This window comes from Chiloscyllium plagiosum, unplaced genomic scaffold, assembly GCF_037043375.1.
Source record: "Chiloscyllium plagiosum isolate Xiang-an unplaced genomic scaffold, Cpla_swu_hap1 HiC_scaffold_2, whole genome shotgun sequence".
Taxonomy (NCBI): Eukaryota; Metazoa; Chordata; class Chondrichthyes; order Orectolobiformes; family Hemiscylliidae; genus Chiloscyllium; species Chiloscyllium plagiosum.
Window position 1 is genome coordinate 5,356,683 of NW_028270140.1, and position 60,948 is coordinate 5,417,630.

The following is a 60,948-nucleotide window of genomic DNA, read 5'->3' on the forward strand; positions in this document are numbered from 1 at the left end:
AGAGACTGATTCTCATCGAATCTCTATAGTGTGAAACTGGCCGTCCAGCCCATCGAGAGAAATCAGAGGGATCGTGCTTCAATGAGGGTCTTGCTGTTTTTCAGTGTGGAGACTAGCCTGGCTTGGAGCATACTCATTTCTTAACCAGAAATTAAGGTTAATTAGTTTGTCACATAACCATCTCATCACTTTACTAGTCATCCAAATATGGTCATAACATGTTAATTCTTTGTCCACGAGCTACATGATTAGATTATTGTTTAACGAGGTCCTTACTTAGCCAGAGTACATTGTTTGAAATGATTGCACCTAATGCATGCCCCTCACTCAGCTGAGTATGTAAGTTATTGTCCTGTCGACTTGTGAATGATCAGACTGGGAGAAAGTGAGAACTGCAGATGCTGGAGATCAGGGTAAAAAAATAACATTCCAGATGAAGAGCTTATGCTCAAAACGTCGACTCTCCAGCTCCTCGGAAGCTGCCTGACCGGCTGTGCCTTTCCAGCACCACAGCTTTTGACTTGTGAATGATCAGACTCCGCTTTCCTGCTCACTCCTCATAATCCTTCAACCCATTACTAATTCAAAATCTGTCTGTCTCATCCTTAAATCTAATTAATGTCCAGGCAGCCAGCACAGTCCAGGGGAGTGAGTTCCAAACATTCATCAGCCTTTGACAGAAGTAATTTCTCCCCATCCCTGCTTTAAATCTGCTGCCCCTGATCCTAAAACTATGCAACTTCTCATTCTAGATTACCCCCACATGAGGAAACATCATCTTCTGTCTACTTTGTCAATCTCCTTTAGCATCCGATAGACCTCAATTAGATCTCCTCTGATTCTTCTAAGCTTCAGAGAGTATAGGCCTAAACTGCTCAATCTCCCTTCATGAGACAAACCCCTACTTCTGGAATCTGCCGTAATTGTAATGAGGTCAGTCAGGTGGACCGCATAGAATATGAATTCCCTGATTGGGGCTGTTAACCTGGTCCAATCAGGGAGCCCTGGCTGTCAGATAAAAAGGGGATTGTCAGAGATGCTGACACTCTGGTACCTGACTCTGAATGAGGCAGAACTAAAGTCAAGGACCTGCTCAAGTGTAAATAAAGGGTGGGTTGGTGATAGGATACTGCGCTCTGTGGAGATATTTCAGAATTAATCTAGTGAACCGTCTCGGAATTGTCTTCAACACAACTACATCCTTTCTCTTTTGTGCTTTATAGTTTTTCTAACCTTTCAATAAGAAACTGACCGTAGCTGTCCACAGAATCCTAGTAGTTACTTATAAAGTGAACTGTTACAGGTGGTTCTGCTATAGCACATGTTTCGTCAGCGTGAATTGGTTGTAATGCAGTTGATGAATTGTGAACGCTGTTTGGATAATGCTAATTTTCTACTAAAAGGGTTAAGCAATTTTCTATTTGCTATCTTCTACAGCGTGATTTTCTATTGCACAGGGTTACAGAGGAATACAACTGTTGCATTATAGCAGAACAATCTGTACTTCCTGTACCTCAGGACAAGCGGCCAGGGCTCAGTCACTACCTCAACATCATTAATTTTCAGGTTTTAAGGTTGAAAAACCTACTTTAACAGGAGGATTATGTCAAGGTTAGTATCCCCCTCTCTCTCTCTCTCTTTCTCTCTCTCTCTCCTCTGTCACCATTCATTAAACCTCTTGAAGATTACAGGGAAAATTTCCTTCACAAACACCAAGAGCAGTCGACATTAATTGAAGGACAAACACAGATAAGATTGGAGAAACTCAGCAGGTCTGGCAGCATCAGAAGAGAGAAAGCAGAGTCAATGTTTTGAGTTCAGAGACCCTCCTTCAGAATAAGTTTAAAAACCTGACACAAAGCATACTATTAAAGTCATAGTAGCAACAGAACCCAAGTATTTGGCAAGGAAGCAATTTATTTTAAAATATACTTGGGATTTTATAAACACAATGTTGATTTGATTAAATCTAAAGTGGAAAAATGGAATGGTTCCTGGGGAATATTGGATCTCAATGTGCATAAAAGAGGTAAATTCTTATCAGAATTCAGCCCCTTGGTATACCGGTTACATATAATCTTCCTACTTTTATTGAGTAGATCAGATAAGTTGAATTCTGTGCACATGTTTTCTGTATTTTATATATGGTTATAGAGTCAGACACATACATGTGAGAAAAGTCCATATTTATTACTGAATTTGCCAGCAATGCAAATTGACATGGGAGATTTTTCAAGATAACTTTAGTTTAATAAAGTATTTTGCAATAAGCTGACAGCCCTGTGCTTGACCCTCTACTTCAAGTTTCAAGGAATTAAATCTCTTGGGTTACTAAGTCAGTTAATTATTAACTTCAGCCTCAGTCCTAGTGGTAAGTGGAAAGTGAGAATAATGTTTAAAAATTGCACTGTCACTTCAGTTGTTGAGACCAATTTAAAGGAGAGATATGTGGACAGCTGTAATATTGACTTCCATCACAACACTCAGCAATGCTGTAAATATTAGCTATTCAAAAATCTTTTTAGGACAAACTTTTGCGTAACTATTAAATATTAATTATGGTAACAAAACTTATTTAAAAATTTCATTTTTAGAATAGAAATTGCCGAATCACTACAATGTGGAAGCAAGCCATTCAGCCCATCAAGTCCACACCGACCATCCAACCCAGACCCACCCCCTTCCCCTATCCCTCTCACACTGCATTTCCCATGGCTAATCTACCTAGCTTGCACATCCCTGGACACTGTGGGCAATTTGGCATGGCCAAACCACCTGATCTGCACATCTTTGGACTGTGGGAGGAAACCCACGCAGACACAGGGAGAATGTGCAAATTCCACACAAGCAGACACCTGAGGGTGGAATTGAACCTGAGTCCCTGGTGCTGTAAGGCAGCAGTGCTAACCACTGAGCCAGCATGCCACCCCAAAATCTTACAGTATATTCAATGTTTCAAGATGGTACCAGAGGGTGACAACACAACCCAGAATATTATGTGGGTCAGTATGTGGATGTACCTACTAGAGAAGGTGCAAAACACAACATACTCTTGGGAAATAAGGCAGGGCAGGTGACTGAGGTGCCAGTAGGGGTGCACTTTAGGGCCAGCGACCATAATTCTATTAGATTTAAAATAGTGATGGAAAAGGATAGACCAGATCTAAAAGTTGAAGTTCTAAATTGGAGAAAGGCCAATTTTGATGGTATTAGGCAAGAACATTCGAAAGCTGATTGGGGGCAGATGTTCGCAGGTAAAGGGACGGCTGGAAAATGCGAAGCCTTCAGAAATGAGATAACAAGAATCCAGAGAAAGCATATTCCTACCAGGGTGAAAAGAAAGGCTGGTAGGTATTGGAAATGCTGGATGACTAAAGAAATTAAGGGTTTCATTAAGAAAAAGAAGGAAGCATATGTAAGGTATAGATAGGATAGATCAAGTGAATCCTTACAAGAGTATAAAGGAAGTTGGAGTATACTTAAGAGGGAAATCAGGAGGGCAAAAAGGGAACATGAGATAGCTTTGGCAAGTAGAATTATGGAGAATCCAAAGGGATTTTACAAATACATTAAGGACAAAAGGGTAACTAGGGAGAGAATAGGCCCCTCAAGATCAGCAAGGCGGCCTTTGTGTGGATCCACAGAAAATGGGGGAGATACTAAATGAATATTTTGCATCAGTATTTACTGTGGAAAACGATATGGAAGATATAGACTGTAAGGAAACAGATGGTGACATCTTGCAAAATGTCCAGATTACAGAGGAGGAAGTGCTGTATGTCTTGAAACGGGTAAAGGTGGATAAATCCCCAGGACTTAATCAGGTGTACCCGAGAACTCTGTGGGAAGCTAGAGAAGTGATTGCTGGGCCTCTTGCTGAGATATTTGTATCATCAATAGTCACAGGTGAGATGCCGGAAGACTGGAGGTTGGCAAACGTGGTACCACTGTTTAAGAAGTGTGGTAAGGGCAAGCCAGGGAACTATAGACCAGTGAGCCTGACGTCGGCAGGTTGTTGGAGGGAATCCTGAGGGACAGGATGTACATGTATTTGGAAAGGCAAGGACTGATTAGGGATAGTCAACATGGCTTTGTGTGTGGGAAATCATGCCTCACAAACTTGATTGAGTTTTTTGAAGAAGTATTAAAGAGGATTGATGAGGGCAGAGCAGTATACGTGATTTATATGGACTTCAGTAAGACATTCGACAAGGTTCCCCATGGGAGACTGATTAGCAAGGTTAGATCTCATGGAATACAAGGAGAACTAGCTATTTGGATACAAAACTGGCTCAAAGGTAGAAGACAGAATGTGGTGGTGGAGGGTTGTTTTTCAGAGGCCTGTGACCAGTGGAGTGCCACAAGGATCAGTGCTGGGTCCTCTACTTTTTGTCATTTACATAAATGATTTGAATGCAAGCATAAGAGGTACAGTTAGTAAGTTTGCAGATGACACCAAAATTGGAGGTGTAGTGGACAGCGAAGAGGGTTACCTCAGATTACAACAGGATCTTGATCAGATGGGCCAATGGGCTGAGAAGTGGCAGATGGAGTTTAATTCAGATAAATGCGAGGTGCTGCATTTTGGGAAAGCAAATCTTAGCAGGACTTATACACTTAATGGTAAGGTCCTAGGGAGTGTTGCTGAACAATGAGACCTTGGAGTGCAGTTTCATAGCTCCTTGAAAGTGGAGTCGCAGGTAGATAGGATAGTGAAGAAGGCGTTTGGTATGCTTTCCTTTATTGGTCAGACTATTGAGTACAGGAGTTGGGAGGTCATGTTGCGGCTGTACAGGACATTGGTTAGGCCACTGTTCAGATATTGCGTGCAATTCTGGTCTCCTTCCTATCGGAAAGATGTTGTGAAACTTGAAAGGGTTCAGAAAAGATTTACAAGGATGTTGCCAGGGTTGGAGAATTTGAACTATAAGAAGAGGCTGAACAGGCTGGGGCTGTTTTCCCTGGAGCGTCGGAGGCTGAGGAGTGATCTTATAGAGGTTTACAAAATTATGAGGGGCATGGATAGGGTAAATAGGCAAAGTCTTTTCCCTGGGGTTGGGGAGTCCAGAACTAGAGGGCATAGGTTTAGGGTGAGAGGGGAAAGATATAAAAGAGACCTAAGGGGCAACGTTTTCACACAGAGTGTGGTACGGGTATGGAATGAGCTGCCAGAGGAAGTGGCGGAGGCTGGTACAATTGCAACATTTAAGAGGCATTTGGATGGGTATATGAGTAGGAAGGGTTTGGAGGGATATGGGCTGGATGCTGGCAGGTGGGACTAGATTGGGCTGAGATAGCTGGTCAGCATGGACGGGTTGGACCGAAGGGTCTGTTTCCATGCTGTACATCTCTATGACTCTATGACTCTAGGTTAACATTCCAGCAATAATGCCACTAGGTCGGTGCCTCCTCTTTGCAAGTGAATGCTTCAGATGATTTCTAAATGGACTTACATCATAATAAAGAATTTTTAAAGGGATCTGGACAAGGTAACTCACTTGAACAAGCTCATACCACTGAAATGTCTTATTTATGTTACAACTTATGATAACCCTGGGAATTACAGGCCAGTTAGTCTTACTTCGGTGGTAGGCAAAGTAATGGAAAGGGTACTGAGGGATAGGATTTATGAGAATCTGGAAAGACACTGCTTGATTAGGGACAGCCAGCACGGATTTGTGAGGGGTAGGTCTTGCCTTATAAGTCTTATTGAATTCTTTGAGGAGGTGACCAAGCATGTGGATGAGGGTAGAGCAGTGGATGTAGTGTACATGGATTTTAGTAAGGCATTTGATAAGGTTCCCCATGGTAGGCTCATGCGGAAAGTCAGGAGGCATTGGATAGAGGGAAATTTGGCTAGCTGGATAGAAAACTGGCTAACCGGTTGAAGTCAGAGAGTGGTGGTAGATGGTAAATATTCAGCCTGGAGCCCAGTTACAAGTGGAGTTCCGCAGGGATCAGTTCTGGGTCCTCTGCTGTTTGTAATTTTTATTAATGACTTGGAAGAGGGAGTCGAAGGGTGGGTCAGTAAATTTGCAGATGATACGAAGATTGGTGGAGCTGTGGATAGTGAGGAGGACTGTTGTCAGCTGCAAAGAGACTTAGATATGATGCAGAGCTGGGCAGAGGAGTGGCAGATGGAATTCAACCCTGTCAAGTGTGAGATTGTCCATTTTGGAAGGACAAATAAGAATGCGGAATACAGGGTTAACGGTAGGGTTCTTAGTAAGGTGGAGGAGCAGAGGGATCTTGGGGTCTATGTTCATAGATCTTTGAAAGTTGCCACTCAGGTAGAGCTTGTAAAGAAGGCCTATGGTGTTAGCGTTCATTAACAGAGGGATTGAATTCAAGAGTTATGAAGTGATGTTGCAGCTGTTCAGGACCTTTGTTAGGCCACATTTGGAGTACTGTGTGCAGTTCTGGTCACCTCACTTTAGGAAAGATGTTGAAGCTTTGGAGAGAGTGCAGAGGAGATTTACCAGGATGTTGCCTGGAATGGAGAATAGGTCGTACAAGGATAGGTTGGGAGTGCTAGGCCTTTTCTCATTGGAACGGCGAAGGATGAGGGGTGACTTGATAGAGGTTTATAAGATGATCAGAGGAATAGATAGAGTAGACAGTCAGAAACTTTTTCCCCGGGTACAACAGAGTGTTACAAGGGGACATAAATTTAAGGTGAAGGGTGGAAGGTATAGGGGAGATGTCAGGGGTAGGTTCTTTACCTAGAGAGTGGTGGGGGCATGGAATGCGCTGCCTGTGGGAGTAGCAGAGTCAGAATCATTGGCAACCTTTAAGTGGCAATTGGATAGGTACATGGATGGGTGCTTAAGCTAGGACAAATGTTCGGCACAACATCATGGGCCGAAGGGCCTGTTCTGTGCTGTATAGTTCTATGTTCTATGTTCTAACTTTAAGATTTTAAAAAAGCATTGGAAAAATTGTGCTGAGGCTAACAAAGTGATCTTCAAAGGGTCACTGAAGCTTCCCCGACAACAAGGTTTTAAGAAGTGAGAGCAAGCTAATGTTTTGACTCTAGGTGACTCTTCATCAACTCTGATGAAGATTCAACCAGATTCAAAACATTAGCTTGTTCTCTCTCCATGGATGCTGCCTGACCAACTGTGATCTCCAGCAGTTTTCAGGACAAGTTCCAGCAGTTACAGTGGTTTGCTGCTAAGTTTTCAGAAGGATCTTAATAGAGGAAAACTTTCTAGAGAGATTAAAGTACTTTGATAAAGGAATTCCACAGTTAAAGGAACGGCCAGCTCTAGTGTCATGAGAAAGGATGTAAACATGAATGGAGTCAGACATGTCGGGGTTTTGCATCGGTTTGACAGGTTACAAAGATAGGGATAGTAAAGCCTTGAAGTGATTGAAACACAACGGTGAGAATTCTAAGTTTGTGGCTTTGTGTGACTGCAGGTCAGAAAGGACAAGAGGAATGAGCAAGCATGGACGAGCTGAAGGATACAATATCGTCAGCAGTATTTTTAAATAAGCTGAAATTTACAGGAGTTTAAATCCAAGTTAGGGAAACAATAGAGTCGTCAGATCTGGAGATAAGAACGGTACAAACATGTTTCCGTGTCAGATTGTTGCCTGAAAGTAGCTGATGTTATGTTTGTGCAATCAGGTAATATTTGCCAGACAGTTCATGGTTAGAATTCCTGGGAATACAGTTGCAAGATATTAAACATAGATACCATGCATCTGTCTCTATTTCATGTTAAATTCTACGTATGCCCTGGAATGCCTATAAAATTTCATAGTTTGTTTCCAAGTCTAAAATCATAGAATTGTTAGTATCGAGGGAGGCCATTCAGCTCATCATGTCTGCACCAGTCCGCCAAATAAATATTATGGCTCAATGTCATTCTATTACTTTCTCCCCATTTATCTGCAAATTGTTTCTCTTCAAATAATGATAAACTGACCTCTTAAATACCTTGATGGAACCAGCTGCCAATACACTTCCAAGGTTGGCCTCAGCCATTCATAAAATTTCTTTGCCTAATATCACATTTGCTTCTTTTCCAAATTACTTTAAATTACCCTCTCGTTCTCAATCCTCGTGTGAGCATGAACAGTTTCTCCCGACCTACTCTGTCCAGACCTCTCATGTTTTTAAAAGCCACTTTCTCCTCTCCAGAAGTACCAACTTTTTAAAATTCATTAACAGGGTGTCGGCATTACCGGCAAAGCCATTATTGATTAGATTAGACTCCCTACAGTGTGGAAACAGGCCCTTCGGCCCAACAAGTCCACACCGACCCGCCTAAGCGTAACCCACCCAGACCCATTCCCCTACATTTACCCCTTCACCTAACACTACAGGCAATTTAGCAAGGCCAATTGACCTGACTTGCACATCTTTGGATTGTGGGAGGAAACCGGAGCACCCAGAGGAAACCCAAGCAGACACGGGGAGAATGTGCAAACTCCACACAGTCAGTCGCCTAAGGCGGGAATTGAACCCGGGTCTCTGGCGCTGTAAGGCAGCAGTGCTAACCACTGTGCCACCGTGCCGTTTTAATATATATCAGGTTCAAATTCCACCATTTGCTTTGATATGATTCAAAGCCAAGTTCCCAGAACATCTCCTGGGCCTATGGATTAACAGTCTAGTGATAACACCATCACCTCCCCCATAACTTCTCCCCACTATCTTCAGTAATAATATTTCTAATCGCTGGGATCATTCTAGTAAACCTCCTCAACGCTCATAGAACAAATTGCTCATGCCTCCCTGAGGTATAGAAAACTGAACTGTACCAAACTCTCTATTTGAAGTCTACTTAATGCTTTATACAAGTCTAATACAAACCCCTTAATCTTGAACTGTAGATGTCTATTAATAAAGGGTATTGTATGCTTTGTTCACTGCCCTCTGCAGCTGCCCTGTCGCTTCTCATGATTTCTGTACACATACACCCAGATTTCTCTGCTCCTCCCGCATCCCTCTGGTATTGTTCTCTTTATTTTATACAGTGCCTTTACATCAAAATATATTTATCACATCACACCACTCCACACTGAACTTCACTGACCTGCTGACTCCACCAAACTTGTCAATGTTCTTTTGATGCTCTGATATCCAAGAGAGCTCTGACTTTTTGACTGACGCGCCCCCCTCATGGGAAGGCAGCTCAAGTGTACCCAAACTACCTCCTCTGTAAATAGGCATAGAGTCATAGAGTTCTACAGCACAGAATGGAGAGTATATTGCTGGAAAAGCACAGCAGGTCAAGCAGCATCTGAGGAAGAGGAATATCAACGTTTCAGACCAGAGCCCTTCATCAGGAATTCCTGATGAAGGGCTCTGGCCCAAAACATCGATTTTCCTGCTCCTCAGGTACTGCCTGACCTGCTGTGCTTTTCCAGCAACATACTCTCAACTCTGATCTCCAGCATCTGCAGTCCTCACTGTCTCCTACAGTACGGGACAGGCCCTTTGGCCCAAACTACTCCATGCCAACCAAAATGTCCATCCACTCTAACCCCACTTCCCAGCACTTGGCCTATATCCTTCTAAAGCTTTCCCATCCATGTATTTGTCCAAATGCCTTTTAAATGTTAATGCAGAGGCAGCCATTGTTTTTTCACAGTTTTTCTTACAAATCTGTGATTCAATTTAACTGGCCCAGAAATTCTGAAATTCTATGACTCTATGACTAATTACTTTTACCCCGATTGCTCTTTGTCCATTTCCATAGCTAATCTAAACTTCATGATGATCTAGTCACTTTCCCCTGACAGACTCCTCATTCACTTAACCCAACCAATTTCCCAGAAGTAGATTCATCAATGTCTCCTTCCTCATTAGCCTGTAAAATAATGATCCAAACATTTTCTTCAACTCACTTCAGAAATGCTCTTGAGACCATTACCATCCCAGTATATGTTAGGACAATTAGAGTTGACATTTATAATTATTGTATAGTTTTGCCACAATTTTAATTTCTTTACAAATTTTCCCCTTTAAGTTGTTTGCACATATGGTAGCCTACAGAATAGACCTATAAGTACAATGGGACCTCCATTCTTTATTCTGATTAAATTGGTCTGTCCTTGACCCTCTAAAATCTCCTCTCTCTTCAGCGATCTATTATTCAGCTGATCAATTCTGACAGCCTTCTTCCATTCTTTCAGTCACTATCTTTCCTGGGTACCTTGGATTCAGGTGCATTTAGAGCCCAGTCCTGCCCATTTTGAGCTCAAGTCTTTAATATAGCCACAACATTATATTTCCACATGGCTATCTTTGTCTGCACCTGCTAACTTTGTTTAGCTTACTCCACATACGTACAGAGCAATTGTAATTTTGATTTTATATTCCCTTTGACTCTGACAGTAAACCTTATAGAATTATACAGTGCAGAAGGAGGCAATTCGACTGACAATGACAACATTGGCTCCTGAAAGTGCTACCCAGCCAGTCGCATTCTCCAGCCCTATCTCCGTAGCCCTTTCAATTCATCACTTTCAAGTATATATCCAGCTCTCTTTTGAAACCTCCTATGGAATACATCACACTCCCAGGCAGCACATTCCAAGTCCTAACAACGTCTCTGCAACTGGATCCTCAGTTTCCTGATCCAAGGGCCTCAATCAGTGAATTTTATGACAATTGTCTATTGTCATAAAACTGGGGACAATATTTCATCCTCACTAACATTCAACACTGGACCCCCCAGGGGTGCGTACTCAGCCCCCTACTGTACTCAGTGCATACCCATGACTGTGTCGCCAGATACCAGACTAATGCCATTTACAAGTTCACTGATGACACTAACATAGTCGGCCGAATCTCAGATGGCAACGAAACAGACTACAGATGGAAGGTGGAAGACCTGGAAAAATGGTGCGCTGAGAACAACCTAGCTCTCAATGTCAGCAAAACCAAGGAACTCATTATTGACTTTCGGCAGGATGTCACTCATGCTCCCCCTACACATTAACAGCACAGAGGTGGAACGAGTGGAGAGTGTCAAGCTCCTGGGAGTGGTCATCCACAACAAGCTTTCTTGGACTGTTTACGTGGACGCACTGGTTACAAAGACCCAACAACATCTCTTCTTCCTCAGGCAGCTGAGGAAACTTGGCATGACGATGAATACCGTGCCAACTTTTATAGGTGCGCCATCGAGAGCATTCTGTCTGGATATATCACTACCTGGTATGGCAACTGTACCATTCAAGATCGGAGACGGTTACAGAGAGCGGTGAACTCGGCTCGGACAATCACAAAGGCCAACCTCCCATCTATAGAATCCATCTACCAGGCCCGCTGTCAAGGAAAGGCCGCCAGTATTCTCAAAGATCCATCCTACCCTGGCACTGTTTTTCCACAACCTCTACCATCAGGGAGAAGGTACAGAAGCCTGAACACACACACCAGCTGGTTTCAAAACAGTTTCTACCCTACTGTTGTTAGAATACTGAATGGACTCACAAACTCTTAGTGTTCACCTGTACCTGTGTTTTCTTTTGTTTTTGCTGCTGTTTACCTATTATTTACTATCTATGCTACTTAACTCTGTAATCTGCTTGTGTTGCTCTCAAGACAAAGCTTTTCGCTGTGCCTCAGTACATGTGACAATAAATTAAATTCAATTCTGAGTAAAGAAGTTTCTCCACATCTCACCCCTAGCTCTCTTGCTGGTAATCTTAAAATTATGACTCCTAGATACTGACATACTAACCAGTGGAAATAGAGTAGCCTTCTTTATGCTGTCAAAATGTTCATAATTTTAAATACCTCAGTAAGGTCATCTCTTAATCTTCTCAGCTTCAAGGTGAATATCTTTCTAATCTCCTCTTGTATCTAAAAGCCCTCATTCCTGGTATTATTCTAGTAAATCTCCTTTGCACTCTCTTCAGGACTTTAATATCTTTCTTTGACTGAGGTTGCCCAGAACTGAGTATAATATTCCAACTGTGGTCTGATCTCTGTCAAAGGGTAATATCACTGCTTTTATACTTTATGCCTCTATTTATAAACACTAGGGATTTAGAAGGTTAAGGAGTAATCTAATCAGGTTCTTCAGAATATTAATCGGGAAAGTCAGAGTAGATAAAGTATATAAAGATTAACTGCACAGGGCACCCAGAAGAAGGGGAACAGGTCCCAGATGGAGGTCAGTTGCAGGCTTTTAGAGACAGAAGCAATCAAGCATCCACAGTAAGAGGCGATTGATGGGGAGGAAGGACTGGGAGGTCAGATGGGTAATTACAAAGGAATGGACAGTGACATCCTCTTCTCTGGCACCAGCAAGACACATTCCACCCAGGATTCAGGTCTGCAGCTACAAAATGCCTGTCTGTCCTCCTAATTATATAATCCCCTTCTGTATTACTTTCACAAAACACTTGCTGCCCCTGATACAGCTGAGCCAGCCATGGACTCAGCTCTAGCTGCACGAAGCGTTACTCTCACTAGATCCAGAACAGCACAGGACATCTGCACTAACAGCCTAGACTGCTGTGATGGCTTGGCAATCATCCACTCCTTCCCTGTCTGTATACCCTGGTGCTGCAGGGCAATCACATCGAGAAATATCCTACCCACAAAGCTCAGCCTGACCAGTAAACTTCAGAAACACCAGCTCCTGCTCAAGCTATGAAACCCCAGCCTGAGTTAGTCCAGACCTGCTGCCTAGTGCTGCCATCCACGTGCCAACCGGGAATAGCCCCCTGCTGAGTGAGCCAAGAGCAGTGCCCAGTTTCTGGTTGGAGGTGGTGAGGAGGCGGGAGTGGAGATGGGGCACCAAGGAAGTGGATTATAACCAGAACCAACTCAGCAGCCATTTTTGTGGCTGCCTCATGTGTGATTTTGAATGGGGAAAGAACCTGCACTTTCAAATTGGTCAGGGCAAAAGGAAACTGGGAGAGGGCAGGGAAATGTTTTTAAAAGTTAAATACAGTGCAACAGGTCTTTGACAAAACTTCCACTTGTTTCATTACATGAAGCTTTCTCCACTCTGGTATAGTGTGATTTTTAACTCTGTCTACCACAGTCCAACACCAACACCTCCTCATCACTTCGATTCCTGACAGGCTAGAGCTATTCACTTATACACAGCTCCACCAATGATCATCTGCCCCACCGCTCCCCACAGAAATCTCAGGAATTTAGAAGTTTCCATAAGCTCTTCAATTATGTAAATATACCCAAATAACAATGCAGACAACTCCAGTTTCCTCTCCCTCTGACCTCATGAAAGATGCCAGGGTCAGGAGCAGATGGAACAGACTGTCAACACAGGGGATCAGTGTCTGTTGTTCTGGTAACCTAAGCCAACACAGTGCTCAAAAATCTAGCCATTTGCCATATCTCTATTTATTAGCCAGTAAATGTACTTGCAGAAATAAATGTATTTAACAGAAATAAACTTGTAAGAATAAAAAGGTAGCCTCTGGGTTCTGCTAACAATTACCTTAAACCTTTGCCTTCTTGTTATTAATTTTTTACCCACTGGAAGCAGTTTTTGTTTTATTTACTCTGTCTACACCTGGTATGATTTTTAACACCTTTACTAAATCTTACTCTTAGCCTTTACTACCCCATGGAAGGACAACTATAACTTTTCACAGCTATCCATAAAACCTAGCACAATGAAAAATGCTTGGAGTTATTAGGAAGCCATCTCGATAGGACATTGTGTCGGGAATTCCTCATAGTATCTTAAATTCAACAATCTTTAGCCATTTCGTCAATGACTTTCCTTTGATTATAAGTGTGGATGATCACTGATAATAGTGTTTAATAACTTTCAAAGCTTCTACATACTGAAATGAGGCAGCTGACAGTAGTTAGGCTCAGAGGACTGTGTACAGTTATTGTCATCCTACTATAGAAAGGATATTATTAAATTGGAGAGAGTTCAGAAAAGATTTACCAGGCTGTTGCTGTGAATGGCAGGTTTAAAGTTATAAAGATGGGCCGAGACTTTGTTCACTGGAGCGCAGGAGGTTGAGGGGTGGCTTCACAGAGGTTTATAAAATCATGAGGGGTATAGATAAGGTGAACAGTAATGGTCTTTTCCCTTGGGGCGGAAGAGTCAAAACTATGGGGCATATTTTTAGGATGAGAGGAGGAAGATTTAAGAAGGACATGAGTGCCGATGTTTTTACAGACAGTGGTTCACATGTGAAATTAACTTCCAGAGGAAGTAGTGGGTGCAGGTACAGTTACAACATTTAAGAGGCATCTGGATGGGTACATGAATCGAAAAGGTTAGGAGGGATAGGGGCCAAACGTAGGTAAGTGGGACTAGTTTGGTTTGGGAACACAGTCAATATGGACTGGTTGGACCAAAGGGTCTGTTTCCGTGTTGTATGACTCAAATGTTTCCACACTGGAATCATTCCAGCAAACCTCATCTGTAACTTCTTCAAAGACTTCAAATTCTTTCTAGTTCTGGTGCTCAGGGTTGGATTCTTTAGTCCACCTTTGACTGAACTCGTGTTTCAGATAAGTTTTGGAAAATTTCCTGGATTTGTACTTACTGCAAGCGGTCGGGGAGTCTCAGGCCACCAGTTGGAAAGTTCATGGGAGAATTGCATGGTCTCTGCTAAGGAGGTCCATCGGTGCTATTTGCTAATAATCAGGCAGTTCAGAGGTCAACCTGTGAACTTTCCACAGTCGGGACTCTAGGACAGGAAATGCCAGTTGCCAAAAGCTCATTGGGGTAGCACTTCTACTGACCAACAGCACCACTGGGGGGAGCTGCTGCTAGAGCGACACACCCATCGGATGTCCAGGAGTGACTCAAAGAAACCAGGAGTTGGGGGGATGGGAAGGAGTTGTGTCACATGGCAGCAGCAGCCGTAGATGCCTGAAAGCATAGTCAGCACAGTCATCCCTTCCAAATAATGAATTCTTCCATCAGGCACTGAGTGTAGAGGAATGCACCCACTGGGAGACCAAAGCAACCTTTCAGCATTTGCTCATCATGTCCCCCTCCCCATCATGTGCAATGGAAAGTGCCCCTTGATTTGGCTTTATTTGCCCTTAAGAGCCTTGGTTGGTAGACAAGATGGGGAAGTTGTCCATTAGCACAATGGGGGAGAGGTCGTAGAAACCCTACAGTGTGGAAACAGGCCTAACGAGTCCCCACTGACCCTCTGAAGGATAACCCACCCAGACCTATTCTCCAACCTTATTACTCTAGGTTTCCCCGACTAATGCATCTTGTCTACACATTGCTGAACACTATTGGCAATTTAGCATGGCCAATTCACCCAAACTGGCACATCTCTGGCCTATGGGAGGAAATTGGAACACCCAGAGGAAACCCACATAGACATGGGGAGAATATGCAAACTCCATACAGACAGTCACTCAAGGCTGGAATCGAACCTGGGTCCCTGGCACTGTGAGGAAGCAGTGCTAAGCACTGAGCCACCATGCCACCCTCTTGTGAGGGTGGTGGAGTTCCCACCTTCCAGGTGATCAAATACTTTCCCTGCCAGAAACTCTCTGAGGGGGAGCATGTAAAACAATATCCTGTGCCTCAATTGATAAAGGTCAAGGCTCTTATGTTTCATTTAATTGTATTGCTAACCTTTCTTATCATCTTCAAAGATTTATTTACAAACCCCCCTCCCCCAGCACTTTCCAGTCTTGCACAGGCTGAGGGAAGATTACATAAAATTGAGAACAGAAATTTTGAGGTAACCAAACCAAAAGACTTTGATACGTTGGTTATGAATAGGTTTATTTTTAATTTCTGTAAGAAAGTTGAGACGAAGGGGACATAATGTAAATGTTGGTGCTAAGCCAATCAGGAGTAAAATCAAGAAGCATTGTTTCATTCAAAGGCAAATAGAAATTCAAAACTCTCCCCAAAAGGCTGTGACAGTTGTTTACAACTGAGATTTGCCCTCCGTTTCTTCCTTTCCCGCCGTACCAACCAGTACCCCTCAATTGACACCCTCCTTCGACTGACTGAACTGGTCCTCACCCTGAACAACTTCTCTTTCGAATCCTCCCACTTCCTCCAAACCAAAGGAGTAGCCCACATGGGCCCCAGCTATGCCTGCCTCTTCGTAGGATATGTGGAACAGTCCATCTTCCGCAGCTACACTGGCACCACCCCCCACCTTTTCCTCTGCTACATCGATGACTGTATCGGCGCTGCCTCGTGCTCCCACGAGGAGGTTGAATAGTTCATCCACTTTACCAACACCTTCCACCCCGACTTCAAATTCACCTGGACCGTCTCAGACTCCTCTCTCCCCTTCCTAGACCTTTCCATTTCTATCTCGGGCGACCAAATCAACACGGACATTTACTATAAACCGACCGACTCCCACAGCTACCTAGACTACACCTCCTCCCATCCTGCCCCCTGTAAAAACGCCATTCCATATTCCCAATTCCTTCGTCTCCGCCGCATCTGCTCCCAGGAGGACCAGTTCCAATACCAAATAACCCAGATGGCCTCCTTCTTCAAAGACCGCAATTTCCCCCCAGACGTGGTCGACGATGCCCTCTACCGCATCTCCTCCACTTCCCGCTCCTCCGCCCTTGAACTCCGCCCCTCCAACCGCCACCAGGACAGAACTCCACTGGTCCTCACCTACCACCCCACCAACCTCCATATACAGCGTATCATCCGCTGTTATTTCCGCCACCTCCAAACGGACCCCACCACCAGGGATATATTTCCCTCTCCTATCAGCGTTCCGAAAAGACCACTCCCTCCGTGACTCCCTCGTCAGGTCCACACCCCCCACCAACCCAACCTCCACTCCCGGCACCTTCCCCTGCAACCGCAAGAAATGCAAAACTTGCGCCCACACCTCCCCCCTTACTTCCCTCCAAGGCCCCAAGGGATACTTCCATATCTGCCACAAATTCACCTGCTCCTCCACACACATCATTTATTGCATCCGCTGCACTCGATGTGGCCTCCTCTATATTGGGGAGACAGGCCGCCTACTTGCGGAACGTTTCAGAGAACACCTCTGGGACACCCGGACCAACCAACCCAACCACCCCGTGGCTCAACACTTCAACTCCCCCTCCCACTACACCAAGGACATGCAGGTCCTTGGACTCCTCCGTCGCCAGACCATAGCAACATGACGGTTGGAGGAAGAGCGCCTCATCTTCCGCCTAGGAACCCTTCAACCTCAAGGGATGAACTCAGGTTTCTCCAGTTTCCTCATTTCCCCTCTCCCCACCTTGTCTCAGTCAAATCCCTCGAACTCAGCACCACCTTCCTAACCTGCAATCTTCTTCCTGACCTCTCCGCCCCCACCCCACTCCGGCCTATCACCCTCACCTTGACCTCCCTCCACCTATCGCATTTCCAACGCCCCTCCCCCAAGTCCCTCCTCCCTACCTTTTATCTTAGCCTGCTTGGCACACTTTCCTCATTCCTGAAGAAGGGCTTATGCCCGAAACGTCGATTCTCCTGTTCCTTGGATGCTGCCTGACCTGCTGCGCTTTTCCAGCAACACATTTTCAGCTATAACTGAGATTTGTACAGATTAGGTATCAAAGATAATGTCACAAAGATGGGTAAATGGGTTTGAACTGCCAATCCACACTAATGTTCCTGAGAGGCAGAGTGGATCCTGGGGATTAATGATCTCTCTCTCATATTGCCATCATCCTGCTTCCCTTACAATTGAGGCCTATCTCCTAAAGTGAGGGCAAGACTGTCAGGCAGGGGAGTGAATTCCAGAGAAACAATTCCCCAAATCACTTCTCAGAAACAGCCACATTCAGAGTAAAGCCAAAATTTACAGAAAGCCATGTTGTTCTTGTTACCTTTCCATGATAGACCTTACTTTATTTGGCATGTTGCGTATTTGGAATTGCTCTCCCTTGATGAAGGCCATTGACCTGAGTCGACTAGTTGGTGATTCCTTAGTTGTATTCTCGACACCATTAATTTTTGCAGCGGGTCCTTCTGATTATCTTCCCAAATTTTCAGGAAGAATGAAAAGAAATTTCAGAGAATGGACATAAAAAACAGGTGTGCTATTTCCGCAGGGTTTCTAGTTATAGAAGAGGTTAGATTGAGGCCAGGCACCGAAAGCAGTCAGTCGCATATCCCTGCAAACTGTCTGGTTCAATATGCTGGAAAATCCTTGATTGCTGCCTGACCATTTGAGGGTGGTAGGTCTCAATTCTCTCTCAGAAAGAATACTGATGTGTCCTCTTCTACCTCCAATTATACAGGAAAAACAATCCTCATTATTTCTAAAGAGATGTGGGTGTCACCACTAGTCCATTGTGTCCAACAGCACCTCCTCCAGCTGGCTGTCATTTCTAACCTCAGGCCATGAAGGCAAGGTGTGTGAAATTGGAGAGAGACCAAAAATGGGCATGTCTGTCGTCATGTGTAATTAACCCATGCTCACTGTTTCCAATATAGGCAGCACACACACACACTGCTAATTTACAAGAGCTGGTGCTAACTGCCCTGCAGATAGCTACACATCAGAACAGATGGTTCAAGTCTGTGCAATATTGCCACCAAATAAAGCTAGCCAGAAATGGAGGTGGGCGGGAATACCTCAGTGGAAGAGGACTGTGGTTGCTCATGTGATGCTCCATGTCCCGTGTCTCAGCAACAAGAAAGATTCATTGTCAAGTGCTGTGCTGCTCTCCCATTCCCACCACTGGGAATGTTTCCTTAACATGCTCAAATATCTACCTCTCTGTCACATCTCATCCTCTCTAACTGCACATTTGCACTGTCTCTGCCGCTCAAAGCCACATCTTCCCCTTCACTTCCTGAGGAAGATGCCCCAGGATGCTCAAGGCTGTCTCCCAGAACCCTTCACTGAGCTCTGGTCCCTCCGCCCCTGGTGGGTTGATTAGCTCAAGTCTGATGGGAGCACATTCTGGTGAGAACATCAATGCCAAGTCACTACAGCTGGTCAAGGAAGAAACATGCCAGGCTGTTGGAACTGAGAGGACAGCTGCAGACCAGGCATCTACTTGGCCCAAGGCAAGAGAGGTCCCCAAGGTAGCAGCCACCAATACTTCATCAAAATGCCCAACTGGAGCGGCAGGCTGGGGTTTTTTGGAGGCACAGAGCACACTAACTCATGAAGGGCTTTTGCCCGAAACGTCGATTTCGAAGCTCCTTGGATGCTGCCTGAACTGCTGTGCTCTTCCAGCACCACTAATCCAGACACTAACTCAAAAGTTGGCCCAGTCCACCAATGCTAACTGTAGCATGCTGCCTCTTACATGTGAATGACTGGCTGCTGGTTGGTAGCTGCCTCAGAGAGATAGGTCTAGCACCCTCAGTGTCAGCTGGATATAGGCATCGCTCCAGCCTAGCGCCAACAGCAAGGTGACAAGGAGATAACCGACCTAGTCCCCACTCCAGGTGCTCTTTGCTCCCATGGAGACTGGGTGGTGTCAGTAGGCATCCAGCTAGAGGGGAACCACATATAGGTTCTCCAGCAGTCTGCTGACAGGACAATGTGGAAGCTCCTGGCCCGGCGCCCCCACCCTCAACCTTGCAGCAGATTTAAGCCATAAACACTCAGGAATTTCCCACTCACCAACCAAGGCCAACAGGGTCCAATATGGTAAAAACTAGACGAATGATCAGTCCTCAGCAAATGCTTCACCTTCATCCCTCTCCACCCATGTAAATTTAATACACCCGTGACGTCGAACATTTCTTCTGCAACCTCCGCCTCCGAACTTACTTTCACAATCAGGATTCCCACCCACCTTCCGAGGACCCCTTCTCCCGCCTCCAACACACTGCATCCACCTGGACACCCCGCGCTGGCCTATTACCTGCCCTCGACCTCTTCATTTCCAACTGCCGCCGGGACATTAACCGCCTCAACCTGTCAACCCTCCTCCCCCACTCCAACCTCTGACCCTCACAACACGCAGCCCTCCAATCCCTCTGCTCCAATCCCGACCTCACCATCAAACCAGCAGGTAAAGGGGGCGCAGTGGTAGTCTGACGCACTGACCTCTACACCGCGGAAGCCAGATGCCAACTCAAAGACACCTCCTCCTACCGCCCCCTCGACCATGACCCACCCCCCATCACCAACCATCATCTCCCAGACCATGCAGAACCTCATCACCTCAGGAGATCTCCTATCCACAGCTTCCAACCTCATAGTCCGGGAACCCCGCACTGCCCAGTTCTACCTCCTTCCCAAGATCCACAAGCCTGACCACCCTGGCCGACCCATTGTTTCAGCATGCTCCTGCCCCACCGAATTCATCTCTACCTACCTCGGGGCCTAATAGTCTACATCCCAGGCTACTGAAGGAGATGCCTCGAGAAATCATGGATGCGTAGGTGATTATTTTCCAGAGTTCGATAGATTCGGGATCAGTTCCTGAGGATTGGAAGGTGGCTAATGTTGTACCACTTTTTAAGAAAGCTGGGAGAAAGAAAGCAGGAAATTGTAGACCAGTAAGTCTGACCTCAGTGGTGGAAAAGATGCTGGAGTCTATTATAAAGGATGAAATTACGATACATCTGGATAGTAGTAACAGGATAGGTCAGAGTCAGCATGGATTTATGAAGGGGAAATCATGCTTGACTAATCTTCTGGAATTTTTTGAGGATGTAACTCTGAAGATGGACGAGGGAGATCCATTAGATGTAGTATACCTGGACTTTCAGAAAGCTTTTGATAAAGTCCCACATAGGAGGTTAGTGAGCAAAATTAGGGCGCATGGTATTGAGGGAAAAGTACTAACTTGGATTGAAAGTTGGTTGGCTGACAGGAAACAAAGAGTAGTGATAAACGGCTCCATTTCGGAATGGCAGGCAGTGACCAGTGGGGTTCCGCAGGGATCAGTGCTGGGACCGCAGCTTTTTACAATATATATTAATGATATAGAAGATGGTATTAGTAATAACATTAGCAAATTTGCTGATGATATTAAGCTGGGTGGCAGGGTGAAATGTGAGGAGGATGTGAGGAGATTACAGGGTGACCTGGACAAGTTAGGTGAGTGGTCAGATGTATGGCAGATGCAGTTAAATGTGGATAAATGTATGGTTATCCACTTTGGTGGCAAGAACAGGGCGGCAGATTATTACCTAAGTGGAATCAATTTAGGTAAAGGGCAGTACAAAGAGATCTGGGTGTTCTTGTACACCAGTCAATGAAGGCAAGCATGCAGGTACAGCAGGTAGTGAAGAAGGCTAATAGCATGCTGGCCTTCATAACAAGAGGGATTGAGTATAGAAGCAAAGAGGTTCTTCTGCAGGTGTACAGGGCCCTGGTGAGACCACACCTGGAGTATTGTGTGCAGCTCTGGTCTCCAAATTTGAGGAAAGACATTCTGGCTATTGAGAGAGTGCAGCATAGGTTCACGAGGTCAATTCCTGGAATGGCGGGACTACCTTACGCTGAAAGACTGGAGCGACTGGGCTTGTATACCCTTGAGTTTAGAAGATTGAGAGGGGATCTGATTGAGACATATAAGATTATTAAAGGATTAGACACTCTGGAGGCAGGAAACATGTTTCCGCTGATGGGTGAGTCCCGAACCAGAGGACACAGCTTAAAAATACGGGGTAGACGATTTAGGACAGAGATGAGGAGAAACTTCTTCACCCAGAGAGTGGTGGCTGTGTGGAATGCTCTGCCCCAGAGGGCACTGGAGGCCCAGTTTCTGGATTCATTTAAGAAAGAGTTGGATAGAGCTCTCAAGGACTGTGGAATCAAGGGTTATGGAGATAAGGCAGGAACAGGATACTGATTAAGGATGATCAGCCATGATCATATTGAATGGTGGTGCAGGCTCGAAGAGCAGAATGGCCTACTTCTGCACCTATTGTCTATTGTCTATTGTCTACCTCAAAACTGTCCTATCCCCCCTAGTCCAGGAACTCCCCACATACGTTCGAGACACAACCCATGCCCTCCACCTCCTTCAAGACTTTCGTTTCCCCGGCTCCCAACGCCTCATCTTCACCATGGATAACCAATCCCTCTACACCTCCATTCGCCATGACCAGGGCCTCCAAGCCCTCCATTTCTTCCTCTCCAGACTTCCCCAACAATACCCTTCCACCGATACTTTCATTTGTTTGGCTGAACTGGTCCTCATCCTCAACAATTTCTCCTTTGAATCCTCCCGCTTCCTCCAGATCAAAGGGGTTGCCGTGGGAACCCGTATGGGCCCCAACTATGCCTGTCTCTTTGTTGGCTACGTAGAACAGTCCGTAGTTACAGTGGCACCACTCCCCACCTCTTCCTCTGCTACATTGATGACTGCATTGGCGCCACCTCGTGCTCCCGCGAGGAGGTTGAGCAATTCATCAACACATTTCACCCCGACCTCAAATTTACCTGGACAATCTCTGACACCTCCCTCCCCTTCCTGGACCTCTCCATCTCCATTAATGACGACTGACTTGACACTGACATTTTTTACAAACCCACCGACTCCCACAGCTACCTGAATTACACCTCTTCCCACCCCACCTCCTGCAAAAATGCCATCCCGTATTCCCAGTTCCTCCGCTTCCACCATATCTGCTCCCAGGAGGACCAGTTCCACCACAGAACATACCAGATGGCCTCCTTCTTTAGAGACCGCAATTTCCCTTCCCACGTGGTTAAAGATGCCCTCCAACGCATCTCATCCACATCCCGCACCTCCACCCTCAAACTCCACCCCTCCAACCGTAACAAGGACAGAACGCCCTTGGTGGTCACCTTCCACCCTATCAACCTTCGCATAAACCAAATCATCTGCCGACATTTCCGCCACCTCCAAACAGACCCCACCACCAGGGACATATTTCCCTCCCCACCCCTTTCTTCCTTCCGCAAAGACCGTTCCCTCTGTGACTACCTGGTCAAGTCCACACCCCCCAACAACCCACCCTCCCATCCTGGCACTTTCCCCTGCCACCGCAGGAATTGCAAAACCTGTGCCCACACCTCCTCCCTCACCTCCATCCAAGGCCCTAAAGGAGCCTTCCTCATCCATCAAAGTTTTACCTGCACATTCACCAATATCATTTATTGTATCCGTTGCTCCTGATGCGGTCACCTTTACATTGGGGAGACTGGGCGCCTCCTCGCAGAGCGCTTTAGGGAACATCTCCGAGGCACCTGCACCAATCAACCACACCGCCCTGTGGCCCAACATTTCAACTCCCCCTCCCACTCTACCGAGGACATGGAGGTCCTGGGCCTCCTCCACCACCGCTCCCTCACCACCCAATGCCTGGAGGAAGAACGCCTCATCTTCCGCCTCGGAACACTTCAACCCCAGGGCATCAATGCGGACTTCAACAGTTTCCTCATTTCCCCTTCCCCCACCTCACCCTAGCTCCAACCTTCCAGCTCAGCACTGTCCCCATGACTTGACCTACCTGCCTATCTTCTTTTCCACCTATCCACTCCACCCTCCTTTCTGACCTAACACCTTCATCCCCACCCCCCATTCACCCATTGTACTCTTTGCTACCTTCCCCCACCCTCCTCCCTACCTATCACCTCCATCCCCACCCCCATTCACCTTTTGTACTCTATTGCTACTTTCTCCCCACCCCTACCCCACCTCCCTCTCATTTATCTCCCAACTCTGCAGGCACTCTGCCTCTACTCCTAATGAAGGGCTTTTGTCTGAAACGTCGATTTTCCTGCTCCTCGGATGCTGCCTGACCTGCTGTGCTTTTCCAGCACCACTCTAATCTAGGGTCCAGTATGGGTCAGTCTCCCTTCGGCCCAGCTGAGGACATTGGGACTCCACCTGGATGTAATGGGAGGGAATGGAAGAAGAGGATCTTCTAAGGGCACATAGGTGACACCATAAGATGTAGAAGCAGACTTAGGCCATTCAGCCCATCAAATCAGCTCTACCATTTGATCATGGCTGATAGTTTACTCAACCCATTCTCTTTCCTTCTCCCTGTAACCCCTGATCCCCTGATTAATCAATAACCTATCTATCTCTGTCTTAAATACACTCAATGACTTGGCCTCCACTCCCTCTGTGCCAATGAGATCCACAGACTCACTACCCTCTGGCTGAAGAAATTCCTCCTCATCTCACTTCCAAAAAGTCATCTCTTAACTCTGAGGCAATGTCTTCAGGTCTGAATCTCTCCACTGGTGGAAACATCTTCTCCATGTTCACGCTACTCCAGGCCTCTCAGCATTCTCTATGTTACAATGAGATACCCCCCACCTTATCCTCCTAAACTCCATCCATTCCAGACCCAGAGTCCTCAACCGCTCCTCATATAAAATCCTCATGATCATCCTTGTAAATCTCCTTTGAACCCCTCCAACACCAACATCAACAGTGTGCCCTTCAACATTATTACCAATAACCTGCTCAGTGATGCCCAGTTTGGGTTCTGCCAGGGCCACTCAGCTCCTGACCTCATTACAGCCTTGGTTCAAATGTGGACAAAAGAGCTGCATCCCAGAGGGGAGGGGAGGGGAGAGTGAGGGCCCTTGACATCAAGGCCACATTTGACTGAGTGCGGCATCAAAAATCAAAACTGGAATCAATGGGTATTGGGGGCAAACTCTCCACTGGTTGGAGACATACCTGTCACAGAGGAAAATGACTGTGGTTGTTGGAGGTCAATCATCTTAGCTTGAGGACATCTCTGCAGGGGTTTCTCAGGGTAGTGTCCTCGGCCCAGCCATCTTCAGCTGCTTCATCAATGACATTCCCTTCATCATAAGCTCAGAAGTGGGATGCTCATTGATGATTGCACAGTGTTCAGCAACATTCGTGGCTCCTCAGATACTAAAACAGTCCATGATCAAATGCAACAAGATCTGGACAATATCCATATTTGAGCTGACAAGTGACATGTGTCATGTTGTGTCTTGCTACACAAATGCCAGGCAATGACCATCTCCAATAAGATACAATCTAACCACGGCTCTTTGACATTCAATGGTGTTACCATCACTGAATCTCCCCACTATAAACATCCTGAGGATTACTACTGACCAGGAATGCAACTGGCCTAATCACGCCTCATTCCTGATGAAGGGATTTTGCCCGAAATGTCGATTTTCCTGCTCCTCAGATGCTACCTGACCTGCTGTGCTTTTCCAGCACCACTCTAACCTTGACTCATCACGTAAACACAGTGGCTACAAGGGCAGCACGGTGCCTCAGTGGTTAGCACTGCTGCCTCACAGCGCCAAGAACCTGGGTTCGATTCCTGCCTCGGGCGACTGCGGAGTTTGCACATTCTCCCTGTGTCTATGTGGGTTACCTCTGGGTGCTCCAGTTTCCTCCCACAGCCCAAAGATGTGCAGGTTAGGTGGATTGGCCATGCTAAATTGCCCATAGTGTTCAGGGATGCATTAGTCAGGGGTAAAAATGTAGGATAATTGGGGAGGGGAATTGGTCTGGGTGGGTTACTCTTCAGAGGATCAGTCTGGACTTGTTGGGTCGAAGGGCCTGTTTCCACGCTGTAGGGGTTCTATAAGAGCAGGTCAGAGGGTGCAGTGAGTAACTCACTCCTGACTCCGCAAGGCCTGTCCAGCATCTACAAGGCAGAAGTCAGGAGTGTGATGGAATACTCCCCACATGCCTGGATGGGTGCAGCTCCAACAACACTCAAGAAGCTTCAAGAGAAAGCATCCTGCTTGATTGACACCACGTCCACTATCATCCACTCTCTCCACCATCAATGCTCAGTAGCAGCAGTGTGTGCTGTCAATAAGACTCACTGCAGAAATCTGCCAAAGAACCTCAGACAGCACCTTCTAAACTCACAACCACTTCCATTTAGAAAGACAAGGGCAGCAGGAACATGGGAACACCACCCTCTCAAAACCATTCATCATTCTGACTTGAAAAATATCACCATTCCTTCACTGTCGCTAGGTCAAAATCCTGGAATTTACTCCCTAAGGACATTGTGAGTCTACCCACAGCAGGTGAACTGCAGCCCACGACTACCTTCTCGAGGGTAACTAAGGCTGGGCAATAAATACTGACCCAGCCAGCAACGCCCACATCCCACAAATGAATGTAAGAAAAATTATTGAATGTTAAAAGATTGTGTGTGGACAGAAAAGGAGATGATAAGTGTGGACAGAAAAGAGCTGAAAATGTGTTGCTGGAAAAGCGCAGCAGGTCAGGCAGCATTCACGGAGCAGGAGAATCGACGTTTCGGGCTTTTCCAGCAACACATTTTCAGCTCTGATCTCCAGCATCTGCAGACCTCACTTTCTCCCCGTGGACAGAAAAGAAGATGGTAAAGTTAATCCTTTCAAGGGAGTAAAATGCAAATGAACTACAATGATTGGGCATCTCAAACATGAAGAGAAAGTGTGGGTTTTACACAAAAGATACTGGAAAGACAGACGCTGAGAGGTGACCTGATTGAGGTCTACAAAACAATGAGAGGCATAAATAGGATGGATAGTCAGAGGCTTTTTCCCAGGGTAGAAGGGTCATCTACAAGAGCGAACAGATTCAATGTGAGAGGGGGAAAGTTTAGGGAGAAGTGCGGGAAAAAGTTTTCCCACAGAGGGTGACAGATGCCTGAATGCACTGCCAGTGGAGGTGGTGGAAGCAGGCATGTTAGCAACGTTTAAAGTGTTTCTTGATAGACAAATGAACAGGAGAGAAACAGAGAGAAACCACACTCATGGGCAATAAGTAGCAGATCTAAATAAGGATTAGAATCAATGCAGTCATGTTGGGCAAAGGGCTTGTTCCTGTGCTGTATTGAATTGTATTGCATTGTCAAGGAGTCAATATTCAGAACCAATAATTTTTCTAAGTATTCACAGAGGAAACTATGAGCAACATCCTTCGCAGGGAGAGATACTGAAAAAAAATCAATTAACTTCATTAAAAATTCAGAGATAAAAGTCCTTGACTGATTAAAAGGAATTAAAACAAAAAGTCCCAGGAGTGGCTCTATGCGAGTAACAGTCAATCATTTCTCCAATTATATCCTGATAAATACCAGGTAATATACATTCAGAAGGTAAATATCCTGCCTGGATAACCTCACTTTTTGAGAAAGTCACATCCTAAATAAGTGGTGGCAAGACACACATCATGATCATGAGGAAATGTAGTGGTAATGTCATGCAGGTAGATTTGATAGTGAAGGTGATGTTTGGTATGCTTTCCTTTATTGGTCAGAGTATTGAGTACAGAAGTTGGGAGGTCATGTTGCAGCTGTACAGGATAATGGTTAGGCCACTGTTGGAATATTGCATGTAATTCTGGTCTCCTTCCTATCGGAAGGATGTTTTGAAACTTGAAAGGGTTCAGAAAAGATTTACAAGGATGTTGCCAGGGTTGGAGGATTTGAGCTATAGGGAGAGGCTGAACAGGCTGGGGCTGTTTTCCCTGGAGCGTCAGAGGCTGAGGGGTGACCTTATAGAGGTTTACAAAATTATGAGGGGCATGGATAGGATGAATAGACAAAGTCTTTTCCCTGGGGTGGGGGAGTCCAGAACTAGAGGGCATAGGTTTAGGATAAGAGGGGAAAGATATAAAAGAGACCTAAGGGGCAACTTTTTCACACAGGGGGTGGTACATGTATGGAATGAGCTGCCAGAGGATGTGGTGGATTAGAATGGTGCTGGAAAAGCACAGCAAGTCAGACAGCAAGCGAGTAGCAGGAAAATCAACGTTTCGGGCAAAAGCCCTTCATCAGGACTCATCAGGTCCTGATGCAGGGCTTTTGCCCGAAACATCAATTTTCCTGCTCCTCGGATGCTGCCTGACTGGCTGTGCTTTTCCAGCACCACTCTAATCTGGACTCTGATTTCCAGCATCTGCAGTCCTCACTTCTGCCTAGAGGAAGTGGTAGCGGCTAGTACTATTGCTACATTTAAAAGGCATCTGGATGGGTATATGAATGGGAAGGGTTTGGAGGGATATGTGCCAGGTGCTTGCAGGTGGGACTAGATTGGGTTAGGATATCTGGTCAGCAATGGATGAGTTGGACTGAAGAGTCTGTTTCCATGCTGTACATCTCTAGTTTGTAATCCAGTAAACCCAGACCAATGTTCTAGGGCTGTGCATTCAAATCTTCCAATGGTGATATTTGAACACAATAAAATTCTGCAAGTTAAGAAAAATGGTGGCCATGTGACCACTCTTGATTGCTGTAAAACCTCCACTGGTTCACTTATGTCCTTTAGGAAAGGAAATCTTTCATCTTTTCCCAGTCTGGCCTACAGGTGACTAGAGACCCACAGCAATATGGTTGACCCTTTACTGCCCTCTGGGCAATTAGTGATGAGCAATACAGGGTGGTCCATATCCCATTCATTAATTTTTCAAAAGGTATCTATATTGCTGAGAAAAGATAGTGTTTGAAGCTTCTGTCAAATACTCAGCAGGACAGATTGCAAAGATATCAAGTTAAGTGGAAAATTGACATCCAAACTGTATGAGTTTGCTGATTGGTTGGCAAATGGAATTTGATTAGTCAAGGTTTTACCATGGAAAATGTACCAGTTTTTAATCTTTGTTTAGATTTTAAACCAAGCAAGTTGCCCTGAGAAATGAACTTAATTTGTTACATTGAAAGAATCACAGAGCATATGCATGATTTTCTATCTACAAAGAACACATGTCTTCATGTGCTGTTTTACATTGCCACAATGAAGTAACAACACAAGTGGTGTTTGTCAATACAGCCACTGCTGTAAGTCAATAAAATGTTCTGCTTATCACACAAATGAATAATGTGGTATATGAATTTCAAAGACAGTGTGATATCTGGTAGGCCGCCCTCAAAGATTGGAAGACTTTACCAAATAGCCTATTCCTTCAACTGATGGAACATGTAAGATACAAACTACCAGTCCTTGCTTGCATAACTCACAACACAGTGGCCAACAGTGGTTAGCATTTTCCATTTCACAGGGACCCGGATTCAATTCCAGCCTCAGGTGACTGTCTGCGTGGAGTTTACACATTGTCCCCGTGTCTGTTTGGGTTTCCTCTGGGTGCTCTGGTTTCCTCCCACAGTCCAAAGATATGCACGTTAGGTGGATTGGCCATGCTAAATTGCCCCTAGTGTCCAGGCAAGAGCAGGTAAAGTGGATTAAACATGGTAAATTCAGGGTTACTGGGATAGGTTCAGGGGTTGGGTCTGGGTGGGATGCTTTTCGGAGAGTTGGTGCAGACTCGATAGGCTGAATGGCCTCTTTTTGCACTGCAGGAATTCTATGATTCTATGAGATGTGACTCTGCAATTGAACAACATTTGCTGGATAACTATGAGTGTGCAAAGAATGACACTGACTGCTGACAACTAATGTAGGATCATCAGTCGGACATGGTATGTGGTGTAAGTGCACGTACTGGAAGCTATATTTTGTTTTCAGCAAGGCTAGCATACACATGTTCTGCACTGCCAAATGGCTAAATATACATACACAAGGATATTTGACAACGTTTCACATTGAAGGTTATTAATTAAATTCAATCCTTTCAGGGTTCTGTGCTTAACCCTCAGAAGCTGCTGCACGACAGTTGAATATACCAGACAAATGCTCATGGTGTTTGGGCTAATATTTTAAGGTGGATGGATGATTGATTAGTGGACAGGAGCAGAGGTTAAGATCAACAAAACATTTTCAAGTTGGCAACCTGTGACTACTGGAGTCCAAAATAATCAGTACTGGGGCATCAGCTATTTATAATCTATATAAAAACATTAACTAGAGAAACAGATATATTTAAGTTTGCTGAAGATACAAAGTCAGGTGTAAATAAAGATAAAGTTGCCATAGTAGCCCTGGGGCATGGGGCTGCTTTTTCATGAGAGAGGCAACTGATGGTGGTTTAGCCTGAGGGTCACCTCACCCCAGATGAGAGGAAAGGTTGAGAAGGAGAGTCTATCATGGTAACTTCATGATTCGGAGATGCCAGTGTTGGACTGGGGTGTACAAAGTTAAAAATCACACAACACCAGGTTATAGTCCAACAGGTTTAATTGGAAGCACACTAGCTTTCGGAGCGACGCTCCTTCATCAGGTGATTGTGGAGGGCTCGATCGTAACACAGAATTTATAGCAAAAATTTGCAGTGTGATGTAACTGAAATTATACATTGAAGAATTGATTGTCTGTTAAGCCTTTCATCTGTTAGAATACAGTGATAGTTTCACTTCTTTCATGTGTAAATCACAAAACCCTTTTTTTTAAGTTGCATTCTCGGGTTAGCTGTTAACAATGGTGATAGCTAGACAATATGTTGAAGGTGTTGGCCCCCTGTGTTCTCTGTCTATGACCTGATGTTTAGATTGATTCCAATCTAAAAAGTGAGATAACAGAGTTTTACATAAATTCATGCAGTTTTTGAGCTCAGAGTTCTACATGAATGTATGTGGTTTTTGAGCAAAGTTACATTGCATGTACAGCAAAGTTAGCAAGCATGTACAGCAAACAATCAAGAAATAAAACAGCATGTTGATCTCCATTGGCTACGGTTGTCAAATATGCTGTGCCAAGGAGGTACCCTGGCCACACCCACACCCACACAAGCCACTCAAATCAAGAGAATGTAGATATGTTGAGAAAACATATTTATATTTAAGCACCTTGAGGATCTGGAATATAGAATGGTTTAGATATTCTGGATTTTACAGCATTTACTAAGGTTTTGAAGGACATGTAATTTCTTGGGTAGAAACAGAAATCGCTGCAGAAACTCAGCAGGTCCAGCAGCATCTGTGGAGAGAAAGCACAGCTAACGTTTTAGGTCCAATGACCCTTCTTGCAACAGTTCAACAGTAATATTATCTGGGTCGAGTGTGTGGTGTTGGAAAAGCTCAGCAAATCAGGCAGCATCCAGGGAGTAGGAGAATCGATGTTTTGGGCAAGAGCCCTTCATGAGGATGAAGCCCTTCATTCCTGATGAAGGGCTTATGTCTGAAACATCGACTCTCCTGCTCCTCAGATGCTGCTTGACCAGTTGTACTTTTCCAGCACCACACTCTACAATCTGATCTCCAGTATCTGTAGTCCTCACTTTCTCCTAGTAATATTATCTGAGACTCAGCTATTAATTATTAAAAAGCCAAGTAACATTGCTAAGGAGACAATCAAAGCTTCTTAAAGGAATAAAAGATGAGGTAACTTTAATTGTTGGACAAATCTGGTTTGACAAAAATGCATCCTGTATGCTGGAGATTACTTAGCTTCTGGAGTTGGTGCTTGTTTTACTGGCATTTGGGTATCAGTATAAGGGAAAAGACCTCCAAAATATGCAGCAAGTAAGATGCTCTCTCCTGGAAACATGAAATCTTGGTGCACGACAAGTTTCACAGATCTCTCAGTGTGAAATATTTCAAGGGCCCTGAGAAAGTTCCAGATATCAGTGTCTCTTACTGTCTCATAAATACTGAAAGCTGAACTGTTACTTCTATTCAAAGAGCTGGGCCTATTTAACTTTCGACCTGCACTGAAGTCTGGATCCAAAGATTTTTCCATTGTTCTATTCAGGCTACTATGAGCCGACATCCCATTTTCTCCTTTATGTTTTCCATTTCCACTTTCCATTTCTTTCTGAGTTATCGCTGCAGAGCTACATTATTTTGTTTTGTTGTGGGGATATGTTTATGTGTATTTAATGGGGTATAGCTTGATTCCAGAATATAGCTTAGTTGGTAACTGGTTTTTCACTTATTTAAAGGAAACGTTTTGTTCATAATAGGCAGGCTATTTAAGTTCATTTAAAAAAAAGGAGAAAGTCACTCATTATTGATAATAATAATAAAGAAAATATTCTGGCCATTTTGGAATTAAAACATTTATGCTAATGATACAGCTTGTGGAGTAGTGGGGTTTGATTGTCACTGCACTCCTCCTGACAGAGTTGTAATTGTTGCATGTGCTGAAAATAAGCTCCTCCCTCCACGCCTGTTATACGACAATGCACTTAATGTCACTAAGCTTGAAACTTTGCAAACATGACCGTTTAATATTTATACTAAGTTTGCAAAATCCTTTACACAGTCTAATTGGTCTCAGGACTGAGAGCCACCATCTCACCCAGGCCAATCAATGAAACTGAGACATTTAGCTAACTTCAATTTTCTTAGATGTGGATTAAAAACCAAAAGAACTGCAGATGCTGTCAATCAGAAACAAAAACAGAAGTTGCTGGGAAAGCTCAGCAGGTCTGACAGCATCTGTGGAGGGAAATCAGGGCTAACGCTTTGGGTCTGCTGACCCTTCCTCAAAACTCAGAACTATTCTGGGGAATGCTCGCCAGGCCTGAAATGTTAACTCTGATTTCTCTGCACAGATGCTGCCAGACCTGCTGAGCTTTCTCAAATGTGGAGGAGCTGATGTTGGTCTGGGTTGGACAAAGTTAAAAATCTCACAGCACCAGGTTATAGTCCAACAGGTTTATTTGGAAGCACTAGCTTTCGGAGCGCTGCTCCTTTAAAGTTTGTAAGAAGATTTGCAGCTCGGGTGCTCATTGTTGTGGTTCTGTTCTCCGAGCTGGGAATTTGTGTTACAGACGTTTCGTTCCCTGTCTAGGTGACATCCTCAGTGCTTGGGGACCTCCTGTGAAGCACTTCTGTGATCTTTCCTCCGGCATTTATAGTGGTTTGAATCTGCCGCTTCCAGTTGTCAGTTCCAGCTGTCCGCTGCAGTGGTCGGTATATTGGGTCCAGGTCGATGTGCTTATTGATTGAATCTGTGGATGAGTGCCATGCCTCTAGGAATTCCCTGGCTGTTCTCTGTTTGGCTTGTCCTATAATAGTAGTGTTGTCCCAGTCGAATTCATGTTGCTTGTCATCTGCGTGTGTGGCTACTAAGGATAGCTGGTCATGTCGTTTCGTGGCTGGTTGATGTTCATGGATGCGGATCGTTAGCTATCTTCCTGTTTGTCCTATGTAGTGTTTTGTGCAGTCCTTGCATGGGATTTTGTACACTACATTGGTTTTGCTCATGCTGGGTACCCGATACACAAATTCCCAGCTCGGCGAACAGAACCGCAATAAACACTGCTCCTTTATCAGGAGCTTTTCCAGCAATTTCTGTTTCTGTCTCTTAGATGTGATCTTGGTACAGCCAATTCCTGACAGGGCTCAAGTTCTCACAAGTGATTAACCTCAGATGCACTTCAGTGCCTGGCATATAGGAACAGTGTATTGGTTTTTAGTTTTAATATGTTGAATTGAATATTGCTTTTCTTTAATATCTTGTAACTTAACTGCTGCATTTCCCTACTTTTGTTATGACATCATGTTCACATCTCTATGTAACTTGGTTACTTGGTCTATGACGCATGTTTGATATACATCAGACTACAATGCAGCAATTCATACTTTGGAGGTCTTTTCTCAATAATACTGACACCCAGATGTTGGTTATAAAAAAGGACCAACTCCACAAGCTAAACAATCTTCAGCACATATTTTCTACCGAACTGGATTTGTCCAACATTTAAAGTTAAATAAACTTGAATATATTTCTTGAATAAAATACCAGCATTACAGGTACACTGCAAATCGCAAAAAGATGTGAATCTCGATCTTGTCCATCCAACATCCGATCAATATTTTGTGCAAGATCCTGTTAATTGTTGGAACTTATCTCTTTCTACAAAATTTTATCTGAAAGTCAAGCGTCAGTAGCTTTCACAAGAAATTGTCTGAGTTTAAGAAGACTTAAAGCAAGAGTCTTTCAGTTATTAGCCTAATCAATTTTGCAATCCTATAAACACCTCTCTGGCACTTATATCGAAGTTGACTTCAGGATATCTGGTCGGCATGGACGAGTTGGACCGAAGAGTCTGTTTCCATGCTGTCCATCTCTCTGACTACCCAACTTCCCTTCATTTTGATGTAGGATTAGAAATAACCATTCGACCCTTGTACTTTTTCCTCATGTGTGTACGTGTATAGAGAGCCCATCTTCCAGTCCTGGCAAATCAGGGGGGAATCATGAACATCACTCCAAAGTCTTTTGTGAGACATTTTCTAATCAGCGGAACCCTGAACCAAATCTATTCCAGCCAGCGGTGAGAACTCACTCAGCAAATGAACTACCACCGTCCCATCAGCTACGGAGTTGCCATGCAGTTATTTAACAAGGTAATTGGGTTAGGAGGCACGCGTGCACCAACCAGTTGTTTCAGAGTAGAGGGAACGCGTTTAAAAGCACGTCCGTGCGTCATTCTGGCGTGTCCGTCTATCCTCAGTTCGCTGGAGGGGTTTTAAGGAAAAAAAAGAATATCCTGGTTCTACCCGTAGCATTGGGCGAAACAACCAGCGGCTTGCTGCTGACAGTGGGACGGTGAAATGATTCCTCTCCGTGTGGTTTTGCTGCTGCTAGCAGTGTGTATGTATCAGTGCAGACATGTACATGGTGAGTACTGTGACTCCATTATGTTAAAGCTGCACCAGTGCCTGGGGTGAGGAAGCAGGTGGGGAGGACAAGAGCGTGAGAGGGGGAGAGAGGAAGGAAAGACAGGCTTAAAAACGTGACCCCAGCCTCAGCTGGTCTTTCTTATTCCCTTGGCTATGGAGCTGAAATAGTGGAATCGTGACGGGCTACAAATCTTAGATGGAGCTTTTTTTATTGTTGTAACAACCTCTTGCAGGCTTGTACACACTCGCCTGCTGTTGGTTTGTAGTTGATAATTAAAAAGGCACTCTCCATAGTAGGAAATGGCTTGGGAATAGTCAGACCTATATATCTAAAATGGAACACAATATTAAAAGGGCAACAGCAAACGGAAGGAGCGATGCACTGACTAAAGGAAATCCTCTGTATTAAAGGCAAATCCAATAACGCATCCCTCTGACTCTAGGAGAACCTAGCCATTCAAAGATACTGGGCTGTTCTGGCCAGTGGTCTGTGAATGGGTGTGCGGTGTCGTGGCAGGACCCACTAGTTATCCTTGCGTTGTTAATTTAAAGCGAATTGTTGGCTGCTAAAGTATAATAGAGCTTACTAGGTTCTATAACTTTCCACCCTGAGGTGGCTGCCTCAGAACTCTGTGCATGTGATGCAAGGCTCCGGGAGCGTTGCGTTATTTACTGAATGGATTAGGTTCCTAAACCAACGGCAGCAGGAAACCCACATTAATGGGCATCCTTTAAACCACAAACCGGGAGAGCCGTCAGTTGATGGCGTACTCTGCCAAGTGGCGACGTTATTTGCACCTGTACCTCCCTGCCCTGAGTCAGGATTTCAGTCCAGTTAACTTTAAACTGGAGCATCACCCAGTTCACCCCCCTCCCGGGACGGGGAATGTGGTTAAACTTTAGCAGTTCACCCTGGATTCCCGGCTTATCTCTTGTTTGACCTTGGCTTGGGAACGATGATTAAAAAATGGTCAAAGTGTTCACTTTCTTTGGGTGTATTCGCGTAACGCTATTCGGACTCCTCTCAAATGGAAGAGTGGACCCCCCCTCCCTCCAAGCTGTCTAGAGTGAAACCGTTCCCCTCTCTGGGATCACAGTGCTCCCTGTTAAATGTGCTCTAACTCTGCAGTTGCTGGTGCCCTAGTCGCAGCTGTGACTCAAGTGGCTAGACAGCTCTTTGATCCGGCAGCCGATCAAAGCGTTTCCTCAGCAAAGTTTTTTTTTCTTCATGAAAAAATGATCTTTGAACTGTTAAATACGCGTTTTTAACCTTGGCAGCGTGAAAGACATTTCCTGGAGTCAGACTAAATGACCTTAATGTCAACATGTTGCTGCTTGTTTTAGTCAGGCAGAGCCATACCTAACTTGTGAATACAATTACACGTGGGTGTGTAGGTAAAGGATTTGGCATGTGTCCCCAACTCTGTCTGAATGCTGGTTACAAGGCAGGTTTGTCTTGAGTATCCTGCTAAAGCTTCCTGGGAGGAGAAACACAGGCATATCAATCCTATCAGAAATCTGAGACCACAATCACTTGGCAGGTGGCTTGAAGGCTAACATCAATCTGATTGGATAATTCATGTGAGAATTCTTAATTCGGAGCTCTGCCATTCCATTCTAGAATGGAAATGTAACTTCAGGTATTAAACTTTACTGAAGTATATTCTACCTGACTTTTATGCCACTTTACCAAAAAGGATGAACTACAAGATAGTAATGTGATCTGCACTCGAGTGATTATAATAGTTTTTTGCTTCTGTATGATAAAGTGTATTCTCTAGCTGAATTGCTAAGCCACTCTTAAACTTAGTTGTTTAAGACTTTTGTTAACTTTAAGCTGAAGTGCAAAAGTTTAAATTACAACCTTTTTCCTTGGAGGCTCACGTGTATCTTGTGAGGCATCCCAATTCCAGTGCCGGAATGGCCGCTGCATTCCTTCTGTATGGAAATGTGATGGTGATGAAGATTGCTCAGATGGAAGTGATGAAGCTTCCTGTGGTAAGGAACTGAAATACTCCCTTGTCAGACTTTAACAACTTGTATCTTGCATTCTAGTCAGTTCATTCTCTGCTTTCTAATCACTGTTCCTGTTCAGTATCCTCCAGTATGATGAGCTTTGTCCAACGTGAGTTAGTCAAACCTAATTCTTCTGATCTCTAGCTTCAACTCTGCATTGACTTGCCATTTAAATGGCCTCAATTGTGCCATTTCAGTAACCCTCTTCAGTAATGAACAGGCAACTGAGCTTGGGGCATCCACTAGATTTCAATGTGGATAGCTGAAGACCTAAACTGTTTATACTATGGCCTTAAAAGAAAGGTTTAGTGTAAACTCTCCAATTTGAGCAAAACCTTAACTTGATATATCTATTGCCTAATGTTAAGTCAGCTGTCATGTTCAAGATTGCATGTCCATTGGACTTGATTTAAAATTTTCCCTCTTCATGCTTTGACTTTTTATCCACCTGAAGTCCATATTATTGAAGATGTAGTCACAACAGTTTATCCCAAGCATGCTGTTATGAACAGGTCTAAGCTAATGTCAGTGCTAAACTTGGCAGAAGTCTATTAAACTGCCCAGTAACTACCCTTTATGCTCAAGTTTATTAGAAATGACTCCCTCTAGAGTAGCTGTCAACACTGTCCTCTATACTACTGTAACTAAATGTAAGCATTTGTAACTGAATTGCACTGGCATTATTAGCCAAAAACAATGAAGCTACTGTCCTGTAGTCTAGCTGACTAATTCCTGAGAATTTTCAGGACTGATAGAAGAAGCTAATGCTTCTATCTACATTGACTGACATGGTACTGATCTGTTAAGCCTCAAAGTAGCTGCTTGTAGATCAAAAATGGGAAATAGGGCATGCTACCTATCTCTGAACATGACATCAGGAGTTTTAAATACTGGAGTTATGATTAGTGTCTTCAGCTACCAAGGCCCTGTCACACTCCATACATTAACCCCTTCAGGTTATCAGATGTTCCTTTTCACCTTGCTACTTTAGTCTGTACTAGTCTAACCACTAAACACAATTTATGATCCTTCATTTTGGTAACTTTAAATGCTGTATGTAGTACTGGCACACTGAAAATTACAAGTTTCTCTTTTCCTGTAGGAAAAGTCAGCACATGAGGCTAGATAGTTTCAAACTAAGCCTTTCAAGGATTTTCACCCTTGTTGCTCTAGAATAGTGATACCTTCTTGATTTCTGAATGTGAATAATAGCTGTCACATTGTTCCTTGTACAATAGAAGTCATTAATGAGAGCCCACAATTAACTTCTTTGGAAGAAATTCCAATTGTTTCCCACAAACCACTAAGTCTTTAACACTTTCTAAAGATGCAGTAGGAAAATTTGTCAACATTCTGGGGTTCTTTCTGTTAATATTTCTTTGTATCTCTGGTTCTACTCAACTTGTGGCCATTGAATTAATCATTAGAAGCTTTGTAATAGCAGTTTAAACAAGTGGGATCATTTTGACTAAGGATATATCTAGAGACTTGTGTAACTTAACCCTCATTTACCTAGATTTAACTTTTAAATTGAAGCTTTTCAAATTAAAGCTTTGTGTAAATGGTTTCTCTTAGCCAAGAAAACATGTGGTGCTTCAGACTTTGTGTGCCATGATGGACACTGTGTGCCCAGTAGGTGGCAGTGTGATGGTGATGCAGATTGTGAAGATGGATCAGATGAAAGTCCAGAAGTCTGTCGTGAGTATTAATGCTTGACACTATTTTTATACTAGCTGAGACTCTGCTAATGTAGTAGTAGAGAAATTACTCCATTGTCCTTTTCTGATTTCACTATAGTCTTGCTGACTGCAGCTTAGGCATGCTTATTTTGCTGCTTGATCTTGATTTTTAAACTGTTACAATTCAATGTGAATCTTTCAGTGACTTGATCACATGAAAGTTCTGAACTTGAATCAGCTGGCAAAACCTCAGTGCACATTCTGATTTTTCTCCGTCATGAGGTTGCACAGGACATGGTCTCCTCTGGAATACTGTCCAGTTCTGGTCCTCCAGCTGTAGGAAGGATCCTCTCCCTGGAGAGGGTTCAGACTGGAGGAGTGTTCTGGAGAGCTTAAATTAGAGGCTGGGGTCTTGCTCCTCTGGAGCGTGGAAGGTTGAGGGGTTTCATTATGAAAGAATGAGGGGTATAGGCAGCTAATGGTGGCTGTCTCCTCCGAATGGGGGAGTTTAAGGTGAGGGGACACCTCGACCAGGCAAACTTTTCACATGGTGGGGGGGTTTGCATGTGAGATGAACTTTGTGGATGTGGGTACAGTTCCAATGTTAAGGCACTTGCCTAAGTATGCAAATAGGAAAGGCTTGGTGGAATAACTGCCAGAGCAGGCAAGTGGGACTAGTTTGGAATTATGGTCAGCAGACTGCTGAGACCAAAGGGACGGTTTCTGGACTGTATGCTGCTTGTCCCATGAGCTGTTTCAATTGTGCATACAGCATTCAAGCAAATATTAAGATTGAACTCCAATGTTTCAGCTTTCTTGGTTTTGAAAAACTTGTTTTCTAACTTGCATGTCTGTAACTAAACAGCACAGCTGAGATATTTCTCCTTTTCAGACATGAGAACTTGTCGGGTCAATGAAGTCAGCTGCAGCTCTGGATCTACTCAGTGCATCCCTATACCCTGGAGATGTGATGGTGAAAGAGATTGTGGTGATGGTGGAGATGAAGTAAACTGTGGTAAGCTGTTGGTCAACTGCAAGTTCTGAAAACTGATTTGTCTAAACAGTTATGGTATATCACCAATGGTGTCCAGTTTGGACTGGACCAAGACCATACCAATAGCAAAAATGTAAAGCCCACACGTGGCCTCTTGCAATGACTGGCCACTTTCTTCTAATGCATTTGATCTCCTGCTATTGGATAATTCTAATTGCTCAACCTGTTTACAGTTTGTGCTTTCTAAAATGGAAGACCACATTTTTTTGGGGGGGGTGGGGGGTGGTTGTTTAAGAAACATCAGGGTGAGGGAGGTATGGAATACACTGGGAGGGCAGCTGAGGTGGAAATGCATTTAAGCACTTGGGTAATCATTAAGTGGCATGGCATCCAAGGCTATGGGGTTAATGTTTATACTGGCTTTGGTAGTTCAGACCAACCTGATGGGCTGAAGGATCTCTTTACCTCCAGGTCAACTGTAGTAATTACTAGTTCCAAACCTCCCCTGGGGGCTGACTGGACCTAACCCTGCAAAACATTGTCCACTTTAGATTCCAGTATGAAGAAATCAGATTGGCAGAAGCCTGATGCTATTTTAGTCCTTGTTCTTTCTATTCATGTCCACTTCAGTAAACTGTCACTCAAATCTATCCCCTTTAGGAGTTGACTTATCACTGTCAGTAACATAACAATGCTACTGGCTGTGTAGACACTTTACATTTACAAAGGCTGACTTTGAAATTGTAATTTAGTAGTCCTCTCCATCTAAAGAGTTTAAACTAGCAATTTATAACTTTGCTTCAGTTTGAATACATTGAGCAAGCATTTAGTTTCAAGCCTTTTTTCCTCTTCAGGTGCTCTTACTTGCAGTACACAAGAATTTACATGTGCCAGTGGTAGATGTGTTTCCAAGACCTTCGTTTGTAATGGTGAAGATGACTGTGGTGATGGAAGTGATGAGAAAGACTGTGCACCACCCACCTGTGGCCCACATGAATTTCAGTGCAATAGTTCAGAATGTATTCCTCTGCAATGGGTATGTGACAGCGATGTTGACTGTGCTGATCACTCAGATGAATCTCCAGAACGCTGTGGCCATGCACTCCTTCCCACTGTAAAATGCTCTACTGGTGAAATCCAGTGTGCTTCAGGTGAATGCATCCACCGTAGATGGTTCTGTGATGGAGATGCTGACTGCAGAGATGGAAGTGATGAAGCAAATTGCCGTAAGTAACTTGGCATTGGCCTGAATTAGCATCTGACAGCTTCAGTTGTGAAGAACATGAATTTTAGGGTGCTGTTACAGGGACTGATTCCCAGAAATAGTTCAAATCTGCCATTCATAAACTTATTCACTGAATCTTAGGCCACAATCACTAGGGGGTCTGTGGTTGAATAAGTCAGGTGAACACTTGGGATGCCCAATGACCTAGTGGTAAGGGACAAAATGTCTAAGTGACACTGACCTCTTCATGATTTCAGTCACCCAGTGCAGGTGGTGTAAGGTTCTCTTCCTTCAATGTCAGTTTAACATTTAGGCAAATTTGTTCTGGGTACAGGTTTTAATAATAGTGGCAACCTCTTCAATTAGGAAGTAACCAACATGTTGGTCATTCTGTCCAGATATTACTATAGTTCCTGCAGAGCAGTCTTTGAAGTATTTCAGTACTTTACTCAGTAAACAGCTGTCAGCTCCAATATGAAGCTGTCTGCCATTGAAACTTAGGCAATGGCTGTGCTCTATTGCCATGTAACTGGCACAGATTCATTCCTCATTCTCCACTAACCAGTCTTCTCTCAGACTTCCTCTGTCACAATCTACCTCAATTGCCCAAGTTTAAACTGGACTAGTAAGTATCCAGATCTGGATACTTAATGTGATTTACAAAAATGGTAGCTGTCTCATCACAACTAGTGCTACAATACCCTAATCATGCCATGCCTCTGCACATGGCAGGCAAAAATACTGGCCCAGCCACACCATGTAATCAAACTTGGTTGCATGATAGTAACAAACCACTTTGTTTCACCTAAGCTTCACTCAGCATCATCTTCACATTTGCCTAATGGCAGATGTCATTTTTTTAATGCTAAAAGCTGACTTTAGCCAATCTGTTCTGTAACTCTAGCACTAAAGGGCAATCTGCACACCTTTAACATCTGCAATCTATGCAGCTTCCCTCCAGTGCATGACTAATCAGTGTTTTCTAGTGGAAATTCCACTTGTAAGCATGTTTGCCAATCTAAGGTTGTCTCCATTTTTAGCTCCACAAACATGTAGACCAGATAACTTCAGATGTGCTGATGGAAGCTGTATTCATGGAAGCAGGCAATGTAATGGATTTAGAGACTGCCATGATGGTACTGATGAGATCAACTGCAGGAATGGTAAGTGCTGGTTATAACTGTTGCATGCTTCCTAGTCCCAATCTGAACAGTTCTAATAATTCTCCTTTTTCATTCAGTTTCAGAATGTACTGGTCCAACCAACTTCAAGTGCCACAGTGGAGAATGCATAGATATGACTCTAGTTTGTAATCAGCAGCAGGATTGCCAGGACTGGAGTGATGAACCCCTCAAAGAATGTAGTAAGTGGTTCTTCAGTAGAACTGATTTTAGATTGATTCAGAATTTTGAATCTAACCTACATCACTAATCAGCAACTGGTCTATAACCATCTAACTGACAGACATGGCTTTGAATAAAGAATTTGCTTCTAACCACTGAACCTTGACCTAAAGAGTGAAACTTGTTTACTTTGGTAAACTAACAGGCCAAAGTCTGGTTCTTCAATGCTAATGTTGAACCAACAAGGAGACCAAACCAGACTTTGTTTTTGGCTTGTACACAAACACTCTAGGTACACAAGCCAGCAATGTTTCGAACTAAAATGTAGTTCTGATAGCTTATGCAGTGACTTTCCATTTGGAATGGTGTTGGAGCACAATTGCTGCAATAACTAAATATTGCCACCCAACTTCAATGTCCATATTAAACATAATCAAACTTTCAACTGGATTTTTGTTTAGCTAGTCTGTACATCAAGCTAACAATTGCTTTCCTCTTTTTAGATTTGAATGAATGTCTAGTTAACAATGGAGGATGCTCTCATGTCTGCAGAGATCTTGTCATTGGTTATGAATGTGATTGCCCTGCTGGCTTTGAGTTGGTTGACAGAAAAACATGTGGAGGTAAAGAAACTTTATTTAAACAACTTGAAGGAATTTGTCACTCCATAATCTAATACTTTTTTGCTAACTTAATCTGCAGATGTTGATGAATGCCAAAACCCTAGTGTATGCAGTCAAATCTGTGTCAACTTGAAAGGAGGTTACAAATGTGAGTGCTATGAAGGATATCAAATGGATCCAGCTAATGGAGTTTGCAAGGCCGTAGGTAAGAAACTGAAATGTCTTCCAGCCAGCAAATTTTCAGCTAGAGTACTAGAAATCTTACCAATCTCAAACTAAGCTGCTGTTCCAACTTAATACTAAGGTTTGCTAGTTATTTTAATGTTTAATCCCAATTTTTTTTTGTCTTTGGCCAAATTAAGATCTATTTTGTTAAAGTCAATCAGCCTTTACCACATTGGTCAATTTTCCTTCTAAGCCTAGCCCAAGAATTGAGTTCAGAGGAACTTGTGTTCACCTGAAGTTGTACTCTTTAGTCACATCTTGACATTCAATTGTATTGAGCAACCTTCTGCAGGTAGTTTGGGTTAGCAAAATGAGCTTTGAATTAAAGACTAATTTCTTACAGGTAAAGAACCTTACTTAATGTTTACTAATCGGCGTGATATCAGGAAAATAGGACTGGAGCACAAGGAGTATACTGAAGTAGTTGAGCAACTGAGAAACACTGTAGCACTGGATGCTGATGTTGCAGAGCAAAGACTCTTCTGGGCTGACTTGGGAGAACGGGCAATTTTCAGGTAACTGAAGTCACCAGCCATCTGATCACAAGACTTTTCCCAAATTTGACTTGAATGCCATGTAGCAAGTGACTTTAGCCTCTATGTATGGCACTAAACTGAGACATTCCTGGTCTGTAGATACTACAGTGTTCAATTTCTGAGCTTGCTGTGGGTTTTTGACCATTCAGGCTCCACTATTTGAAAATAACACTTTTTAAAAAAATATTCTACAACTCTTGAGCTTGCTTACCATCCCATCTAATTTGTTCAGACTTTATTTCTATCAGTCTTGAATATTGCCTTAGACAACTAATCTGGGATAGTGTTCCCATTTTAAAATTGTTCACTTCTCAGCTCAATCACAAGCAAGTAATCTACATGACAAAGGAAGTCTAACATTAAAGTGGCTAACAGCTGTGTATTAATGCACTTAATGCCTTGAACTATTCTCTTACTAGTTTTGTTTCTTAAACAGTACTTCTCTGGATCAACGGAGTTCAGGTGGCCACTCCAGAATTGCTAGTGATGTCAGAATCCCTGTGGGAATTGCTGTGGACTGGATTTACAAGAACATCTACTGGACTGATCTGGGCTTTAAAAGTATCTCTGTAACCACTTTTGATGGAACCAAAAAGAAGACTCTCTTTGACACTGATCTAAGGGAGCCAGCTTCTATAGCTGTTGATCCACTAAATGGGTATTTAATGTATAAACTAATACAGCACTGCATGCCACAAAAAACAGAATATTTTGCCTGCAAGCTACTGACATAGTTGGTAAACATTGCTTGTACAAACTTGTGTCTTTAACTTTCTCCTACAGATTTGTTTACTGGTCAGACTGGGGTGAGCCTGCAAAAATAGAGAAAGCAGGAATGAATGGTGTGGATCGACAGCTTTTGGTTAGCAGAGACATCCAATGGCCCAATGGAATTGCAATCGGTAAGTGAAATATATGCTAACAAGGTGCCACACAGGAGGCTGCATCATAGAATCCCTATGGTGGAAACAGGTCACTTAACCTAACAAGTCCACACTGACCCTCCATATCCCACCCAGACCCATTCCCCAAACCCATTACTCTATACTTACCACTGACTAATACACTTACACATTCCTGTATAACTTGGCCAATTTGCATAACCTGCATCTTCAGACTGAAGAAATCAAGAGCACACAACTCTGACAGCACCAAAAGCAAACAGTTGCCCAAGGCTAGCACAGGCAGGGCTAACCACTGCCAGAGACAAGGTGCTAGTATGATAAAGCTTTTCTGTCTGGCAGAAAACAATAGAAATGAGTCCAAGATGGCAGCCAGTGACAAGTGGTGTCCTGAGGTTTGGTGTTGGGACAACCTTTCACCTTCCAATGAAGGAACTGCAGGCATCTTTTCTCTTTCCAAAGAGAAATAGAGCATTGGAGGCTGCAGAAGGATTGGGCATGTTAGTGGGCAAAAGTGGCAGATGGAATACAACATGGGAAGTGAGGTCACCCACTTGGGAGGTAGAATAAGAGAAAAGGTCTACACTCTAGAGAAAATCCAGTAATCTGAATTGCAAAGACTTGCATTCTCATCAAGGATTCTTAAGGAATCAGCCTGCATGTTTACCTTCAGCAAATCTTAAGACTTGTTTTACATTCAATGTACTGGTCAGACTATTTGGAGCATAGACAGTGGGGCCCAAAACTGTACAATGTACAGGCCCTCAAGTGTTCAGGAGTCTCAATGGTCCAGGAATGAAAAGCCTTTAATGAGCCTCTTTTTTTTTGAGGACTAGGTTTATACTTGGAGCTTAGAATGAGAGATTTACTCAAGAACATTCAGTATCTTTGTGTTGGTAGGAGGACCTGAGGTCACTCTTCAGAATAAAGACCTCCCTTTTAGAACAGACTTTTGCAGCCAGCATGGTGAATCCATGGACTCTTCCACAGCCTGCTGTGACACCAGGTCCTCAGTATTTAAGACAGGCTCTTGAGTAACAAAGGTTGCAGACCAAATTAAGTTGAGTAACTTTATCTCCCATGACCAGCAGAGCAGATGTGATGGGCTGAAGAGCCAAATTCTGCTCCATGTCTTATGGTCTAATGGCTGCCTTTATCCACAGATCTTGTGAAAAGCCGTCTCTATTGGGTTGACTCAAAAATGCATACCCTATCCAGTGTGACCCTAAATGGACAAGATAGAAGAAGAGTGCTCTTGTCATATGAGTTCCTTGCTCATCCATTTGCTGTTGCTGTATTTGAAGTAAGGATGTGTTTTTTCTCCCATTAAACACAATTGGCATTATCCTGGCATGCTCTGAATAGTGGAGAGTATTAGTGTCTGGCTCTTCAAGCTAAAGCTTAATGGCTACATTGTTTTGTTACAATATACCTAGCCTAAACTAGGCACTTGAGCTGCCTTCACTCACTGTAATCTCTTTAGGACCGTGTCTTCTGGACTGATGGAGAAAATGAAGCTATCTATGGTGCTAACAAGTTCACAGGACAAGATGTGGTGCTGCTTGCTTTCAATCTTAATGAACCACAAGATATCATAGTTTATCATCAACTTGTGCAGCCATCAGGTATGAAACTTTTTAGTGCCTTCTCCCTTCAAATAGAACATCTGCAAAGCAGCAGAACATCAAACATACCAACAAGTATTGCATCAAGACTGCTACCACCATACCATATCTGAGCTGTTTCCGATATGGGAATCTACCTTAAAGGATTGACTTTGGCTTGCCAAAGTGAAATGAGCTGAGCTCCAAATATGAACTTGTGGCTAATTAAACCTGAACTTAATTCTATTAACAGGGACCAACTGGTGCAATGAGAAAGTGAGGAATGGAGGATGTGAACACATGTGCCTGCCAGCTCCCCAAATTAACAGCCATTCTCCCAAGTACACCTGTGTATGTCCCCATGGTATGGTGCTAGCACAAGATGGCCTACAATGTAAAATAGGTATGTAGGAATTTAACTTTTACTTCTGTCTGTAACTCTCTCCCAACCTGACCAAATGTTGTTCTATAAGCTTATACTTAGCTAGTAAGGCCAGCCTTACTAACAAACCACTCGAGTGCACCTAGTGCTGTTAAACAATATGGTGGGAGTATGGGCCACTGCAGCATGTTGGCTGCTCCTGCAGATGGTAGCCATCGGTTTCAATTATAGTGCAGTCTTTGTTCCTCATCAGCAATTGCAAGTTCACTGCACAAAGTAGGTTGCTCCATTGCACTGACTTCACTATGGAGTAAAGTGTTCAACATAGGATTTTCCTGAAGACTTTGTCCAGCAAAGCTTGACATGATTTGCTGAATGAAAGACTTTGGTTCTCAAGTGGCCATTGACTTTCTAGACAAAACTGCATATGCTAGAATCCAGAGTAGACTAAGCTAGAAGAACACTGCAAGCAAGGCAGCACCAGGAGGTGACATTGTCTGGTATGTCCATGATTGCATAATGGAGTACATACCAGAAACAGGAGTTTTCTACCTCCCCATGCTGTTGGATCACTCCAAGGCTCTTGTCATTCTGATTCTAAACTCAGTATTGAAGTAATGCTGATTGAAGTGGTCTAAATTCAGACCGCTTCACTTTCTCTATTGTCTGTCTGAGGAGCAGTCACTGGAAATTGACCACCTCCTGCCTAACATTCTAGTCTGTGCCCTAGAGTTGCTCTTAGCAAGTGTAAGGCTCTAGCAATTGTTAAAGTAATTAGTGAGCTGTAATAGTTATGGCTAATGCCACTGTCCAATAGTTGCAGCCTTTCTCCACTTCAGTTTGAGACTGTGGCATGAAATTAACTGACCAGTGAATATTACTGGTTTTGAACAGCATGCTGATAACAACTAACCTTTTGGCATGGTCTCTCATTACTACAAAATGAGAAATTGCCAACTTGTGTCCTAGCCTGTCTTGGAGTCAGGAATATGGCTTAGTTTTCATGTTTCAGCACTGACCGGGTCATAGAATCCAGCTGCATTGCATCAAACCCTCAATAGACCTCACTTTCAACACCCAGATTGTTTCATCTACCCTCACCCACTGGTAGAGCATTAACTTCCATGGGTTGACTTTGTTCAGTGGTTCCAACATCTGGACTAGCTTAAATGAAACATGACCAGGCCAAGGATACATCTGTTATCTGCATTCACTAAACCAGTCCCTTGACCATGAGCAGCTACCTGCAGGATGTAGTTTGAATTCCCCTACAAGTGCTTCAGTGAAGCATTCTTCACTAGCCTAAAGGTCTAAGATTTCAGTCATTATTACTTTTACTAGCTTGGCATCCATCTTAGAGTTAAGTCATGATAGCACTTATGCCCAGATGAGTGAGGTTTCCCCATAGCAAAGCCTCTAATTTCTACTGAAATTAAAGTCTCTGGTAGCCATGGAGTCTAGTTCAGGCACTGCTAAATGCAGTTTCTAGGGTTCAAACAATTTCTAGGTGGCTTCCAGTCCAAACAACTGTCTCTGGCTCCCAGGAGGCTCCTAACTTCCTGCTCAGAGGATAATGTCATTTAAGAATGTTGCAGTCTAGTTACAGCAGTTGTAATTCAACGAGGAAACTTTAAAAATACCCTTTTAAACTAACAAGGCTAAAGCTTTAGTTTCAGATCAGTAGAATTTGTTTGGAAGCAGTGGCACTGAAAGTGCTACAAACTTCAAACCCTTATCCCATTCTATACTCTAGACTGATTCTTTGGCAATAGTCACTTGATTCACAAACTGAACAGTGATTCTCCAGATTGGCTTTCTGGAGCCACAGACCAAGCACCACTTTCTGTTCAATCTACAAACTAGAAGTGGATTAACAATTGGCCTTGAACTCATTGGTACTTTCCACTAAAACTTCCATTTGCATTAGATTATATGCAAATTAAAAATTGCAGTGCCCCAATGTTAGCAATTAACTTGGATGAATGAGCAAGGAAATTTTCTTGACACTCCTTTTTTTTTTCCTTCTAAGGAACTACAAGTACTGGACGTGCTCACATTCCACCTTCCTCTGCTTCCCATATAATGTCAACTGTACTTCCAGGCTCTAGAGGTAACTTTCCTTTCTAGTGATGCAGTATCAACTTTTGCTTCTCTGGCATGAACAGTAAATTACACTGCTGCACAGTATTGGTTTGTAGCAATATTTAGATCTGACTGTCTAAGTTCAATCTACTCCTTGTAGACCCAACATTTTAAAACTCCTGGCTCATGAACTAACCAGCAGCTTTAATATACACCAGAACCAAGTCCACTGGTGTCAAAACACACCAAACTGAGGCCAGTCATTTTTCTACATGTCCTTGGCACAATGGATGAAGTAATTCTGAACTGAGTGAACTTCCACTCTTCAGCACATCTCTGTAAAAGTGCATTTTCCCATATGTATTTGTCATCTGAAGCAATGTCTTGTATCACAGGTACAAATGTGAGTGTTCCACTCCAAGTGAGCCACTTTGAGAAAGGATCAACCACTGTCTGGATTATTATTCCTGTTTGTAAGTAGTCTTTGGGCATTTTTCTGCTGTGCAAGGCTTGCATGTGACCTGGCTGAAAGTCATCTGAATCTAATGGACTTCAATATTCCCAATAACTCTCCTTAGCCTCTTCCCCTGATCCACTGTAGCACTTGGCTTCGCATTTTTTTCTTAGTCTTTTTTTCACTGAAGTGACAATTTAGTCTGATATTTCAGCCACTTTATTTTCAGGAGACTAAGTTCAGAACACTCATTGTGCTAACTTTTTTATTTTCAGTGCTTGTAGCAATAGCTTGTGTAGCTGGTTACATTGCATGGCGCAACTGGCAGAACAAGAATACAAAAAGTATGAACTTTGATAATCCTGTCTACTTGAAAACCACAGAAGACAACTTGAACATTGATATCAACAAGCAAAGCCAAGCAGTTGGCCACACTTACCCTGCAGTAAGTAACGTAGCTTTGAAAAATCCATTACCTCAGCTCAAGTCTCTCCATTCTAAACTGAATATCAATATAGATTGTAGTTTAAATTTCATCCTGTTTCCAAAAGTTTAACTGTATAAAAAAACATAACTAATTGGCAAGTATCACTGACTGAGGAGTTATCAAGGTAGATGTTAATTGTTACCAGCTTCCATAATTGGGAAATAGCCTGGTTAAAATCAAAGCTAACACTTCCTTATTCTTTCTACTAGATAGCAGCTTTAACTAGTCCATTCTTCCCAAAAACAGTTCATTCCTCAAGGGGTGGTTATCACTTTGTTTCCAGTTATAATGTGGCTTTGGAGGAAACCAATTCCTCCACCCAGTCATGTGGTTCCAAACCCCATGTACTTGAGGATCAGTTCCCTCTTACTAATTAGTCTCCAATGTCTTCTAGGCAGTAATTTTGAGCTTGGTGTATAAAAATTGACTTGCTATCTTTAATTTTAGATCTCCATTGTCAACACAGAAGATGATTCAGCATGATCCTTTGAAGTTTTACTATCAACTAGTTTGATATGCAGCTCTGACCTACATTACCTAGATGACAGCATGTAATATGGGTTTTGAACTATTTTCTATGTACATAACTTATTTAAAGACTAAGTCACTGTCATTCCTTGCAGTATTAACCTTTTCAAGCACTTTTCACAACATCTTGTGGTGAAATGCAGGCTGGTATCTAAAGATACTGTTATTATTGTATAAACTTGTAAATAAGTCTTGAGCATTTTGAATACAGAATTTTTGCAATGGCTGGGGTAAAAGGACAATTGCCAAACTGCTGAGGGTTTGTAAGAATTTTTATATGCCAAATGGGCATTTGTCTAACTTGCCATGCTTCCAATACTGCTAACAAAATAAAACTCATAATTGCATTTGGAATATAGTTGTCTCTTCCACTTGGAATTACACTGCAATTTACACTAATCTAACTTTACATTTTGAGGATATGTTAAATAGGGTGGTTGAAGGTCCATGTGAGTTTAGACTGTTAGAGCCTTTAAAGGTCACAGCATGTTCCTGACACTCTGCCAATTAGTATGGACTTGTTTAACCACAGGAAGTCAAGACTAGTGGGCCTTGCATGGACTAAACCTCGTTTTGCTTACAACATCCTCAACAGGTAATAGACAGTGCTAGTGATCTGACAGCAGAATACTGCTGGAGAAAACTTAGGTTACTAGACCCTGAAATAACTAACACTAGAATAGCAGCATTAGGCAGAAATTTGCTGTTTTAATGGGCAAAAGCATTTTAATGCAACGAAGTGACCATTGGAAGAATGGAAGCAAGGTTGAGGTTCAAGATAGAAATATCAAAGGTAAAGACAGCACCATGAGACCATGCAGGTGATCCACTCTAGGTTTTATAACCAAAATTGGAAGACTTATCATAATGGAGCTGCTCTAACATGGAACAATACAGGCTTTCTAGCTCTAGAACTACGGCCACAACACAGCAAAAAGACTTTTTCTGTAGTTAAACCATAGCCAATTAATTAGGAAGTCAAACCTTCATGCCATGGAGGAATAGGTGGAAGCATATCACTGAAGCTTCTTCTACTTTTTGGGTTATCGTCAGGTCAGTGGCCTGATCGCATCGTCAGGTCAGTGGCCTGATCGCATCGTCAGGTCAGTGGCCTGATCGCATCGTCAGGTCAGTGGCCTGATCGCATCGTCAGGTCAGTGGCCTGATCGCATCGTCAGGTCAGTGGCCTGATCGCATCGTCAGGTCAGTGGCCTGATCGCATCGTCAGGTCAGTGGCCTGATCGCATCGTCAGGTCAGTGGCCTGATCGCATCGTCAGGTCAGTGGCCTGATCGCATCGTCAGGTCAGTGGCCTGATCGCATCGTCAGGTCAGTGGCCTGATCGCATCGTCAGGTCAGTGGCCTGATCGCATCGTCAGGTCAGTGGCCTGATCGCATCGTCAGGTCAGTGGCCTGATCGCATCGTCAGGTCAGTGGCCTGATCGCATCGTCAGGTCAGTGGCCTGATCGCATCGTCAGGTCAGTGGCCTGATCGCATCGTCAGGTCAGTGGCCTGATCGCATCGTCAGGTCAGTGGCCTGATCGCATCGTCAGGTCAGTGGCCTGATCGCATCGTCAGGTCAGTGGCCTGATCGCATCGTCAGGTCAGTGGCCTGATCGCATCGTCAGGTCAGTGGCCTGATCGCATCGTCAGGTCAGTGGCCTGATCGCATCGTCAGGTCAGTGGCCTGATCGCATCGTCAGGTCAGTGGCCTGATCGCATCGTCAGGTCAGTGGCCTGATCGCATCGTCAGGTCAGTGGCCTGATCGCATCGTCAGGTCAGTGGCCTGATCGCATCGTCAGGTCAGTGGCCTGATCGCATCGTCAGGTCAGTGGCCTGATCGCATCGTCAGGTCAGTGGCCTGATCGCATCGTCAGGTCAGTGGCCTGATCGCATCGTCAGGTCAGTGGCCTGATCGCATCGTCAGGTCAGTGGCCTGATCGCATCGTCAGGTCAGTGGCCTGATCGCATCGTCAGGTCAGTGGCCTGATCGCATCGTCAGGTCAGTGGCCTGATCGCATCGTCAGGTCAGTGGCCTGATCGCATCGTCAGGTCAGTGGCCTGATCGCATCGTCAGGTCAGTGGCCTGATCGCATCGTCAGGTCAGTGGCCTGATCGCATCGTCAGGTCAGTGGCCTGATCGCATCGTCAGGTCAGTGGCCTGATCGCATCGTCAGGTCAGTGGCCTGATCGCATCGTCAGGTCAGTGGCCTGATCGCATCGTCAGGTCAGTGGCCTGATCGCATCGTCAGGTCAGTGGCCTGATCGCATCGTCAGGTCAGTGGCCTGATCGCATCGTCAGGTCAGTGGCCTGATCGCATCGTCAGGTCAGTGGCCTGATCGCATCGTCAGGTCAGTGGCCTGATCGCATCGTCAGGTCAGTGGCCTGATCGCATCGTCAGGTCAGTGGCCTGATCGCATCGTCAGGTCAGTGGCCTGATCGCATCGTCAGGTCAGTGGCCTGATCGCATCGTCAGGTCAGTGGCCTGATCGCATCGTCAGGTCAGTGGCCTGATCGCATCGTCAGGTCAGTGGCCTGATCGCATCGTCAGGTCAGTGGCCTGATCGCATCGTCAGGTCAGTGGCCTGATCGCATCGTCAGGTCAGTGGCCTGATCGCATCGTCAGGTCAGTGGCCTGATCGCATCGTCAGGTCAGTGGCCTGATCGCATCGTCAGGTCAGTGGCCTGATCGCATCGTCAGGTCAGTGGCCTGATCGCATCGTCAGGTCAGTGGCCTGATCGCATCGTCAGGTCAGTGGCCTGATCGCATCGTCAGGTCAGTGGCCTGATCGCATCGTCAGGTCAGTGGCCTGATCGCATCGTCAGGTCAGTGGCCTGATCGCATCGTCAGGTCAGTGGCCTGATCGCATCGTCAGGTCAGTGGCCTGATCGCATCGTCAGGTCAGTGGCCTGATCGCATCGTCAGGTCAGTGGCCTGATCGCATCGTCAGGTCAGTGGCCTGATCGCATCGTCAGGTCAGTGGCCTGATCGCATCGTCAGGTCAGTGGCCTGATCGCATCGTCAGGTCAGTGGCCTGATCGCATCGTCAGGTCAGTGGCCTGATCGCATCGTCAGGTCAGTGGCCTGATCGCATCGTCAGGTCAGTGGCCTGATCGCATCGTCAGGTCAGTGGCCTGATCGCATCGTCAGGTCAGTGGCCTGATCGCATCGTCAGGTCAGTGGCCTGATCGCATCGTCAGGTCAGTGGCCTGATCGCATCGTCAGGTCAGTGGCCTGATCGCATCGTCAGGTCAGTGGCCTGATCGCATCGTCAGGTCAGTGGCCTGATCGCATCGTCAGGTCAGTGGCCTGATCGCATCGTCAGGTCAGTGGCCTGATCGCATCGTCAGGTCAGTGGCCTGATCGCATCGTCAGGTCAGTGGCCTGATCGCATCGTCAGGTCAGTGGCCTGATCGCATCGTCAGGTCAGTGGCCTGATCGCATCGTCAGGTCAGTGGCCTGATCGCATCGTCAGGTCAGTGGCCTGATCGCATCGTCAGGTCAGTGGCCTGATCGCATCGTCAGGTCAGTGGCCTGATCGCATCGTCAGGTCAGTGGCCTGATCGCATCGTCAGGTCAGTGGCCTGATCGCATCGTCAGGTCAGTGGCCTGATCGCATCGTCAGGTCAGTGGCCTGATCGCATCGTCAGGTCAGTGGCCTGATCGCATCGTCAGGTCAGTGGCCTGATCGCATCGTCAGGTCAGTGGCCTGATCGCATCGTCAGGTCAGTGGCCTGATCGCATCGTCAGGTCAGTGGCCTGATCGCATCGTCAGGTCAGTGGCCTGATCGCATCGTCAGGTCAGTGGCCTGATCGCATCGTCAGGTCAGTGGCCTGATCGCATCGTCAGGTCAGTGGCCTGATCGCATCGTCAGGTCAGTGGCCTGATCGCATCGTCAGGTCAGTGGCCTGATCGCATCGTCAGGTCAGTGGCCTGATCGCATCGTCAGGTCAGTGGCCTGATCGCATCGTCAGGTCAGTGGCCTGATCGCATCGTCAGGTCAGTGGCCTGATCGCATCGTCAGGTCAGTGGCCTGATCGCATCGTCAGGTCAGTGGCCTGATCGCATCGTCAGGTCAGTGGCCTGATCGCATCGTCAGGTCAGTGGCCTGATCGCATCGTCAGGTCAGTGGCCTGATCGCATCGTCAGGTCAGTGGCCTGATCGCATCGTCAGGTCAGTGGCCTGATCGCATCGTCAGGTCAGTGGCCTGATCGCATCGTCAGGTCAGTGGCCTGATCGCATCGTCAGGTCAGTGGCCTGATCGCATCGTCAGGTCAGTGGCCTGATCGCATCGTCAGGTCAGTGGCCTGATCGCATCGTCAGGTCAGTGGCCTGATCGCATCGTCAGGTCAGTGGCCTGATCGCATCGTCAGGTCAGTGGCCTGATCGCATCGTCAGGTCAGTGGCCTGATCGCATCGTCAGGTCAGTGGCCTGATCGCATCGTCAGGTCAGTGGCCTGATCGCATCGTCAGGTCAGTGGCCTGATCGCATCGTCAGGTCAGTGGCCTGATCGCATCGTCAGGTCAGTGGCCTGATCGCATCGTCAGGTCAGTGGCCTGATCGCATCGTCAGGTCAGTGGCCTGATCGCATCGTCAGGTCAGTGGCCTGATCGCATCGTCAGGTCAGTGGCCTGATCGCATCGTCAGGTCAGTGGCCTGATCGCATCGTCAGGTCAGTGGCCTGATCGCATCGTCAGGTCAGTGGCCTGATCGCATCGTCAGGTCAGTGGCCTGATCGCATCGTCAGGTCAGTGGCCTGATCGCATCGTCAGGTCAGTGGCCTGATCGCATCGTCAGGTCAGTGGCCTGATCGCATCGTCAGGTCAGTGGCCTGATCGCATCGTCAGGTCAGTGGCCTGATCGCATCGTCAGGTCAGTGGCCTGATCGCATCGTCAGGTCAGTGGCCTGATCGCATCGTCAGGTCAGTGGCCTGATCGCATCGTCAGGTCAGTGGCCTGATCGCATCGTCAGGTCAGTGGCCTGATCGCATCGTCAGGTCAGTGGCCTGATCGCATCGTCAGGTCAGTGGCCTGATCGCATCGTCAGGTCAGTGGCCTGATCGCATCGTCAGGTCAGTGGCCTGATCGCATCGTCAGGTCAGTGGCCTGATCGCATCGTCAGGTCAGTGGCCTGATCGCATCGTCAGGTCAGTGGCCTGATCGCATCGTCAGGTCAGTGGCCTGATCGCATCGTCAGGTCAGTGGCCTGATCGCATCGTCAGGTCAGTGGCCTGATCGCATCGTCAGGTCAGTGGCCTGATCGCATCGTCAGGTCAGTGGCCTGATCGCATCGTCAGGTCAGTGGCCTGATCGCATCGTCAGGTCAGTGGCCTGATCGCATCGTCAGGTCAGTGGCCTGATCGCATCGTCAGGTCAGTGGCCTGATCGCATCGTCAGGTCAGTGGCCTGATCGCATCGTCAGGTCAGTGGCCTGATCGCATCGTCAGGTCAGTGGCCTGATCGCATCGTCAGGTCAGTGGCCTGATCGCATCGTCAGGTCAGTGGCCTGATCGCATCGTCAGGTCAGTGGCCTGATCGCATCGTCAGGTCAGTGGCCTGATCGCATCGTCAGGTCAGTGGCCTGATCGCATCGTCAGGTCAGTGGCCTGATCGCATCGTCAGGTCAGTGGCCTGATCGCATCGTCAGGTCAGTGGCCTGATCGCATCGTCAGGTCAGTGGCCTGATCGCATCGTCAGGTCAGTGGCCTGATCGCATCGTCAGGTCAGTGGCCTGATCGCATCGTCAGGTCAGTGGCCTGATCGCATCGTCAGGTCAGTGGCCTGATCGCATCGTCAGGTCAGTGGCCTGATCGCATCGTCAGGTCAGTGGCCTGATCGCATCGTCAGGTCAGTGGCCTGATCGCATCGTCAGGTCAGTGGCCTGATCGCATCGTCAGGTCAGTGGCCTGATCGCATCGTCAGGTCAGTGGCCTGATCGCATCGTCAGGTCAGTGGCCTGATCGCATCGTCAGGTCAGTGGCCTGATCGCATCGTCAGGTCAGTGGCCTGATCGCATCGTCAGGTCAGTGGCCTGATCGCATCGTCAGGTCAGTGGCCTGATCGCATCGTCAGGTCAGTGGCCTGATCGCATCGTCAGGTCAGTGGCCTGATCGCATCGTCAGGTCAGTGGCCTGATCGCATCGTCAGGTCAGTGGCCTGATCGCATCGTCAGGTCAGTGGCCTGATCGCATCGTCAGGTCAGTGGCCTGATCGCATCGTCAGGTCAGTGGCCTGATCGCATCGTCAGGTCAGTGGCCTGATCGCATCGTCAGGTCAGTGGCCTGATCGCATCGTCAGGTCAGTGGCCTGATCGCATCGTCAGGTCAGTGGCCTGATCGCATCGTCAGGTCAGTGGCCTGATCGCATCGTCAGGTCAGTGGCCTGATCGCATCGTCAGGTCAGTGGCCTGATCGCATCGTCAGGTCAGTGGCCTGATCGCATCGTCAGGTCAGTGGCCTGATCGCATCGTCAGGTCAGTGGCCTGATCGCATCGTCAGGTCAGTGGCCTGATCGCATCGTCAGGTCAGTGGCCTGATCGCATCGTCAGGTCAGTGGCCTGATCGCATCGTCAGGTCAGTGGCCTGATCGCATCGTCAGGTCAGTGGCCTGATCGCATCGTCAGGTCAGTGGCCTGATCGCATCGTCAGGTCAGTGGCCTGATCGCATCGTCAGGTCAGTGGCCTGATCGCATCGTCAGGTCAGTGGCCTGATCGCATCGTCAGGTCAGTGGCCTGATCGCATCGTCAGGTCAGTGGCCTGATCGCATCGTCAGGTCAGTGGCCTGATCGCATCGTCAGGTCAGTGGCCTGATCGCATCGTCAGGTCAGTGGCCTGATCGCATCGTCAGGTCAGTGGCCTGATCGCATCGTCAGGTCAGTGGCCTGATCGCATCGTCAGGTCAGTGGCCTGATCGCATCGTCAGGTCAGTGGCCTGATCGCATCGTCAGGTCAGTGGCCTGATCGCATCGTCAGGTCAGTGGCCTGATCGCATCGTCAGGTCAGTGGCCTGATCGCATCGTCAGGTCAGTGGCCTGATCGCATCGTCAGGTCAGTGGCCTGATCGCATCGTCAGGTCAGTGGCCTGATCGCATCGTCAGGTCAGTGGCCTGATCGCATCGTCAGGTCAGTGGCCTGATCGCATCGTCAGGTCAGTGGCCTGATCGCATCTTTAAACCACTTAGTCTGTGCTTTGATTTCGAAAGAATTTTGCTCCACTCCCAGCTAGTGTCCTGTCCAGTCAGGATGGTGAGGGGCATGAACTTGCATTGGGATTCTGGTATTCTTCATTCAGGTACTGGCTGTGAATTTGGCAAGTCCTATTTTAATCTGCACTTTTTTGCATGACATCTTGTAGCTGGAGTGCACAACTCATGGTGCTAATCCTACCAGACAGCTTTTCTCCTAATTTCTCATATAGGATATTTCTAGTGCCTTCCAAAGGTGCACCAGGCCATCATATCATGCAATGGGACATTGTGTGAGGATCTCATGTTGAAGGTTCTGTTGCAACATGACAGATTTCTTCCAGAAACTCAGCACCCACAGACCAGTTGAACTGGGAACATTCCTCATTACAATGGATGTTTCAGCACTCTACACCAGTATCCCCCACAATGATGGCACCATGGCAACAGCCTCGGTACTCCACACCAACAACTGCCAATCTCAACACTATCCTACAACTCATCCACCCTATCCTCTCTCAACATTGTCTCCTTTTGGCAACCAGTTCTTCATCCAGATATGGAATAGCTATGGGGGCCAAATTTACACTCAAATATGCCAACATCTTTATGCGCAGGTTCAAACGAGACCTCTCTGTGCAGGACCTCCAACCAACATTTATACACCAGGTACATTGATACTTTTCTTCCTCTGGACCCATGGCAAGGAGTCACTGAAAACTAGTGATATCAACAAGTTTCATCCCACCATCAAACTCACCATGGACTACTCTTGACTACCTCATTCTTTGGACACATCTATTTCCATTAAGGGTGGACATCTCAGCACTGCACTCTACCACAGGCAACCTCTCAATACTACACTTTTCCAGCTTCCACCCAAAACATATTAAAAAAGCTATCCCCTATGGACAAGCCTTACATGTACACTGGAATTGTTCAGTGAGGAATATGATGGGTACCTGGAAGTACTCAGGGATGCCCTCACGAATAGAGTCCAATGCTCAACTGCCAGTTCTGACATGCCACAGCAAGGAACTGTAATGACCTCTGGAGACAGATATGCTGCAACCAACAGTGTACCCATCTTTGTTCAGTACTCTCCATGAGCTGAAAAACTATGCCATGTTTTTTGACCTGCAACACATTATCAATGAGGATGAGCATCTCACCAAGACCTTCCCCGCACCTCCACTACTTGCCTTTAAACAACTGCCAAACCTCAAACAGATCATTGTTCGTAGCAAGCTGCCCGGCTCTCAGGACAACTCCATACAACCCTGTCATGGTAGGCACTGCAAGATATGGACATGGACACCTCCATTACATGTGGGGACACCTCCCACCATGTATGTGGCAGATACTCATGTGACTCACAACATTGGCTATCTTATATGCTGCAGACAAGAACGCCCTGAGGCATGATACAGTGTGCGGTGCCCATTCATCTGTTGCCTTGGCCTTTGCTCGGTTTCACCAATCAACAGACAGGACTGTTCCCTCCCAGTTAGGGAACATTTCAGTGGTCCAGGACATTCGACCTCCGACCTTCAGGTGAACATCCTCCAAGGCGAACTTTGGGACAGGCAGCAGCAAGAGGCTGATAGCTAAGTTCCATACCCATTGGGAGGGCCTCAAACGGGATCTTGGGTTCATGTCACACTGCAGTTGACCACCACTGCACTATATACACACACAGACACTCACACACCCACACTACACATGCATCCTCTCTCTGACTTAGACACTCTACACTCATATGTATGCTCTCACTCAGTCCCCCACCCCAGACAGACAGAGAGACACAAAAACCCACATGCACATATATATGTTTATGGGGTGAATTTGTATTTGTAGAGTTTCCTTTAACTTTGCTCAAAAACTGCATGAATTCATGTAAGACTGTTAACTCACTTTTTAGATTAGAATCAGTCTGAGCATCATGGCATAGACCGAGAACATGGGACTAACGCCTTCAACATATTGTCTGGCTAACACCAATTGTTACAGTTAACCTGATAATGTAACTTTTAAAAAGAAATTGTGATTTACACATGAAAGTGGAACTATCATGGTCATTCTAACAGATGAGAGACTTTAACAATCAAGATTTTTCAATGCATAATTTCAGTTGCATCGCACTGTAAACTTTTGCTATAAATTCTGTGTCTTACAATTGTGTACTCCACAACCACCTGATGAAGGAGCAGCGCTCCGAAAGCTAGCGCTTCCAATTGAACCTGTTGGACTATAACCTGGTGTTGTTCATTTTTTTTTTAAGCTTTTGCCCTAGACATCTAGCTGCTTGCCTGTTGGAGCTGCACACCTCCAGGCAAGTGAATACTCTATCACACTGACATGTGCCTTTTGTAGATGAACAGGCTTTGAAGAAGTCAAATTAGTCTCTGACGTTTGACATCTCTTAGCCAGCTTTTCATTAAGCATGCCACTTCTGGTCAATGCTAATCTTCCCTGCATAAACAAAAGAAATGCAGTGTTGACCTCTTGATTTAAAGAGGATAGGTAAATTCTTTATACTGGTGTAGTGCCCCAGTGTAGCACTATATAAACAGGAATACTAGGGGGCTTGGGAAAAATTGTACATTATTGCTTTATGTACATAAACTAGATCATTAATTGGCAGAGGCATAGCCTCAAGTTCACCCATTAGATTACTTCTTGGCACAAGTGGGGCCAACCAGGAAGCAGGCTATCCTGGAATTTGGTATTTTGTATGAGGTGACTATTAAAGGATCCTCCAGCAAAGTTTGATCACATTCACTAACTCCAGAACACGGAATTCAATTTCTCACCCAAATGAGTTTGGAGGTAATTATATAGACATTAGGACAGATCTGGCCCTAGCAGACTAGGCCTCCCTGGTAAGATAGGACAGTGGTCGATGCTTGAGATTTCTTTCGAAGGACTGTTCTTGGTACAGCTGCTTAGAACAGTCCCTTCATGGTGGGGGGGAAGGATGATGACTCTGCCATTGTGATGGAATGATCTCCATTTTTTTCATGCATTTTTGCATTTGAGCAGCCTTAGCCTGCAGCACTGAGCAAGAAGCTAACAAGCTGAAGTGGCAGCACTAGAACCCGCAGGTCATTGTCCCCCAAAGCCTTTTACTTTAAGCTGTGGCTTGAATTGTAAACATATAGCAGCTGGAGGTGAGCACTTCATGTTGCTATCTGGTTGCATAGACCAGGAAACCCCCTCAAGCTTTGGGAGGCTTGAACTTCCAGGCTTAAACATCTGCTCCTCCACCCCATGAAGTTTTAGCCATTTGCCATGCTCAAGAATGGATGCAAATAGAGCAGCTGTGTATTGTCAGCACAGGGCGAGGGGAGTGTGCTGTGCATACATTGACTTGATTTATTCCTGGAGAAAGTGAGGTCTGCAGACGCTGGAGATCAAAGCTGAAACTTTATTGCTGGAACAGCATAGCAGGTCAGGCAGCATCTAGGGAACAGAAGATTCGACGTTTCGGGCACATGCCCTTCTTCAGGAATGAGCAGAGAGTGTTCAGCAGGAGAAGATAAAAGGTAGGGAGGAGGGACTTGGAGGAGGGGCGTTGGAAATGTGATAGGTGGAAAGAGGTCAAGGTGAGGGTGATAGGTCAGACTGGGAGCACCTCTGGGACACCCGGACCAACCAACCCAACCACCCTGTGGCTCAACACTTCAACTCCCCCTCCCACTGCACCAAGGATATGCAGGTCTTTGGACTCCTCCATCGCCAGACCACAACAACACGATGGTTGGAGGAAGAGCGCCTCATCTTCCGCCTAGGAACCCTCCAACCACAAGGGATGAACTCGGATTTCACCAGTTTCCTCATTTCCCCTCCCCCCACCTTGTCTCAGCCGAATCCCTCCAGCCCGGCACCGCCTTCCTGACCTGCAGTCTTCTTCTTGACCTCTCCGCCTCCACCCTACTCCGACCTATCACCTTCACCTTGACCTCTTTCCACCTATCACATTTCCAACGCCCCTCCTCCAAGTCCCTCCTCCCTACCTTTTATCTTCTCCTGCTGAACACTCTCTGCTCATTCCTGAAGAAGGGCATGTGCCCGAAACGTCGAATCTTCTGTTCCCTAGATGCTGCCTGACCTGTTGATTTATTCCTGAAACTAGATTTAGATCAGATTAGATTAGATTCCCTACAGTGTGGAAACAGGCCCTTCAGCCCAACAAGTCCACATTGCCCCTCTGAAAAGCAATCCACCCAGACCCATTCCCCTACATTTACCCCTGTCTAATGCACCTAACACTACAAGCAATTTAGCATGTCCAATTCACCTAACCTGCACATCTTTGGACTATGGGAGGAAACCGGAGTACCCGGAGGAAACCCACGC

General features: G+C 45.3%; 1 protein-coding gene across 2 annotated transcripts; it reads left to right on the forward strand.

Annotated features, from left to right (window-relative positions):
• Positions 1-34,087: 34,087 nt before the first annotated feature.
• Positions 34,088-49,746, forward strand: vldlr (very low density lipoprotein receptor). Of its 2 annotated transcripts, none has more exons than XR_015759401.1 (19): positions 34,088-34,317; positions 36,198-36,317; positions 37,911-38,033; positions 38,907-39,029; positions 39,863-40,234; positions 41,274-41,396; positions 41,474-41,596; positions 42,080-42,199; positions 42,279-42,404; positions 42,768-42,939; positions 43,397-43,618; positions 43,744-43,862; positions 45,026-45,165; positions 45,346-45,487; positions 45,720-45,869; positions 47,878-47,958; positions 48,326-48,403; positions 48,768-48,829; positions 49,319-49,746. XR_015759401.1 is itself a non-coding variant. In XM_043718504.2 (19 exons), exons 1-19 carry the CDS (start codon positions 34,251-34,253, stop codon positions 49,352-49,354), a joined length of 2,607 nt encoding a protein of 868 aa, XP_043574439.2. In that variant the 5' UTR covers positions 34,091-34,250; the 3' UTR covers positions 49,355-49,746. The 2 variants fall into 2 exon arrangements, 1 of the variants encoding a protein (XP_043574439.2); XM_043718504.2 differs by having other exon boundaries at positions 34,091-34,317; positions 48,660-48,829.
• Positions 49,747-60,948: the final 11,202 nt, after the last annotated feature.

Coding starts and splice junctions, on each gene's coding strand:
- vldlr (XM_043718504.2), top strand. CDS start 34,251: ATGATTCCTCTCCGTGTGGTTTTGCTGCTGCTAGCAGTGTGTATGTAT. Junction 42,200..42,278: donor TGACAGAAAAACATGTGGAG/GTAAAGAAACTT, acceptor CTTAATCTGCAG/ATGTTGATGAATGCCAAAAC. Junction 47,959..48,325: donor TGTACTTCCAGGCTCTAGAG/GTAACTTTCCTT, acceptor CTTGTATCACAG/GTACAAATGTGAGTGTTCCA.